We start from the raw sequence: 56,461 nt of genomic DNA, 5'->3' as shown, positions 1-56,461 counted from the left end.
GAAAACACATAAGCCAAACATAAACGTATTAGTCTTCATTTTTCTTTATTTTTTCTAAGGTGAACTTTTTACCTTTTTTCATGTTCCCTGGATACATTTTTTTATTGTTGTATACAATGTATAAAATTGTAAATTTGTTTATTGAATTTCTACAATATTATCTGTGAGTGACACACCAAAAATTAAAGGAAATATTTTCTATGAGAAAAAAAACACTATCACTTAGTTTCAGAAGAAGATTTCACTTATTGGATATCAAACCATACGTTGAGAACTTTTCTCTAAAAACAATGTACTAATAATTATACCAAACAAAACTTGTACTGATAGGTAATAGTATACAGCAAACAATAAATTCATTAATTTATCTCCTTTTTACCTCTTTATTTTTAACAACTTTAATTTCTACATTTTACATAATATATTAAATTAAATATGAAGTTCGATGAATTTACAAATTATTAATTACATTAATTAAAAATAAAATTTAAATCAAACCTACAATATCATTAAACAGTTTTTATTAATAATTTATTATTATTAATACAATTTAAACATTCATATAAATAAATCATGTCATACATCAATATAAAATTCACTTTTCAACTTAAAGTTATTTGTAATAATATTTATCTTCAGTAATAATTTTTACTTTTTGTTATATGTACTATAAATGTTTATAGTTTTCTATTTCTGCCCGTCCTCCTATTTTTGTTGTGTGGTTTTTCACTTGTTTGTCTTTTGCGTCTAATTAAACATTAATTTCGCATCAAATTCTAATTAACACTAACTCTTTTCGTTGCACTATCATATTTTTTTTTATTTAGTTCAAATTTTAGAACTAATCTTAATTTTGTTAACGTCATTCTTACTATTCCATTTCTTTAGAAATACTTATTTCTTAAATGATAGGCAAAAATTCAAATGCCCTTCAATAATATATATACAAATCATTAAATATTATTTGAATGATGAAACTAAAACATAAATATAAACATTTTTAAGTAATAATCATAAAACTACTAACTTTCTTTTAATTTTTTTAACTATTCCATATGATCCATATTTACATGAAATGAAAAAAAAAAAAACTCCCAAGTGTGTGTATATAGATAATAGGTTAATTCATAAAATAATTAAAATTCTGATAAAAGACATACATATATAAAACTGATTGTTAAATAATTAAATGATAACCACCAATTTCCAAATCATCAATATTATGACCCCACATTTTATCACTTTTTGAAAGATTAATTAAAATGATGATTCATTTATTAAGAAGTAAAAGAGAGATGTAACAATCGATAGCAACAAGACTAAAAGATAACTATAATTCATATTAATGCAAGAGTTATAGGAGTTTTTTAATCAAAGCTGAAGTTAACAAAATTTGACATGCAAGAAGGTCAGATGATTTGTCCACATTACAATGGATATCGTATACCACAAAAACCCACCATGTTTAAAGGCAGAGTAAGTTACTTGTAATGCTGAGACACTTCCCAAACCAGCTTATCCATGAAATGGCATTTCTTGTCAAATCCCCAGCCTGGGTTGCTCTGCATCATATTTCAGACCAAACATAAATAATGAGCAGAATATTCCTTCCAGTAGTTTCTGACCAGCATTTCTCAATCCATTGAAATAAAAGGCAATACAAACCAAAATAATATATATATGTATGTGTGTATGTATGTGTGTGTGTGCACAGGTGTTGGCAAACTACTCAATACCACAAATACATGCATATAATTTATAAATTTTGAGCATTACGAATTTATAGAAAGAATTACATCATATAATGCACATAAACCGTCCAAAACAAACAACAGGTTGTTTTAGGCAGAGACTTGATTTTCCTATCTCTGCCTTTTCAATGACAACTGCTCAGCCTTGGCACAGCATAAGATACATATTCTATTCTCTCAATACATTTGGGATTTATTTTATCAACTAGAATTTAGATTCGGGTTTCCTAGAAAAAATAACAAATATTTGTTGGACTTTCAATTGATTATGCAAGTGTTGAGAAATTGATTCTCTACTAACATCAAATTACACCGAGGAAAGGGGTTCGTTTACCACTGAATTACATGAGCAAGTAGAACATCATCGGCAGAGATGCTTATAATAAAATTATCAACATAAGAGGAAAACAAGTAGCATAAGTACAAGACTTCTATGCCAACACAATATCAATATTTAGACTTCCAAACCTGAAGAGAGACAACAGCACGGTTAGTAAATTGTTTCACTGAAGATGGCGCACTTTCGGGAAGAGTTTTAGAAACTCTTTCTAATTCTTGTTGTTGCTTCTTTGCAGTTACCCTATCTGGTCCACTGTAATGATCAACAATCTTTTTCAACAATGGAACTCGAGCCATCGTCTCTTCCATTATTTCCTAGTAGGATATAAAGTTAGAAAAAAAATCCCGACACATTGACACACCCATAAACTATAGTAGAGAACAATATAAACAGCCTTTACCTATTAGCAGCTATAAAATAGACAACTATTTCAAAACATTGTGACTGATAGAGTACTTGTCCAATGTACTAGTTACACAGGTTTGATATGAGAAAGATATTGGCAAGCAACCATATGATTATTGACGAAAAAGATAATGTTGAATTAAAAATTTAAAAGAAGGAACGCCGGTATCAAAACTTGCGCCCTAAAACCTTTGCAATTAACAACATAATATACCTCCCACTCTTCCTGACTTTGAATTCCCTCATATGCCATCAAGAATGGTTTCATCTTCTCAAGTGCATCCCGAAGTGGAATTGGTTCCTTCTCATCAATATCTGGATTATCAAATTCCACCAAATATTCTGGCTCAAATTCAATCTGCAATAATCAATAAAGAAGCCGAGAGAATACAAACAATTAAACACTGAAACATGTATACTAAACAGAAAATAGAAGTTCGCCTTAAGAAATTTCCTCGAAAGAAATTATATCTTTAGATCTTGAGAATTGGATGATTATAATGAGTTTCCTCATAGCAATTCAATTAAGACTGGAGAATTTCTCTGGCTGCAATTAAACTACAAAATTATATTTCCTCTACCTTTAATTATTTCTCAACAAATAAATAAAGATGTCTGTAGAAACCACTTACGGCATAAGTGATGTCTAATGCATCCAAATACTCATCGTATAATGGGGATGGCAAAACTCTATCAGTCATCTCCTCAAATGCTTCAGTTAACTGATTCATTATCTCTGGCCCAAACTTTTTGGCTAATTTCTCACCACATGCATCATCTCCGACATATAGCCCTGTAGCATAGGAATCTTCAGCATCCCTGAATCGACCAAGTCTTTCATCTACATCCCTCCCTCTGAACCCTCCTCTTCCTATGCCTCGACCTCTGCCTCTTCCTCTGCCCCTGCCTCGGCCAAGCCCACCTCTCTCTCTAAACCCTCTTCCTCTTCCTGTGCCACTTCCATCATCCTCACCTTGTGACAAAAATTTCCGTGCATTCCTCACTGCATCATCCCGGGCTGGTATTGCCCGTCTCTCAGGCAAAGTGTCAGAGGCAGCTGCACCACGAGCTGGCCGAGCGCGAAGATGCCTGTTCTCTTCTCTAACTTGCGTTTCCGGATCTGGCTGTTTCATGGGCTTCCCCCTTCCAAGTCCAGACAACACTTCTAGTATGCTGCCTGGAAGTTTGTTAACATGCTCAACATCAATAGGAAAACCATCTCTCGTTGTTGGAGAAGCATTTTCCTCTCTTTTGAATAAAATGGGATTTTTGGGTCCAGAATCTGGTGGCCCCAAATCATTTGGAGGTTGAGATACAGTAGCTCCGCCACGACCAGCTGGAAGTTTGTTAACATGCTCAACATCAATAGGAAAACCATCTCTCGTTGTTGGAGAAGAATTGTCCTCTCTTATGAATAAAATGGGTTTTTTGGGTCCAGAATCTTGTGGCGCCAAATCACTTGGAGGTTGAGGTAAAGTAGCTCGGCCACGACCAGCAGGTGACCGCAAATCATTTGGAGGTTGAGGTACAATACCCCGGCCACGACCAGCAGGTGATTGCAAATCATTTTGATGGTGGGGCACAGTAGCCCGGCCCCGACCAGCGTGTGGCTGATTTATGGAAGATAAAATTGATGAGAAAGAAGGAAGACCTGGCGGAGGCATTGGCTTGCCACGGCCATGGCCATGACCAGAACCAGGAGGAATGGGTGACTCTGTCATGTCAGATTTGGGCTCACTGGAATTAGGCTTACCAGGAGCTCTTTCATTGAACTTGAACGGGCCTGAACCAGGGACGGAGCCTCCACGACCACGACCACGTCCGCCATCACCAAAACCTGAAGATGTAGAAAATGCAACTAGCGTTCTTCTGGTGGCATTTGAAATTGTGTTGTTTGGGATCCTTATTCCAATGTTGCCTCTCATTGACACAGTAAAACAAATGCTTAATTGGAAAAGTCAAAGAGGTTTCAGCAGCATGAACCTGATACCCCAAAAAAGATACACCACCAAGTTTAAATGAACTGTCGGAATAGCCAATAAAATACATCAAACTAGCACATAAAACTTCATATTTCAGAACTCACCTGCATTTCATATTTATTTTTCCTGTGCTATTTAAATACACAAGTTTTAAATTAACAACAACCAGTGCATCAATTGATGATTATTCAGTTCACCCTTTCAATAATTAAAACAAAATCAACACTGGCTTTGCTAGTTACATTTAACAATGAGGATAATTGAGCACAACTTCTTTCCAATGGTTCCAACGTAAAACATAAGTCACAACGCAACGCAACACAACCATATTCTACTTTGATAAGAATCTGCATTCCTATAGAGAAAAAAAAAGTAAGACAGGGATGAAAATGAACCCAGCATACAACCCCAATATCATACACAAATTTCATTCACCCTCCCTTTTATAGAGAGAAAAGAGGGATAAGTATTTGTGTGTTGCGAGAAGAGTTTTGCATAGGAACCGCTCTGTGTCTCTAATTAAGCGTAATTGCGAGTTCAAAAATAAGGGATCTGTGACAGTGTGTTCACAGCGTGAACAACTATTGATTGCTCCAAAATAAGAGACAATGAATTGAACGGATAAGATGGTAATACCTTGCCAGCGACGTTGACGGTAACACGGTTCGCTCGCCGGAATCGACTTCGCCAGAGGTGCTCTGATGGTAAGGCTGAGAAACCAGAGAACCTACAGCACATTCAGTATCATAGAAAGTAGTTTTTTTTTTTGTCACGACGACGAAAACACAAAAGACGGGCCACAATAAGAGCCCAAAACAATGCTTTACATAAAAGCCTTTTCTTCCTGCACCCCCATATTAACAATAAAAAAATTATAACATCCTCTTCGAGAAAGAAGAAGAAAAGAGAGAGTAATGATTTGGTGGAAAATTTGATTCGAAAAGTTTAGATTAGAAAATATCATATATATTCCACGTGTTCTATTCCGGAATGAATATCAAATACTTCAAAAAGTTTGTTTCAAGAAATTCATTTTCAAAAACATTTTCGTATGATTTCAAAATATACGAGATCCTTTTTCAAATACATTTCATATATTATAAAAAGTTTGTTCTAAGAGATTTATTCAGAAAATTTTCATTAAAAAAATTATTTCATATATTCTGAAAGCTTATTTTGAGAATCTTATTACAAAATATATTTCATATATTTTGAAAAACTTACTCTAAATATTTTGTTCCAAAAAAATTATTTTATAAATCATGTTCCAGAAAGTATAGAGTGTTTATTCTAAAAGATTTTCAAGAACAGATAATTCAGAATAGTTGTTTTTCAAATTATGAGGGTGCAGTTAGATATCTTAGAGGTGCACCTAACAATTGTCTAAAATAAACTAAGCAGCCCAATTTTAGATTCCAATTCAAACTTTTCCTTGTTCCAATTTAGATAGGTTTTGATTTCTCTGGATCAAAGATTAAAAAAAAAACAATATGATATCTATATGCTACCTTTATCTATTTCAAGTAAGACAATTAACTTATAAAAATTTTATTATTTTCCAAAAATATATGACAAGTTTAGGTTAGATTCAGGTCCTCTTACTAAATAAATTAATATGGCATTTTGCCCTAATCGAATGTTAATAATCTCTTTTAACCTAATCCCATATTCGATTAGATCGTGACTATTAATGTGACATTTTTCTGTATTGTTAATTTATTAATGATTATGTACTATAAAACATAATAGTACTCGATTTTTTATTTTTTTTTATTTGAATTCACTCAACCACCGAAAGACGTGTTTCCATGATTAAGATGTTTGTTTGACTTATTGTTCATGAAAACAAAGCATTGCAACCTAAAACCTCACATTCCATGGTCAACAAAAAAACTGGGTTTCATTCCATCTTTTTAATTGTGATTTTATTTCAATTTAAGTGCAGAATATTATTCCATTTTAAAGTAGGAAATCTAAATAAACTTTATTATAACTGTGTGACTAATTGGGTCATCAAGGTAGAAAAATTGCTATAAGTTACAGAGAAAGTCATTCCAAATAATTAACATGATGAAAGAAGACGGAAGAATTTGTTTTTTTAACTTATAAAATAGAAAATAATATCTTAAAAATTAAAACAACTATATTACAATAATATAAATCAATGGGTTGAATGATAAAATAGGGTTATGTAATTGACTGGAATAACCCTACCATGAAAATTTTAATATGGAAACATAACATAGATGTATATGAGAACCTTTTTGGTATGAAAGTAAGATTGAAGAGAAAAGTAACAGAAATAGCAAGAACTTAGTAGTTGGTCTTGTTCCACAATCACAATCTCCTTACCATAGACGGTAGATAAAGGTCTTCCTACATGCACGTCGAAGCAAAGAGGAAAAAGTCTGAAAAACTAAAATAACTTGGTAAATAAGAAAAGATGGTTGACTAAGACTCTGCCAAGATTAACGTTGAAGTAGCTTCAAACATAATATTTTATGTACAAGGTGGTAAGCGAGTGAGTTGTCTCTTTCGATTGTTAGAGTGGAAAAGTCACACCAAGTTAGACAGCCATTGAAAATTCAAACACTTACCAAATTCCATAATTCAACACAATCATAATCCTCTGATCAAATATTATCTTAATGACGTATAAAATGGAAAGTTGCAAGACTTTGCCGTATCTTGAGGATATGTAGCACAATCCCCACCTTCCTCAGTGCCAAACATTTTCGGAAAACAAAACAAAACCAGACAATTTCAGTCTTCACATGTTTAATGGTTTCACATTCATGCATGCATATATACAATTCTTTTCAGTTTTCACAATATCCTACATAGTGCTTTCCTTCAAAACTGGATAAAGTGGAATCATATGTTCTCTCCTTAAAAATCGTTTTCGTAAGTATATATTATTTTATGCAATAATATATGTGTGTGTGTATATATATATATATATGAAAAATACTGAAATTGGGGGTACGTATTTTTTGTTTATCGGGATTGATTAATTTTTTAGCACTTAATGTTATACTGGTTTGGTGAAGAATGAATGTTTTGTTTAATTTTCTCCATTTATTTATCAATTTTTTTATTCTCTCTCTCTCTTCTAATTAAGATTTATTACTTGTGTGTTTAAAATTCAAGAAGGGAAAGGCCATAAAATAATTGTGTAGAAATATATAAAGAATGTTGGCGTGCATTTTAATGATAGGTTAGAATTTAGGAACCAAACATTTCATATAACTTTTTTTGTTTGACTTTTCTTTAAAAAAAAATTGGTGGAAGGTTGATTTAAGAATGTGGTAGAAAAAGTGGAGGCTGAAGCATGTGGAGAAATGGTTTTCCAAGAGAAAAATATATTTATATAAAACAAAGATAAACACATAGGAACAAAATATTCCCATGACAAATTTTCAAATATTAAAGCAATTAACAAAATGTCAAGCTAGCTGTCCTAAACAAAATGACATTTCAGCTGCTTCAATTTGTTTATATGTGTACAATAATAATAATAATAATTTTTAAATAATGTATAATTCAGGATTCTCAATATTCCTAGATATTTAAACAAAATAGTCAACATTAACAATAATCATAAAAAAAAATAGACTATTTTGAACCTTTGACTTAAAGAGCAAAAAAAATCCTATAATTTGGTAAGGATAAATAGGGTGATTAAAGAGAGAAAGTTACGTGTAGAAGAAATGTTGAGGAAGATTAGTTGGTGAGTAAATGTATATATCTTTTTCTAAATTGGTTTCAATGTCGTAGCAATGGTTAACTACGTCTCACCAATGATACGAAAATCAAATGAGATTTTTTGGAGAGATTGTTGTCTAGTTTTGATGATTTGGTTTAAAAAGGAACTAGAGTAACCAAAAATTCACGAGTCTTCAATCTTTGCACGACACATATATTTGATGGATTATTGTTTATAAAATTGTGCCTAATTTGTTACCCAATCGCATTTAATTCTTCTTTACTTGAAAACCTTTTCAAGTGGCAAATATTTTAAGCTCATCCACTTAGTGTCAATGGAACGAATCCAAACGTACAACATAAAACCATTGGAATAAAGCCATCACTCCTTCTTTATAGTGACGTCAGCCACTATTAAGGTCAATTACAAGAATTACACAATTCCTATCTTTTTTTAACTTAAAGGGACCTTAAATTTATTTTTCGAAAATATTAATCTTGCAATTGAAATATGTTATGGGTATTGTTAAGAAGTAACCGTTGTAGAAAAAATGTTTTTATTGTTAATTTTATTCACTTGGTTTGTCTTTTTTTATTCCACCTTGGAATAGTTATAGAAAAATAAAATATTTAAATGTTTATTTTGTTAAAAAAATCACTTTTTTTTCTTCTTGTTCCATATATTTTGTTGGTATTCCTTATTTTTGGCTGTGCATGACATATAATGGTTATCAAAATCTAATTAAGATGCTTTAATTTCTACACCTAAGGTGAAAAAGAGAAAGAAAAGAAAAGCTCAAATTGAATCAACATAAAAGTGTCTATATTAATTTAAAGGAGTACTTATTCTCTTATAAATATAACAATTTATCAATTTCTTTAACCGCAAGTGATAAATGAGAAGCCATGGTTGAATTTAAAAAAAAATATAGATTTGAAATTATTGTTCTTAAAATATCTGCCACTCTTTTCTCTCTATATAATTTATATATAATGCATTTAGGAAAATTGAGACTAAAAAATAACTTTTAGAACCAATTAAAGTACCAAATAGAAAACGTTTTTGGCACGGTTTATTTTAAATATTGAATTTTAATTCTACTATCGAAGAAGCATATTTAAATCAGATAAAAATAATAGTTATTTAATTTCGATTATGAACCAAAATATAAAAATTGCTATTATATTTTATTCTACTTTATGAAATATGAAATTATAAATAATAAAATAATATGGATTTGACTTTATTCACATAATAACTAAAGTTTAAATTCTTTATGGTTTAAACAAAATATTTAATTTTAAAGGTATTAATGGAATCAAAATCTAATACTTATAAAATTAAATAATAACTTTAATTGTAAAGGTGTTAAACTTGAGTTCTAATAACACAAACCTGACACCTTTAAAAATAAACAATATTTTTAAACATTAAGCCTTGTATTTCGGTTTTGATAATAATTAAAACTTATTATAAAAGTTTTTAAATTATTTTTTTTTCTATATATTAAATTTGCACAAAATACAATAAAATTAACATATAAATAATCCATTATACTATTCACATGTCACTGATATATCTCTGTATCATCCAAAAACGCATGTTTAACTAAATGTCGAAAGAATATAAAACATGAAAATTTAAAATTCTCATAATAAATCAAAGTTGTCTTGGATAAAGATTAGTAAAATGTTTAATTAAATTATTATATTTGTAGTTCATAATATTCGTGATAAAGTTATGTTTAGTTTTCTAAAATTTATAATTTGAAAGTATAAACTTTTTATATATATTTAGTGGCTTTTTAAAATTTTAATTTGAAAAATAGATTTTAAAAGCGTAATAGTTTTGTCTGAATAAAAAAGAGCAATGGATGGGTCCCACAGAAAGTATGTGGTCCCCACTTAAGTGTAACAGTGACGTGAGATGAGTGGCATTTACAAAATGTGCCGCGTTCGTCGCCCAAAAGTACATAACAAATGGTCGAATATTATTGGATACTCGAAACGTGCTTTTCAAAGAATCATAAATTTATTAATTTTTAATAATGTTTTTATACTTCCCAATCCAATTAAATTTGAAATCAAACCAACAACTTCAATGTTTTTTGGTGTGAATAAAACTAAGAACAGTTTTCATTTGGATGGATACATTTGCCAATCTTAAAAACATTTATTTGAAATAAGTTTCTGTAAAATAATTTTATATGAGTATAAAATGTTATATATACTTTACTTAAGGAATTTTTTTTAATTGAATATATTTAATTTTATAAATAATCATCTAAATTGTTTTTAAAATACAAACCTAAAATTATGTTAAAATATGTTGTTAAACTAACGATAGCAGTTTAGAAAAACTCTAAAATATATACCACAAAAGTTACATTGTTTTGTGTTTAAATTGTCAATAATATCTTCTATAATATTTTTTAAGAATTTCTGAAGACCTGTTATGTATGGTCAAATTAGTAGGAATATAATAAAATTGTTTTCATGTTTATATTAACTATTATTCGTATTTGATTTGATTTTATAAATCAATATTATAGGCATCTTTGCAACGCATACAAAATTCTTGATAATACACACAAACTAAATTCAATTAGTGATTTTTATGACTTAATTTACCATGGGGAATGTTTTAATATTTAAGAGATAATAATCAGGCAGCACAGTTTTTTCATGTTTAATAGAAAATAATAAACACATTATTTAGATACACAAACGATTACAATAATGTTTTTTTAATAGGTAATTTTTTTTTACTGAAACTGTAATTTTATAATTTTCATATAAAAATAGTTTTTTCATGCGATGATTAATTCTTCTCATATTAATTAACTAAAACTCGTTATAAAATAGCTAAATAGTAACTAAATAGATTTTATTTTACATAGAGATTAAGTATTAAATTAGCCCTGTTTGAAAAATTGAGGAAAATATAAAATCTCATGTCCGTCTCCACTGACTACATTTTGAAAAGAACAAAACGAAACGAAATAATTTGGTAAAGAAAATGAGAAAATGAAAAACAATAAAAGGAAAAAATAAAATATAGTCTACGAGGTTGTACCATTGCGGTCTCGAATGCCCTGTAACGCTTTGACAACATGGATGCAGAGCAGGCGCAGCCTATTAGAACCCATTCTTCTCTCTCTATCTTTCTCACTCTCCCACTCTCACAATTTCAACGCCACCCCAAAATTCACCTCTTCCTACCACCACCTTCCTCATTTGTACTTTTCTGCTTCTCATTCTCTTTCTACTCCCCTGTCTTCTGCCCTCAATCCGCTGCTTCCTTTTCTTTTTTCCAGATTTCCCACTTTGCTAATTTTCTACAACCGTTAAATTTACGCTCTTTTTCACATTTGAAGGCCTTCTGCGCTTCTGGGCAACTCAATAAGGTTTGGTGTTTGCGGTGCCCCTTCCTTTTCTTTTCTTGTTTTCGTTTGTTTTTTATTTCCTTGTTTTTTAAAAAAGAAGCAACTGTTCTGATGGCTTTGTTGCTCAATTCTGCCCGTCTTGTGCTATTCAAGGGCTTTGATTTTTTTTCCCTGACAAATCTATGGGGTTTTAGTATCTGGGTTGGTCCTTGATTTTCTTGGTTGGCTGGCTGGTAGTTGGTGATGCTGCAAATGTGAAATCAAAGGGGTTTTTGTCTGTTGTTGAATTTGAATTGTTGATCAGGGGTTACGTTTTCTTGGGCTGACGAGGCTGATTTTGGTTGTCTGTTGTGGTGGATCTTGATGTTGAAATTCTGAAGCTGGTTTTTAGCTCCTATGTTGTTCTGGTTTTCTGTGATTTTTTCTTAAAGTGGTTTTGTGGGGTTTTCATCTCTCGTGACCCTCTGAAAGATTTTTATGTGCATGTCGTTTCCAATGTTGCTTTTGTGGTAAAACATGTTATCACTGTGAGCAATATTTAGCCTTTCTTGTTTACTTTCTATCTTACGACGTTTTTATTCTTCTGGAATTCTCCGGATCTTTCATTTCTGGATACGTTCTCTCTCACATTCTCTGTAGTCTTGAATAGCTGAATTTATTGGTGAATTGGCGGGATTGTGTATTTTTTTTTTGCTTTATTTAGTTTTTGTGGTGTTTAGTTTCTGAACTTTTTTAATCCTTTTTTCCTATTTTTATTGTGGTCTTCATGTTTTTCTTCTGACCTTTCAAATTTTTACACAAACAAAACTTGTTGTTTTACCCTTTTGAAGGGCTATTTGTTTGTCTGATTTTTGTTATGCTGGTTTTCAGTCTGAACTTCTTCAGGGCTGTTTTGACGCCTTCTTTCAGAGAAAAATAAACTTACATGATCTGATTTTCGCTGCAGCATATCACTCGAATCATTCTAGAAGTGGAGCTTGATATGGTCAATTGTATTGAGGGATTCAGACCTTGTTAACTTTGCAAATGCTAAATTTTTCTAGGACCAGGAGTCAGCCAAGGTCAACCAGATCTATGTCTTTGGGAGGTAAGATTTTATAATTGAGAAGAAATAGTGGTATGACTCTGTTATGCAATGAAGCTTTGATTACTTAAAGCATTAATCAATTTCAACATATGAATGGAAAAACTTTGCCTTTTCTAACACTTCAACATCGAATTGGCTGGAAACGAGTATTTTTAAATTCATTATTTGACAAAGTGCTGTAATTTTGTTATGCTTGGTTGTTTTCTCATGATTCATTATATTTATCATTATAACTAAGTTGATGTTTTAAGATATATGTTTTTATGTTCATTTCAGGCATGGATTATGTGGATCCAAAAAGGAAGAGCAATTATGTTGGGAAGATTTTTCTTGCTGCAGCATTAACGGCATTATGCATAATCATGATCAAAAGATCTCCATCTTTGAATCCCCCTAGTCCGGTAATCCTACATTGTCTTACCCCATGAAATACTCATGATTATCATAGTCAATTATGTATATATGTATGTTTGAATATCTATATGTTATACTTTCTATTATCTGTGTACGTATTTTATTTAATACATTTGTTCATAAATACTCAAATGACTGAATGAAACGTGAAGGACGATGCTATACATTCTCTTAGACCTGTGAGTTTAGTTTCTATTATTGAATTGTTCTTCTTGACTGGTTGGTGGTGAGAGAAATGATCTCTCAAAATTTATTTGATTTCTTAGAATGATTATGCCACTTATAGGTTTACTCCACTATAGTGCCTTTTGTTCTGAGAGTTATTTGTTGTATTGTAATTATATTTGACATATAGAAAACTTATTTATAGTTTCTTTGACTGTTTGATTATTTTACTACCGAAAGATACCTTGAAGTGGCGATGAATTGATAGATATGATGAGCTATTTTTACTGTATCAAATTAAAGAACAATGAAGCTTGTGAATGTTTGTTTTGTTGTTTTCGAATGGTGTGAGATGGATATAAGAAAGAAAGAATTTTTTAATAAATAAGAAATGATAAGGGAAAAATTGTTGAAGATATGTTGTTTTGAGTTATAGTTTTCTACCTTTTCTTTGTTATGTTTTGTATATGTAAATCGATTGCTATTTTACCATTTTGTTCAATTTGATGACTATTCTGTTTTTGGGGCCTTTTTCAGTTTTCCATCCATGAACCAGGTGTCACTCATGTTTTAGTGACAGGAGGTGCAGGCTATATTGGCTCGCATGCTACCCTACGACTTCTGAGAGATTTCTATCGTGTCACCATAGTGGTGTGCCTCTTCATAATGCCAAAAGCTGCTCTGATAAATTTGAATGCATTTACCGTTCTGTCTGCTAACCAGTTTTTCTTCTTTGCAGGATAATCTATCACGTGGCAATTTGGGTGCCGTGAGGGTTCTTCAAGAATTATTTCCGGAACCTGGAAGACTTCAATTTATATACGCAGACTTGGGAGATAAAGAATCTGTATCCTTATAATCTTTCCTTATTAAGAAATGATTTGGCGTTGAATTTAAACTCTTTGTTGAAGCACAATGTTATAGATTTCCCAAGAAAAGTTGTCTACTTGACTGGTTATTAGGTGAATAAAATATTTTCAGAGAATAAATTCGATGCTGTGATGCATTTTGCTGCTGTTGCGTATGTGGGAGAGAGCACACTTGACCCTCTTAAGTAAGTTCTTATATCTTTTACTCAGGGACATTAACTCTAGTGGTAGAACAACTGGGAACTCTAGTTCTAACTTTTTTAACACTTTTTCTTTGTCAGGTATTATCACAACATTACATCAAATACCTTGTTGGTATTGGAGTCTATGGCTAAATACGGAGTGAAGAAATTAATATATTCTAGTACATGTGCAACATATGGGGAACCTGAAAAGATGCCCATTACAGAAGAAACAGAACAGGTGGGAAATCTGAAGTGTGGTTGAATGATGAGTTTGGTTAAGAAATTTTTATTTCCGTTGCACATCTTGCAATGACTTTAACACATGGGAATGTAGTCTTACCATTATGCTCTTCAATTCCAGAAACCAATTAATCCATATGGAAAAGCCAAGAAGATGTCAGAAGATATCATCCTTGATTTTTCTAAAACTTCTAAAATGGCAGTAATGATTCTGAGGTATGTATTTTACGTTTGCATATCTGACTTCCCCTTATTTTAAATTGCTTATTGTTGTTGAATGTGTGCCCTTTATAGCAAATCCACTTGATTTAAATATAACTGTTTAGAATTTGGTATGGTTGTGATTTCTGTTTACCCTGTGAAACTTGTAGATACTTCAATGTGATTGGATCAGATCCGGAGGGCAGATTAGGTGAGGCTCCAAGACCTGAACTTCGAGAACACGGTCGAATTTCTGGTGCCTGCTTTGATGCAGCTCGTGGTATTACAACTGGCTTAAAGGTATGTCAAGACTATCACTTTTACTTTTGGATGAAACAGAATTTCTTTACATTTGATGCATCTTGTCAAGGAGGCCATGCATACTCAAATGCCTACTAGATGAATGCATCTTGTCAAGGAGGCCATGCATACTCAAATGCCTACTAGATGAATGCATCTTGTCAAGGAGGCCAGCTTTGTTTTAATTTTCAGTGATGGTCAAATCCTCTCGTATTCAACTATACCCTTTTCTTGAGGTTTGATATGAGTCGATGAGAGAGTAGCAAAGAATAAATTATCCTTGTTAATATATTACTAATAATTTCAAAGGATTATAAACTAAGCTCACCTTCAAGTAATCTTATCATACTTCATCACTAGAGTGTCCTGTTGTAAACTGCAATGAACATTTACTGAATGTATGTATCTGTTTCCATCATGCAGGTTAGAGGAACTGACTACAAGACACAGGATGGAACATGCATACGAGACTACATTGATGTGACCGATTTGGTGGATGCTCATGTGAAGGCTCTTGAAAAGGCACAACCTGGGAAAGTAGGGATCTACAATGTTGGCACTGGAAAAGGTTGGTTTTTTATTACACTGAGAATATGAAAAAATAATGTTTTGATGGAAATCCACATATTTCTCAAAAGGGGTTTATAATTTACCAGGTAGATCAGTGAAGGAGTTTGTGGATGCATGCAAAAAGGCGACAGGGGTGAACATCAAAGTGGACTTTCTTCCTCGTAGACCTGGTGATTATGCAGAAGTGTATAGTGACCCTTCTAAGATAAACTTGGAACTGAATTGGACTGCACAATACACTGACCTTGAGAAGAGCTTACAGACTGCATGGAAATGGCAAAAATCTCATCGTAATGGTTATGGCATTTCATCTGCAATCTGAGGTTCTTCTCATCATGAGCCTCACCATTACATTTTTTGTCCTTAGGGAGTTTGCTAGTTCATTCGTTATACTTACATGTGTATTCGACGTACAATCAGTCAATAATGATAATGTTTTCAGTTGCAGCATTCACCTAACCAAATAATATGCAATCATGGAATTAGTTGGAATAGTTCTTTTCATGTTCAAATGTTGAATTATTTTATAATAAGTCTTTTCAAAAGGTAATTGTATTTGTAATATTTAAAAAATATATATAAACTAATTAAGAATTGAGTGAAAGATAAAAGTAATAATCAGTATTATTTTTAACTTCAAAAATTTACAGTTAAATATAAATGTAAAAAATAATTTAGAAGTGCTATTAGTTATAAAAATTGTGATGAGTTGGTCTCTTAAATGCTATGATGATCTGATTTTGCAATCTGTAACACGATGCAGATGAAATGTTTATACGAATTTGAAATTTTTTGGTTTTGATGCTCTTCCATGTCTTTAAAATGTAACGATTTTGATATTTTTTTAATATATTAAATACATGTTTTTAAAATATAAGAATTTTTATATTTTAAATATTATATATATATATATATATATATATATATATATTAATACATTAAAATTCATATAGTTTAAAGATAGCGCATAAAAACACAAATAAAGTGATTCAATCTCAAATTATGTAATTGCTCTTTTTGTCTCGTTTTCTTGGAACAACTCGACCCCAGGAATTAACTTTGCCCATATTATGTTCATTTTATTTTATTTTATTTCTTTTCTTTTAACAATTTGTTTTTTGTCACAAACGAAAACGCTTGTTCAGGAGACTCCATTTTGTCGTCTCCAATATCATTATAGGTTTTTATTTATCTATTATATTTTATTTTTGTTCTAAATTTTTTTATGTTAAATGTCTTTTATAATGTCTACAATATGCTACTTTTTATGTAATGATTTTATGAAATGGTATCATAATACTGCGACGTTTTTAGAATAAACAAGAAAAATAAATAAAAAGTACAACAATTATAGAATAATTTATTAGAAGGATAAACAATTTTTTTCTTTCAAGCGTTTCTTATAATAAAAGATAGAAAGAATAAACGTTCTTTTTGTTAATTTAATGATATCATTAATTGATGTAACATATAACTATGACATCATTAATTGATGTAACACTGGCATAATCATAATGACATAAATTAAATGACAGTGTTTTCTACAAAATAACTACAAAAAAAAATCATTTTCTAAAAATATGTCAGTCTTACTAACTAGTATCTAAAATTACTTAAGGTCTACTTAAAAATTATTATTTTCTAAATAATGAGTATACAAAATAATCGCAAAACAATTATCTTTATCCATCTCAATAAAAAAAATTAAATTTAAATATTGGGACACTACTTAGAGTTTATCAAAAAATAACAAAAACCAACGTAATTTGTTGTATATTCAAAATAAATTTATTAAAATTTAAATTTTAAACATCTCTATTAAATAAAACGATTTGTTATCATTTTAATAAACCTCTTAAAACTTGGTGTTAGTACAATAAAATGTTTTAAAAAATATATATTAAGCAAATAAACTGTTGAAATTTTCCAACTACTCAATACCAGAGTAAAGATAACTTTTAAATGTGCATTATCCGACAATCAACAACAATATATAATGAATATATTTTCGTTTGGTCTCAGTAGTGGCATTCCTCCATGAATATTATTAATACTACAAATATTAGTCATCAATTGCTCATAAAAACTGTCACATTCACTACAAAAGAACACAAATAGTTTTTATCACACTTTCTGCAAATTAACTAACCACAGTCTACCGTGTGTATCGTCTATTATGGATAATGTCCAAACTAAAATACATTAACCAATATTCAATTCTATCCAAATATAGCAGGAATGCAAATTCAATTTAAATCGAAGTCAAAATTCAAATTCATAGACTCTGAATGCTTGTAATTTTGCTAGTAATAACAATAGCCGAGAGCAACGGCGTCACCCACCAGTATTCTTGTGTTGCATGCATTTAAATGAAAATGAATCAAAATTAGTAACTAAAAACCGTTTAAAAGTATTTATAAAATTGTAACTTCCTCTTAGAAAGTATTTACAATCTAATTTATCTTTATCATAGTCCTTTCAATACGTTTTCTCCAACTCGCTATCATTCTACATATGCCATGATGCTGCAAATGCCAGAAAGATACACTAAGCTAATCACAAAAACGTAACGATGTAGACTACCCTTGCCATATACACAATTTAGTAGGTAAATACCTAATTCACCACAATATTTTTATTTTGAGATGAGAGATACAAATAGAAGAATGCAAAACTTCGGATAAAATAGAATAGAATACAGCTTCGCCAATCCATCCACACAACAGTGATCTTGTTTACTCAAAAATACCTATTGGCATTTCTTGCTCTTTTAGTAAAATATACGATGTAAATGAACTTGCTTAATGTCAGATGTAGCTTTTACAACATCAAGACTCAGTAAACCAATGTTATAAATTTGAATACTATGCCACATTACCCAGTTGATTATGTTCTAAGATACGCAACCCAATACAATGGCCACGACAAGGTGTAAAAATTGCATGGAAGACCACAAACCATTCAACTCCCGAAAGAAATTGAATAATCGACTCATGAAGAAAATGTTTGTAGCGCTCTATCAAAACTTTCTTCAGCTGATGTTACCCGCTTGACGAGTACATGATCTGCGTGAGAAAGTTTCAGCTGGCTGCAAAGCAAAACAAGTCAAATACATCGTTAAAAAAATATACGGGAGAAGATTTTGAAGAATGAGAAATACCACACCAGATCAAGTGACAAACGGAAGGCAAGGAATAAATTCAAAAGGAAAAGCACAAATCCAGAAGTACAACGGGACATTCAATCAAATAAGAAACGTCACTTGTAAAAATATACATTTTAAACAATGGACTTTAAACCTAACTCAATCCTACATAATCAACTTATAAAATGAAATTTGCATTTATTTATATATTATAAATTAATCTTATCTCTAAGTGATGTGAGACTTCCTACACACTACCCTAAGGTGTATATATCTCAATGACTAGAAATTAATGAGTAGTCCGAGAGTGGAACATGTCCAACAAACACAAATCTTGTTAGAATAGGCTTTAAACTATGACTCTAATACCATGTTAAAAAGTGAAGTTTAAACCTAACTCAACCCACAAAACCGACTTGTAAGGCGAGGTTTACACTTATTTACATATTATAAATTAATCTTGTCTCTAATCACCGTAAGACTTCCAGCAATATAGGTTATTAAAAGTTAAGGAATGTCGTCACAACAACAGATTGAAGATGCAAGCTATTTTTACAAAGGAATTTGGAGTTAGGAACTGTTTAGTTCAACACAGGGCAGAGGAAGAAAGAAGTTTCAAAAATTAATTTACTTGTAATATCGAATTTCAAAATGTAAATAACAGTATTTTTGTCAATACACTTGAAATGTTTAAAATCACCTTTCTTTTAGATTAAGGGTTGCTCAATGTTCACTTCCAAAATAGTTTTGAACGACATTATTCAACCCTTTAAATTGAACAAATCTGTATTGTGTATTTCTAACATGTTGTGCATTTTCTATATATTTTATTAAAGTTTTGGACTTATGATATTACCATTTTACTATTTGAACTTGCACTACTCAGTTGCTACTCTTAAAAGATCTCCAACAGTTACTAAATTTAATTCATATTTGAGGCCAATTCATGTTCTCTCTTTCATATAGCTGATGTTAACTTCACTAATTACTATAGCTGTTAAAGGCTATGTTAAGAGTGAGAAATTCAGTATTGATATGTTGTTGATAAGGTTAGGCACTCCAAATTGGGGGAGAAACAAGCCAAACTAAGAATCATGGTGAAGTTTGCATTTAAAATCCGTGATCCATGGAATATTGATTGGTTCAATATCGAATTCATATAAATTCTAGCACTGTATTCATCGGCTTTTAACAAGAATGAAGACATGGATTGAAGACATTGCTCCATCTGTGACGATCTTGGAGCTCTCATTCAAAAAATACCACCATTTAAAACTTAAGAGCTGTGAAATTTTTTTAACAAGTTAGGAAGGCATAACTCCATCTACAAAAATACACCTAGCATATTCCACATTATTCCACCCAATAGGATATTTTCAATACACATAAGTGATAACTATTAAATGTAAGAGAAGAAAAGGGTTTTGGCGGAACAAGTACCTGAATGATTTGTTAGATGGCTTGCCAAGGTGAAGACAGCATACAACTAGATTGGCTAGCGTTTCAGGATCCCTGGCATCCTGTATAAGCCACACAAATTTTCATCACTCATATTCCAAAACAACAAATCAACCATGGAAATGCCATTTCAGAACAACAGCTTAATCACGTGTATCACTTTTTCCCTCTTCCTTCTCCTCATGTTTCTATTTCTCTCTAACTTCCCCTACATACTCCCCAAAAATGGTGTGTCTGCCTATAACAATTACAAATTCTAGGAAAATAACTCAGCAAGTTAAAAACTTATAAATCATAAACACAATAAAAAAAGTCAATTATAATGTCCAATCCATGGAAGAGAACACTCATAGAATAAAAACAGTACGTAAAACGTGCCTTGTTCAGCGCTTCAACCAAAAGGGTCTCTGCTTCGTCAAAATTGCCCATGTGCATGCAGCAAACCGCCTTGCCATTCAAAAGCAAACTGGTGGACTGATACCTCTCCGACATATCTTTGAATATCAGATACGCCTCCTGAATCTTCGACCCTCCCTGATCCACCACCATTCGGCCAAACCCATCAATAAAACACACCAAATTTCATCACTCTTTTACTATTATTCTACTTAGCTGTTAATCCTAACTCAATCTTACATAATCAGCTTGAAAGTAGAAGAATCTATCACTTTCGTACTTGAATTTGATCACATATCACATCTCCAACAATTATAATTCCTAATTTCTTATCACAACAACTATCATAAATTAATTAATTAATTAATACCACAGCCAAATCGAGCCACGCATTGGCCAGTTGAGTGAGAGTGTGATCCTCATCAATCTGCTGCATGATCCGCAGCTGCCTCTCCGCGTAATCCGACCTATGCATCTTAATGAAGATCTGAACATTCAATGCGTGCCTGAAAGCAAAAAAAAAAAACATAAAAACAATTACAATAACGAAACGACATAATTAAAATAAAAACAAGAGAAAAAAGAGAGAGAAGAGTTATACAGTTCCATGGTCCCTCCGGCATTGGTGTGTTTAAGTGCTTCGTTGAAATCATTCTCGTGGAGGAAGACGAGACCGGCGACGAGCCTGAGAGTGGGGTTGTTTCCGATGGCGGGATCCGCGAGCCATTCCTTGAGGCTGGAGATGGCAGAGTCCTGCGAATTTTCGAGAGGAGAGGGGATGAGATGGATGAAACGAGAAATTGAGGAGAAAATGAAGGAAGCATGCCTTGGTGTCGGGAGAGGAGAAATAGAGGGCGAGGAGTTTGACGGCTTGGAGAGGAGTGGGAGCATCGTCATGGATCTCGGAAATGACGAACTGCAACTGGCCAAGGGCGATGTAGCAGCGGTGGACGAGGGTGTCGCGCTCCAGGGCGTCTTCTTCCGAGAGGTTGGAGACGTCGCTGCTGTTGATGGCGGCTTGGTAGGCGCCGAGGTAGAAATTGTTGCGGAGGTTGAACAGGTGGTCCGGTGTCGCCATAGATAGATTCAGATCTCAGCGATCACTCAAACGATTCAGAGAGAGAGAACTTAGACTCGCTCGGTCACTCGCACTTTTTGTTTCGTGTTCTCAGTATTCTGGGCTGTTATTGGGCCTGCCATCAACGTCTAAACAGTGATAACACGGGCTTCATATTCTCTGCCCAGTCTTCTAAGGCAAGTGATTCAACAACCTCATATTTTCTGCGTGCACCTCCCGCTGCATTGTAATTAAAAAAAATTGACTTTTTACAATACTTGTAAATTCTAAAAAAGAAAATACTTTCCGATAATTTATTAAATAAATTTCCTTGTAAAAATTCTTAAAAAATATATTTCTCAATGGGAATCGGACACATCATCTCAAATAATAATTTAAAATTGATTTTTAACTATTCTACATTAATTATTTCGATGTGTTACACAGTAAACTTTTTTATTTCAGAAATATCATGAACAATTTAAAAATATTTATTCCATAAACTTTAAGAATTTGAAATCTTAAACGTTTTTCCGATTTTTTTAAAAGATTCCAGAATGTACTCTTTCGAAAGTTTTTAGAAAGGGAAATAAATTAGGTTTTCAATTAAGAGAACATATTGGTTGATTTTGAGAATGAGTAAGTATATGAAGGAAAAAGGGTGTGACTATGTTTTCTGAACAAATTTTCTGTAAGATTTTAAAAACTTGAGATAAGTTCCTTTTAAGGTTTTAATTTTACGTTTGTGGAATTCTCTAATATATTTCAAAATTACGTGGAAGAATTCTTCTCAAATATATTTTAAACTATTTTGCTTCATAGTCATAATTAAAAATGTATTATTGAATTATTAAAATAATTTATTCAAAACAATTAAACATTGTTATTGTTTATTCAAAATAGCTAAAGACACTTTGACATTTAAGTTATTTTGATCGATTATTACATATAAGTCTTAAATGTTCAATAAATATAATCACTTATCTCTTTATTACACCTTTGTATTTATAGGATTTGAAGTGAACTTTCGTTTAGGATTGATCCAATATTTTATAAACACGTTTTACTTTATTAATTATCTTAATATTATTTTAATATACGAAATACAGATTGATCACTGATTTTGATAGTGACAATTGATCTATGTTGTACTGACTGGTCATATCATACTATATAATTATATAATTATGTAATATGTTCCAACTTTAAAGTAATTGTTAGGATGAAACCCTTTAATTAAGGGTTAAGAAAACTCTTGTTTATATATACCACATCAATCTATTAAGATAATAAACTATTAAGGATAATTACTATATTCACTTTAAAATATAAATTTCTGTCATGATTTTATTTTTAAAAATTGTTTTTCAAAAAAATGAAAAGAAAAACTTTTAAATTTCAGTCAATAAGATATAAGACATCGATATAAGACAACAATATGAAATATATTTTAGATTGCATTTTTTTAAAAAAATGTAAAATGTTTAACTGGTCATGTGTTAAAAACAGAAAAGTATGTTATGTCGTTCTTACTGTCCATTTTCTTTCTCCTCCTATTCTATCCTTTTTCTTTTTTTTTTTGAAATTCTTAATGATGAAAAAGTAAACTTAAAATTCATTGAAAATAGGTATTCTAGAATTATTATGTAAAAAAAGTTTTATCAACCACATTTCGATTTATTCGTTATTAATGGCAAAAATATGTATTTTACAATAAATATTATCAAATAATATAAAACAAAGAAATGACGTTGGTAAAAGAATTACATTTTTTAAATGCGATTCTGGATAATATTTCCGCATTTCGGATTACTAAAAATTGTCCTTCCGCGTCCCCTTTTCAAATCATTACATTACCATTTAAAAGGAACAAAAAGTGTATGAAGAACAAATTGTGAAAAAGAAAACTGATTACATGGACTTTATTATTCTTTATTATTCTCATCCTATTATTTTTAAGAGCTACTTCATTTTCTAACTTATTAAAATCTTGATTCATTTTATTTATTAATTTATTTGAAAATAAACGACAATGAACTATGGTTTTTATAGAGCGCAAGATTGTACCCTTCAAAAAAAAACTTCAGTTTTTTATTTTCAATTTTTTTTTGAAAGAAGTACATTTGATGATAACACTAATTAAAAAAATACATTTTCAATAAGTATTTCAACAAATTATTATTAGCTAAATAGTTAAAAGGTAAATTCTGCTTTTATTTCAATATCACTTTCAATATAAAAAGTGAATTTTATGATAATAAGATACATCCAAAAGAAGTTAATCAAGAAGCCCCTGGCTTCAACATGCAGAAGAGACAAAGGTTACCCACATACATATATAGTAGCACTTTACTTCAAGTTTTATTCATAGCACTTCTTCATGTGAACTTCTTTCAAAGTAGCTATGTTATCTGAAGAAAAAAAATACATGATCAATTTAAAATAGTTAAAAACTGAATATTAAATTTAATCCTATAAAATTAGTTTTTAAAATGAGAATTTTATTAATATATATTTTTAATTATTTTTATTTTTAATTTATATAAAATTTCTAACACACTCATTCACATTTATGTATATATCTTATACAATTCTTTTTTAGGATAAATTCTAACTCATCGTATTAAGAATTATATTTTATTTTAAGTCTAATTTGATCAGAAAACTAATTTTTAGTACGTATTTATATATATACTTAATTTGTTTTTATACGTAATTGATTGTATAAAAAACATTAAAACAAAAAATAAACATGACGAATAGGAGAAGTTCTAAATAACAAGAACAAAAAACAGCTACCTTAACATTCCGATTAGATCCCTTGGGTTGATAGTTTGGCACAATGATAGGTAACATGTTCTTGCGCTCATGAATTGGAACACCATTAAAACCTTTTAAAGCAGTAGGATTGTTAAAAAGGTACCAATATACAACTCCCAAGGAATCATCTTCAACACCTATTTTCTGCAACTGTGCCCATAAATCCTTAGTACCATCTTCATCCTTTTCACTATTCACCTCTTAAAAAAAGAACAGAAAAGCATTAATTAGAGTACTTCTTCTGTTATAATATAGCAGTAAGTTTTCAGAAACACAAGAAGACAAGTAAAACATGCATCAAACAAGAACAACAAAAGATAAACAAAAAGGATGACATGTACCTTGGACTGGAGAAGGGTACAGAATACAGCAAAAGAGACACGGCAGTAAGAAGAGAAAAATTAAGATGTTAGAAAACTAATGAAATTATCAAAATCTAAAAATAATCTCAACATAAAGTATAAGTCCCATGAATAATATATATTAAAACAATATGTTACCTCCACTCTGAATGTCAGCACCAGCAAAACTCTGATCACCATCACCATCTTGGAGAAAGGAGCGTAGAGTTCCTCCTACGGAGGAAACAGAGCCAGGATGTGGGTTATGGATTATTGCTCCACTTCTAATCTTGGAATTTTCGAAATTTTGTTTCCCGTTCCCTGTGCTGTTAAATGATTCCACAGTGCCCCCCACGGAATTCATCTTGCTTGGGAAAGACATGTTGCCTTATAACTTTTATGAGTTATTCATATCTTTGTTTCCATTTTTATAGATGCACATCAATGAAACAAGATTTCAATAACTTATAATTATTAATTCATTATTATATATAGAGTTAGAGTAATTCATTAAATGGCTGACCAATAAAAACACCAGTATAAAAAATTATTTTTATACAAAGTTAAAAATATTTTTTATATCAATTTTAAAACTAGTATAAAAAATGAGTATAAAAAATTTTCGTTTTTTTTATATTAATTCTTGAATTGATATAATTTTTTTTTATAGTGGTTGGGGCCAAAATCAATATAATAACAACTTCTCTTATAAGCATCAACATGTCATTCATCTCTTTATAATTCATCTTTTTCTGAAAATACAAATTAAAAAATAAGATTCAAAGCTAAAACATAAGTACATGACAATAGTCTTAAAAACTAAAAATATACATAAATCTATAAGAAGAAAATGTCCTATAGTTTTTCGGACCACTAAGAAAAATTAAAGAAAAAAATTGCTACGACATCACTTTTTATAACTGTAGATTGTAGATTATAATCAGTATAATAAAAAATATTTTTATACCAGTGAAACTTATTTTGAAAAGACCAAGTGTTGATGTGTGTCTATAAGTTAAATTTGTCTATCCTTCTTGGAAGACACAAATGAATACATCAAACACTACAAACCAAACATGAAAGAAACATTATACATCATCAACCTAGAACATAATTAAAAGAAACAATATACTATGGTTTTTTATTAATCATCAACTTTAAAATTAATGTATTTTGAATTTTTATTTTCACATCTATCCCATACACGATATCTAATAGAAATGTCGACACAATATCACTTGAATAAGTTGTTTACTTAAATAAACAAAAAAACTTTATTGTGAATTATGATAAACATAGTTAAACTTTATCATGTATTTACATTTTTTTAGGTCATGTAATATTGTAACTTCACTTCATTATCTGGTTGATCATAAATATTAAATTTGACTTCAAAAACAAAAAAAATTATACCACTTAGTAGTAAATTATATTCTTAAAAAATTAAATTTTAAATATAATTATTTGACTTTACTTAAATACATTTTTTTTATTTTTAAATTTAATTTAATTACAATCAGAAGGGAAAAAATATAACAGAATCCTCCAATCAAAAATCAACATCAATATCATCAATTATTTTGTTATTAAAGTGAAAAACAAATGAACAAACCTAGTGAGAAAGATGAAAGAGAAAATATTGAGAGGAATAAGGGGAGGTGAGTAAGGGTTTGGAAAGTTTCTTGTTTTTTTATAGTTTTGAGAATAAAAATTATTCAAATATCCTTGATCTTAAAACTTAGAATTCATAATACATGAGTATTTTTGTCTACTAAAATCCGATACACATTACTAAAATATATCAACTAAAAAAAGACTTTATGCATTATATATATATATATATATATGTATATAATTATATTGTTTTTTTTTCTAATTCATTTTTTATCTTTTTGATAATTTAATAATTTTACATTAATATGTCTTTCAAGGAAAAACTATATCAAAATTTTAATAATTTTATCTCCGCATATTAAATTAACACGTTTGCAGGATAAAAAATCCTTTAATCCTCATTGCAAACATTGTTCCAATATTCTAGTAATTTGACATAAAGATAAAGAATAATTTAAATATAAATATTTTTCTTTCAACTCTTCAAAACTATTACAAGAGTTACTTACTCTAAATCTTATTCCTTTTGGCTTCCTCAACAAGTGTGAATATTGGAAAAGTAATTTGAAATCAGGTATGTAGATGCCTCATTCATCAACATCCTATCTTTCCTTCCGATTTGAAGTTTGAGAATTTCATAAAGTAAAAATACCCTCTATCATGCTTCAAAATATATTCTATTTGGATAAAAACCACAACTTAAGTGCTTCTCATATTTTATTAAAACTTTTAAATAACCATTCTCGTATTTAACTTGCTTATCATAAACAAAATTTGGTGTTATTTAATTTATTAATTAAATTTTATATTACAAGGATGAAAAACGAAAAATATGCTCTGCAAACCGAAATTATAAAATCTGTACGTTATGAGAATCTTCTACATATTAAGTCATAATTTATTTATTAAATTATTTTGAAAATTAAATTCTCATAAAATTTTATAATTTTTTTGAATATTATATCATTTTTCAAATTTCATAACTTATTTTATCTTTTTAAATAATTTGTTTGTGTTGTCCGTTTTTAAGATTTATTCTAAAAAAATGTTTTTAAAATTAAAACATTATAAATAATCATAAAATTAATATTTAAAAAACTATTCCAAAACTCTTAATCAGTAATAAATTTAAAAATAAAACAGACACACAAATATGAGCAAAATAGTCTAATTTCACCTTTATTAAAAGTGTGCTTCGTTAAATTGATACAATGTTATAAAGTTATTTTTTTTAAACAATAATGTAAAATAAGAGTGGGATACTTAATTCAAACATTCTGATTTTTTTGGACATAACTTTGTTATAAACACAAACTACCACGTCTTGCTTAAAATTCAAACCTTCTAATTTTATAACTATATAGTTATATTAGTTTTTTTTTATATCACTAACAAACACAAGATAGGAAATGAATAATAAAGTGAAAAAAAAAGTCAAAAGGTTTTTCCACACTAACAAAAACAAACACTTTACTGTAAGAGAAGTCATATTAATATGGAAGGACGAAGACTTATAAGACCCAACAACTCCAACAAGAAAGTAGTATCTATATAAATCCATTTAAAGACAAAATCAAGAAAAAAAGTTGAATAAAAAAATTATAACAAATATGAAACAATAAAACTTTAATAAATTTTTACATTCATTTAATAGAAATATAAGAATAAAATAATCATAAAAAATAAATTATTGTATTTTTTTAAAAAATAAAAAAATGATAAATTAAATGAATGTAAAAAAAATTATTGTGAAAAAGTATCATTTTTATAAAACTCTTTACCTATCCACTAGGTGCCATTGTTATGTAACTATACTTTATTCTAGGTCTTTATTTTGTTATTTGAATTATTTTTTCTAAAGTAAAGAATGATTTAACATTATAAAATTACTTAAGATTTTAATATTGAGAAAATTATGCACTACAACAATATACAGTTTTTTGGAAGTTTATTTTTTTCGTTTTCGGTGGTTTTAATCGCCGAAAAGTATGTTACCTGAGGTTCAAAAAACCTCTGAAAAAAGTTGCGTCGCTAAATAATTACCGACGGTTTTTTAGAAACCGTCCGTATTAACGGATGTTTGTCAAAACCGCCAGTATTAGTGGGGAATTTTGCCAAAAACGCCGATATTAATGGGGTTTTTCGAAAACCGCCGATATTAGCGAGGATTTTGCCAAAACCACCGATATTAGGAGAAATTTTACCAAAACTGTCGATATTTGTGAGGGTTTCCAAAAATCGTCAGTACTTCTGAAGGTTTTCCAAAACTGCCAATAATTGTTGAATTTACATAGTTGGGATTTTCAAAACCGTCGAAAATGTAAATAATTTATTTTTTTATTATTCAAATGATTTGATTATCATAAAGAAACCAAAATTAAATAATATGAAACAAAAAATAAATGTAAACATCAAATATAAACCAAAATATTATTATATAAACTGCAATTAATGTTTCCTAAAAATTAAAAGGGTTAAATATGTTTTTCGTCCCTTAAGTATCACACGATTTTAGTTTTAGTCCCTACTCGAAACTTTGATGATTTTTAGTCCTCATAGTATTGAAACTATTAGTATTAGTCCTTAAAAATGGACGGCGTCAACTTTTAGTTGATCTGGCAAACGGCGAGACCACGTCTTCTTCTTAAGTATCTGCCACGTTGCTTCTTCGTCATCTCAGTTTGGGGGCAAAGCTGAGTTCTTTTTCGTCATCTCAGATTAACCAATGTCACGCAGAGCTGAAACCAAAAGTCCATCAAGTCCAAACGCACCCATCATGCTAACACCATCCACACAAACACACACTCCAAGCGCACGTTAGCAGTCTCCGCCATCTTCGCCACCGCGCTAGCGCCGTCGATGGAGTCTCTCTTCGACAATATCAACTTCCGCGACCTTCTCTCGGCGCAGGACCTCTCGGACCCAACCTTCCCTCTATCAGCGCCTGATCTGCACCTCCTGATCCAGCGCCTCAAGTCGCAGTTCCTCCAGATCCGCTCTCAGGTAAAGTCCTACCTCGTCTCACACTGTGAAGACTTCGCGCGCCTCTTCTCTCTCTGCAACGATGCCGTTTCGCAGACTCGCGAGGTCTCCGACGACGTTGCCGCCATTATCTGACTCCTCTCCGACCGACCGATCGATGCCGAGGTGCGCGAGGTTGTGCCGGAAATGAAGGTGAAGAAAGAGGAGCTAAAGGTGAAGAAGGAGCTCTTAGGGCTGGTTGGAACCGTTGTGGGGTTGAACAAGAGGTTAGAAAGTGTGAAGGAATCGTTGAGGAGTGGAAGGTTCGAATTTGCAGCACAAGGGTTGAAGGAGTTGAAAGTGGCGTTGAGGATTGACGAGAAGGATGATAGGGAGCCTTTGGTGAATTGGTTAATCTCAGATGACGAAAAAGAAGAACTCAGCTTTGCCCCAACTGAGATGACGAAGAAGCAACGTGGCAGATACTTAAGAAGAAGACGTGGTCTCGCTGTTTGCCATATCAACTAAAAGTTGACGTCGTCCATTTTTAAGGACTAATAATAATAGTTTCAATATTATGAGGACTAAAAACCATAAAAGTTTCGAGTAGGGAATAAAACCAAAATCGTGTGATACTTAAGGGACGAAAAACATATTTAACCCAAATTAAAATAAACATATTATGAATAATAATTATAAGTTTTGTAGTTTCTTTTTGTCTTCATCATTTGATATTTTTTCTTTCTCATTAATGTGACGTCCCAAAATATATATAGAAAGCATATATAATAAAGACGTCATCATTTCATAATATAGGAAAGCAGTCAAGAGTAATTTAAGGATTACAATCATCCTTAGAATAACGTGGAATTGAAAACTAGAGTATTAGGGTTTCTCCCTAGAAATTACATAGAATTTAAAACTTAAATGCATAAAAGTTTTTCAAAGCTAGCAAATAAAAGCTAGCGAATCTAAGCTGCAGCGCTACCGTCCCCATCAAGAACTGTTTCCAAAGTATCCTCGTTGCCATCCAAGTGGGTGATCATCGCACATACCCAAACACAAACAAGTAGGGGTGAGCTAGACATAAAAAACGTATTATTCAACCTCACACGACATGCAAAAATCACTCAAACATGGTGAAATAACATCACAGAACTTGTTACTTTATAAACCGACTCGTCCGGACTAGAATGATAGTCGAGCTATGGCGGGTCTTGCACTCATGGTGGCTTATGAAACTTAGGCTCCCCCACCCTACCACTCTCACGAGGTTAGTCCGTTATCACTCACCTTGGGCCATACTGGAAGCACTTAAGACTAGGACCACCTGCTACTCCTCACCACATGATTCAATCCTCTCTATATGAGAAGAAAGACCATTGAAGTTTCAAGATGACCCCCAAGACTGAGCTCCTACTTTCATTCTAAACCCTAGCAGGGCACCACCATGTATCCTCTCCTTGAGGATCATGGAATTTCGTCCATGAACCATACTGTCACTTTGAAACTTAACCCAAGACATGAATAATCGAATACCATCATATTATCACAGTGAATTCACTATATCTCATACATTCACATACTTCCCACATAAATCACATCATTATAGTTCATAATCATGTTCAGATGTATAAATTCAAATCCAATCATCGCAGAAATCATACAAACTGAATATATCACAAAATAAATTAACAGTACATAATCTGTTCAATAGGATTTAAGTAAAAAAACTTGTCGAGTAGACTTCCAGCAAAGAGAGGTGCGTCACAATGGATAACTTAAGTACCAAGTTTTTCCTTAGCTAAAATGTTTCTCAACTAGTTTTTAACGAATTTCTTATTTACAAATTCAAAACAACAACATATAATATTAACACCGAAATTCAATATAGATAGATATACAATAAAAATTAACCGTATTCACACAGAATTTCAAGATATGAATAGTAATAAAATAATACTAAATCATAATATAAAAACATAGAAAGGTTAGCTCCATTACCTCTATTCCAGACTTCTCTTGCTCCGAATTTGTTTTCCCGAAAACTCTTCAGAACCTATACTCTTCTTGCAACTAAAAATTTTTTCCCTAACTCTTTCTTCTCTATTTCTCAAGCTCTCACTTGATTCTTCTTCTCTTGGTGCAGAATACCCTTCCCTCCCATGGCTATTTATAGGTAAAAAAAATTTACTATTCATTAATTTTTTTTTATTATTTTAATATTATTTAAAAATAATATTTTAATCATCCACTTGATCAAATCTGATCCTAATTCCTTCCATGCTAAGGAATTCTTATCCTTTTTACTATTAAATTTTTTTTTACTATTCACTTTTTACTATTCAATTTTCTTAAAAAAATCCTAAATAAGTTATCAAAAATTTAAACGATAAGTTATCAAAAATTTGAACCTCTGCTTCTAAATTTTTGATAACTTATTTAGGATTTTTTTAAGAAAATTGAATAGTAAAAAGTGAATAGTAAAAAAAATATTAATAGTAAAAAGGATAAGAATTCCTTAGCATGGAAGGAATTAGGATCAGATTTGATCAAGTGGATGATTAAAATATTATTTTTAAATAATATTAAAATAAAAAAAAAATAATGAATAATAATTTTTTTTTACCTATAAATAGCCATGGAAGGAAAGGGTATTCTGCACCAAGAGAAGAAGAATCAAGTGAGAGCTTGAGAAATAGAGAAGAAAGAGTTAAGGAGAAATTTTTAGTTGCAAAAAGAGTAGAGGTTCTGAAGAGTTTTCAGAAAAACAAATTCAGAGCAAGAGAAGTCTAGAATAGAGGTAGGGGAGCTAACATTTCTATGCTTTTATATTATGATTTAGTATTGTTTTATTACTATTCGTGTCTTGAAATTTTGTGTGAATACTGTTAATGTTTACTGTATATCTATCTATATTGAATTTCGATGTTAATATTATATGCTGTTGTTTTGAATCTGTAAATAAGAAATTCGTTAAAAACTAGTTGAGGAACACTTTGACTAAGAAAAAACTTGGTACTTAAGTTGTCCATTGTGATGCACCTCTCTTTCCTAGAAGTCTACTCAACAAGTTTTTTTTACTTAAATCCTATTGAACAGATTATGTACTGTTAATTTATTTTGTGATATATTCAGTTTGTATGATTTCTGCGATGATTGGATTTTATTGGATTTGAATTTATGCATCTGAACATGATTGTGAACTATAATGATGTGATTTATGTGGGAAGTATGTGAATGTATGAGATATGTTGAATTCACTGTGATAATATGATGGTATCCGGTTATTCATGTCTTGGGTTAAGTTTCAAAGTGACAGTATGGTTCATGGACGAAATTCCATAATCTTCAAGGAGAGGATACATGGTGGTGCCCTGCTAGGGTTTAGAATGAAAGTAGGAGCTCAGTCTTAGGGGTCATCCTGGAACTCCAGTGGTCTTTCTTCTCATATAGAGAGGATTGAACCATGTGGTGAGGAATAACAGGTGGTCCTAGTCTTGGGTGCTTCTAGTATGGCCCAAGGTGAGTGATAACGGACTAACCTCGTGAGAGTGGTAGAGTGGGGAAGCCCAAGTTTCATAAGCCACCACGAGTGCAAGACCCGCCATAGCTCGACTATCATTCTAGTCCAGACGAGTCGGTTTATAAAGTAACAAGTTCTGTGATGTCATTTTACCATGTTTGAGTGATTTTTGCATGTCGTGTGAGGTTGAATAACATGTTTTTTATGTCTAGCTCACCCCTACTTGTTTGTGTTTGGGTATGTGCGATGATTACCCACTTGGGTAGGAGCAGATGGCAAGGAGGATACTTTGGAAATAGTTCTTGATGGGGACGGCAACGCTGTAGCTTAGATTCGCTAGCTTTTATTTGCTAGCTTTGTAGAACTTTTGTGCATTTAAAGTTTTAAATTCTATGTAATTTATAGAGAGAAACCCTAATACTCTAGTTTTTAATTCCAAGCTATTCTAAGGATGATTGTAATCCTTAAATTACTCTTGACCGTTTTCCTATATTATGAAATGATGACGTCTTTATTATATATGCTTTCTATATATATTTTGGGACGTCACATTTTGAAAAATGTTAAAATTATTAGACGAATTTAAAAATTATTGATGGTTGAAAAATGTTAAAATTTTCACATGCTTCTCTTCCTTTAATTTAACCTTTCTTCATATTCTTTACTATTTTCACATCCTTCTCTTTCACAGGTAATTATGCTCATTTTCTCTTAGCTTGTCAACCCTTTTTCATTGGCAAGTTTCTTTATCAACCTTCGTTTTCACTGAAATCACATTATTATGTGTTCTTCAGACATCATCATATACCAAAGACAAATGTAAAATTTTATAACATTTTCTTACATGACTAAATATCTTAATTAATAAAAATCATATTGATGTTCTTCCACGATAAAAATCATGCACCATATTCAAAGAAACAAAAAGCATTCTAAGCATAATAATGAGACAGCAAATAATGAGAACCAAACTGTAGAAAACATTACTCACATTAGCTCCAACTCTTTCACGTATGATAGCAGACACAGTAGGAGTTGAAAGCAATCCATTTTGACCAACCCAAACACGTCTTATACCATTTGCTGCTGACATTTTAGTTATAATCTGCAGATTCATTAAGATCATTAACGATGTGCGGAATAATGACACTAAAACAAAAACAAGTTATTGAGCATGAAAAGAATATCCACTACGTGTCCTCCCACATAAGAAAGCGTAAGTGAAGAGATATTTAACCAATGGTGTAGTGAGTTAAAGAAAGAAAATAAGTCTTTTCCAGAGTATAAAACATTGAAGCTGGAAAATAAAAATTTGCTTTCTACTCCTTGTTATCATAAGATCCGAACATGTACATTTTCATTTGTTTAATTAAAAAATATAGTATATTTCAAGGATGAAATCATAAATTATATCTAAAAGAACAAAAGTGGTGAAGTCAGATTAGTTCAAATGTCTTCCTATGTTAGATATAGAACAAATAAAATTAAACCTAAAGAAAAAGAAAAAAACTCAATTTCAAAGTGACCGCATCGGAAAAAATAGTAAGGCAACAAAGCAATATAAATGAGAAATTTTCAAACTACAAATAAAATGTTTTACACTGGTAGTAAATCAAATTTAAACTCATTATAATGGTCAAATATCTCCATCTTCAAAATTGTTGTGGTTAAGCATTCTTTAGATATTATTCAAGTCTTGTCAAAAACTAATCCTTCAAATTGAAATGTACAAATAAGTTGATTCTTCAGTCATGTTTATAAAGGAGTAAAGGTTAAAAAGAGAAATCAACATATTTATAATAACAATGCACACACATAATTTGTTTAGAAATAGGCAGAAAAGATGCTCCTAACAATAATCTCTTGGTTTTAACCTCTATATTAATGTAAAAGTAGTAAAGGTCATTCTTCACATCTCGTGCAAATACAAACACAAACCTGATAATTCCGGAACCATCAACTATGGAGAAAACAAAAACGTGATCATGGAAGGGCTTAGGCTTTCTATGGTCCTTTGGTACTTCAAATATCTAAACAAAAAGAAAGAAATGGTATATCCGAAATTATCAAATATAGTAAACAAACAACAGTATCAGAAACAGACAGAACTGCATTATATATGACATAAACTACGTAAAATAGATAGGCATAACAATAACATCAATTGGTTTTCAAACATGATAATTCAAAGGTAAACATAATTACAAAGTATGATTTATCAGCCACGTGTTTAACCCAATTCCTCACCACTTAATTTTAACCATCAAATCCCCACTACACACAAAAGCCATCAATAGTTTGAGTAATCCACCACACCATATCGATGCTCGTGAAACAGATCTTACAACAGAAAAATTAATTCAAACTACATTGAAATTCCAAATAACTAAACAATTAAACTGATCCTAAACCGCGTACAACGAATTCGTTCTGATCCAATAGCGATTCATCTCAAACACAACGCATAAACATCACATGCACCTCAATCAAAACATCATGATCCGAAGGGGATCGGAATCAAGATATTTCATTTCAAGACAAGATCCAGCACTGCAACTCTGAGAAAAACAAAACAAGAAAGAATCTACGGAGCGCAGAGAATTCAAAGGATGAAGTGATTTGGGAATGAATGAAATGGCGAGTGAGAATTGAGAAGAAGTAGAGAAGAAATGCAACCTTCTTGCGGAGACCAGAGGTTCCAGGCTTTTGGCCATCGAAGGGAGTAGTGTGTACGCGTGAAACGTTGAAGAGCACCATGACGGTTATCTGAAGAAAGGAAAAGAAAATTTAGAAGGTTGAGATCAAAGAGAAAACGTGTTCGTGAGAGAAAATTTGTTACTGAGAAAGGTGCTACGTGTATTTATACCTCTGAATAGACCATTAGTTTATTCTACTCACTCCAGAGACTTGAATACACTTAAATGTTTTAAGAACAGAATCCTTTAAAAAGAAAGGTACATCTACTATCCATCTGCTAAATGGTGAAAATGCACTTTGTAGGAGGAGAATAAACATCGACAAATGAATTTAAAGGAAGCTCCAAAGAAATGGTGAAATTTGCAGTTAATGTATCATTAGAAAAATAATCGATACCTCAACAACTGGGCTTCTGGGTGATCAGCGATCAGTGACTTTGGGGCTTCTCTCCTTTGATGATTTATTAGCCTGACTTGAAGAAGATACAGAATCAGTGTCCACAGTAGTAGGCCTTAGTTGGCGCACAACACGAGGTGACACCTTCTGAGGTACCCTCAGAGGATCACTTCTGAAATCAATATACACAAATGTAAGCAAGTGAACTTCACTGTGGGAAATGGAAACCCATATCTCTCCATTCTCGCCTCAAATACCTTGTAGCCATGTTAAACAATATCCTTACACTCATATTGCGGCAGAAATTCTTTTACGTGTTATACAACTGAGACTAGATAAGTCGAACTATTCTTCAAAGCGAAATTTAAACAAACACATAGAGGCTCAAATACAGAGCATCACCTACGAGAGAAGATTCCAACAAGTTACAACGAAGTCTTCCTAATATAACATAGAGTCATCATCTTTATAAATTCGGTTTGAAAAAGAAAAGTTCTCTAAACACTAATTTAAAGACGCGAATTGTTCTACAAGTTGGTCCAGTTTGTCATATCATATGGATAAATCAAGAACATATGGAAAACGCGAATCCCTGATAAAGGAACATAGAATAAATGCGAGAAGCTAATTGATTGAGAGAAAAAAAGGGAAAGAGAGAGGTATACGCTTTGGCTGGTGTTTCAAATCGAAACCCTAGTTCTGGTTGGGCGTGTTAAAGGAGGAGCTCCTCCGTGAAGGGATAAACAATGGAAGGGATAAGATTTCTTTTGGAACCAAGGTCGCTGGTTTTACTCCAATAGACTCATGAGCCACACCTTTATAAATAGCAGAGATCCACGAGAGTTGAGCTTGAGATAGGCAAAAGCAAAGAGTTCAGCTCGAACGCAGTAATCACTGCTTACTTTCGACAAACAATAAGACGCTTCAATGAACAACAAGACGCCTCGACGTCCCCATTACCAACAGGGACCTTCGACGAAAAATAAGACGTTCCCAAGCAGGAAAAGATCAACACGAAGCCAATTAGATGGTGCGGGGAAGGAGTTTGAGAGAAAATGACAAAGTTAGATGCAGAAAGGGTTAGGCGCGGGGAGGGAGGGAATTGGGAAAGATTACTTTAGATGCAGAACGAAATTAGGCGCGGGGGAGGCAACTGCGTTTTGGAGAAATGTTTAAGTATTACCGGCAGTTTCATTCAACCGCCGCCGGAAATTATTCGGGGTCCGAAATATAACCCCTGGTAAAATGTATTATTTTTGTAATAATAAGTATAAGTAATTGATTTTAATTCAAATACACTGAGATAGTATTATTATAATTAATCATTGCATTAAAAGTATTGTTCTTTTATTATGATTTTTTCTTTTAAAAGCATATTGTCATAATGAAAAATAAAAATGTATATAAACTAATCTTTTTTAAAGTAATGAATAATAAAAACACCATAAAATTATATATATATATATATATATTAATTTCAAATTATTATTTTTTTCAGAATGATTTGACCAAATGTAATATGTTGACTTTAGAAAAGACTGACTAAATAAATTATTTTGAAAAAATCATTATAACTTTGTTGTAATAAATAACTGAACATTGTTACATAATAAATAATTCAACTTTCCAAAATAAATCAATAGTTACAAATATTATATAAAATGATTGTGATAAATGATACGCATTAAGAATGAAAATGTATATAAATTCAAAGAAATATTACACTATTAAATATATAATAACAAGTTTACCAGGATACACTAGTACAGTTGCAAAGATTGCATTGTCAACGTCAAACAATTGATTATAAGATGTCTGATATTGACAAGTCTAACGTTTTACTGAATAATTTTTGCAAAAATATTTAATACGAAGGTGAAAATATACCTACATTAAAAGGTTATAAGACGTTGAATATCCTAAAATCAGATGTTATATATTAGTAAATTTAATAAAAATTTGTATCGAAATTGAAAATTTATTCACTTAATTTTAATGCGAGACTATTTTTTCTGCTCAAACTTTTTCTCAAACCAAGCTTGACGATCAATATATGTAATTTTTTTTTATTTGATAGTATGTTGATTAACTAATTTAGTTATGATTTTAATTTTTTTGACCGATTGTTTTCGTTTTCTCTCACTGGCGACAACACTTTATTCTGACGAACCCACATTTTTTGAAAGTTAGTTTCGGTTTTCGTTTTCAATAACTTATTTGTTGTTCTTATCTGTTATTCATATTTGTTGTTCATACTAGACTGCACGTTATATCGTAATTCATAGTTTATGTTGTATAAAATACCAAAATCTGGATTACATTTATTGTTTTTCTGCTTTTCAATAGAATTGTAAAAATGGAAGCAATATTGGACGCTAATGTTGGATTGTTCTATGTTCATTGTTAATTAACGTCGAATTTTTTTAATCTGACATCAATTTAATTTTTTTCAATATGATGTTGGTATTTTTTAAGAGATTAAAGACAAAAAAAAACACCGAGGTTAAAAACATTTATTTAGATTTTGATGAACTATTTCAATAAGGATGCGCTGGTGTAAATTCACTTGCTCGATTTTCTTAGACATATGTCTATTCAAAGTATCTTTTCATTAATTATTTTTTTAATGAAATATCCTTTATATACGTCATAGCTTTTGTCAGAAAGAAATCATAAATACCATAAATCAATAAAATAAAATGTTATTATTCTCTAATGATAGTTTAAACTTTCTTCTACTTAGTAAACTTGCTAAATCAATTATAACAGTCTATAAAGTGTTATGAATTTTATTGTTATGTGATGTGTTCCAACTTCAAAACCAATTGTTAGGATGAAACCCTTTAATTAAGGGTTAATAAAGCTCTTGTCTCATCATACCACATCAATCTATTAAGATAATATCATTAAGGATAATTATTATATTCACTTTAAACTATAAATTTTTTTCATGATTTTATTTTTAAAAATTGTTTTTCAAAAAATTGAAAAGAATTTTTTTTAATTTTCATTCATAAGATATAAGACAACGATATAAAATATATTTAGATTGCATTTTCTTAAAAATGTAAAATATTTAACTGGTCAGTTTGATCATTACATTGTATTAGAGTGGCATGTGAAAAAGAGAAAAGTACGTTCTTGTGTAGTTATTATTGTCCATTTTCTTTATCCTTCTATTCTATCTTTTTGTTTTGAAATTGTTAATAATGAAAAAGTAACTTAAGATTCATTGAAAATACGTATTCTAGAATTGTTGCTAAAAAAAGTTTTATCAACCACATTTCGTGTTATTTGTTATTAATGGCAAAAATATATATTTAACAATAAATATTATAAAATAATGTAAAACAAAAGAATTTCGTTTTTTAAATGTGATTCTGAATAATATTTCCGCATTTCAATTACTAAAATTTCGTTTTTTAACTCGATTCATAAAATTGATTTTTAAATTGTTTTTATCTCTACTAAAAAAACATTAAAAAGAATAAAACATGATGAATATAAGAAGTTCTGAATATCAAGAACAAAAAAACAGCTACCTTAACATTCCGTTTAGATGCCCTGGGTTGATAGTCTGGCACAATATTAGGTAACATCTTCTTGCGGTGATGAATTGGAACACCATTAAAAGCTTTTAAAGCAGTAGGGTTCTTCAAAAGGTGGCAGTATACAACATGCAAGAAATCATTTTCAACACCTATGATCTCCAAAAGTGCCCATAAATCCTTAGTACCATCTTCATCCTTTTCATTATTCACCTCTTAAAAAAAGAACAGAAGGCATTAATTAGAGTACGTCTTCAGATATAATATAGCAGTAAGTTTTCAGAAACACAAGAAGACAAGTAAAACATGCATCAAACAAGAACAACAAAAGATAAACAAAAAGGATGACATGTACCTTGGACTGGAGAAGCAGACAGAAATACAGCAAAAGAAGAGACACGGCAGTAAGAAGAGAAAGATGAAGATGTTAGACAACTAATGAAATTATCAAAATCTAAAAATAATCTCAACATAAAGTCTAAGTCCCATGAATAAAAAAAAATCACCAAAATAATATATATTAAAACAATATGTTACCTTAAATGATTCCACAGTGCCCCCCACGGAATTCATCTTGCTTTGGAAAGACATGCTGCTGCCTTATAACTTTTATGAGTTATTCATATCTTTGCTTCCATATTTATAGAAACACATAAATGAAACAAGATTTCAATAACTTCTAATTATTAATTCATTATTATATATAGAGTTAGAATAGTTCATTATATGATTGACCAATAGTTTTGTAAGAACACTATTGTAAAATGTTCGTTTTTTACGAGTTAAAAAATATTTTTTATATTAGTACAGAGAATAAATATAAAAAGTTTTCGTTTTTTCTATATTAGTTCTATTGATATAAAATTTCTTTTTATATTGATTAAGGTCGGTATACACTGATTGCTTGCTCCCCTGATTGCTCCCCTGATTGCTCCCCTGATTGATTCTTTAATTTGTCACAAAGTCTATGTCTGATTGTACCGACGAATAAAGCAAGGGTGAACACCCTTCATACAAAATTTCAAAAAAAAAAAAACATCAATATTCTCATACAAATAATTCTGAGACAGAATCACGTGATACTTAAATTGATACAATGTTCTTAGTTTTATAAAGGTATTTTTTGAAACAATAAATATAAAATAAGAATGGACACTTAATTTAAACATTCTCATTTTGCTTAAAATTAAAACCTTGTAATTTTATAACTATATTGTTATATTAGTTTTTTTACATCACTAACAAACACAAGAAAGGAAATGAGTGGTATATGCAAATAATTAAGTGAAAAAAAGTCAAAAAGTTTTTCTACCCTAACAAAAAAAAGACGCTTCACATAAGTCATATTAAAGCGTTACTCCATCTACTATCACACGCTTCTCCATGTATTTTTTTATTCCTCTTTTATCATTGAGTAATATTTAAACGGATGTGAATATGTATTGATTCTTAAAGGGATGTCAACATCCGCACATAAATATCAAATCTATTGAAGGACAAACGGATGTCGATATTCGTCCATGAATGTTGACATCTATTTAAGAATCGAGGATCCATGGAAGTTGACATCCGTCAAATTACATGCAGTTATTAAAACCACTAAAAGTAAATTGTCTCCTTTAAGATAATATCCACCGAAAGAAATATAATAATAGAAGGAAGAAATGATGGTACCACCGAAAGTAATTAAGAATTGGACCATGCATCGTTTTCTTCTTTGGATGTTGTGGTATTCTTCAACTATAAAAAGGCAAGGAATATGCAAGGGAATGGCACGGTGCAGAGAAGAAAACTAAGGTTGTGTTCGTTTGGAGGGAAAACACTATTCACGTGAATTACCGCGAATGGATTTCCAAAAGCAAGGTCGTTCGTTTTGATGGATTTGCACGGATTTGGTAAGATGGATATTCGCTGATTTGCGGGATTCCACTGTTCAGCTCATCTCGCAAATGTGAGAGGATTTGCGATGATTTACGACGAAAAGACGTATATACCCATCTTTGCTTCCATACATTAACCAAAAATAACCGGTTACATCAGAGTGTAACCAGTTACAGAGAAGAATGAATTTTGCTTGCACCCGCGTAACCTGTTACGCGAACGCGTAACCGGTTACGCAATATATATTTTTCAATTTTTTTTATAATTATTTTAATATTATAATTTAAAAAATGTACATTTTAATAAAATTAAGTATATTATATTTTCTAATTTATTAAAAATAAGTTGATTATTTAATTTTTATAATTTTTAAACATTAATTTTATAAATTATTCATAATTTTTTTTTCTTTATAAACATTTTTATAATTAAATATAACATTTTATATTACTTTTATAACTAGGGGCATTTTGGTAATCTTTAAATTCTACCAATTAAACTAATTTTTAAAGTCTATCACATCAATCAAATCTTACACTAATTCTCACAAACTTTACTTCCAAATCCACTCTCAATTACTCACAAATCCACTCAAAAAAACAACTAAAAAATTATCCTCAAATCCACTCAAATCCATTCAAATCATCTCTCCCAAATCTACCCAAAAGAACACAGCCTAAGTGAGAGTGTGTGGAAGAAAGAGAAAATAAGTGTTTGTGTCGTGTGCACGGTAAAGGAGAGAAATTGAGAGAAAGGTTGTGTATTGTGAGTTTGTACTGAAAGGTTGTGAGTGTTCTTTGTAGTGAGAATTTTTATTGTATTATAATACCATAAATCAATAAAATAAAATCTTATTATTCTCTGTTTCGACTGGATCCGGACGGACCCTGTTAAAACGTACAAACTTACTGTCGAAGACGGACGGGCGGGCGGCGAAGATGCATGGACCGGGCGACCACTGCCAAATCCCACGAACCGAAGCAAGCTTCACTGGCGGGCGGAACCAAGATGGACGATCGCTCTGTGCTCCAAACCGGGCGGACGTCCTCCAATCCGGACGCTCGCTCTCTGCACCAAACTGGACGGGCGTCCTTCCCTCCTGGCGGATGATCCTTCGCTTTCTGCTCCAAGCTGGGCGGGCGTCCTCCCTCCCCTTAGCGCTGCTCCACCCTCCCAGTTGGGGAGGGGCCGGGTACCTGCTAAAGGCACTCCGACGCTCAAGTCAGTAATATGACAGGGCGTTGAATAATGCATGCATGAGTTGCGTTCTAAGCAATCTGTCTAGAAATCATACCTGAGACCTTTATTTATACTGATCGTAATGGGCCTTTACCTTTTGGGGGCCTGGAAACGGCCCAATAATACCTTAATCTTCATTAAGGACTTAATGTGTCATTAGCATTTAACCGTGTAATCAGCGAAGTGCGTCGGTTGGGAATGATGGTCGGTCAGGGATGTTACCCTAGGTGGGCGTCCAGCTCTTGGGCGGACGTCAAATCCTTGGGCGGTCGTCCAATCCTTGGGCGAACGTCCAGCTCTTGGGCGAACGTCCACTCCTTGGGCGGACGTCCAGGTCTTGGGCGGACATCCAGTCCTTGGGCGAACGTCCTACTCTGGGCGAACGTCCTCTCCTTGGGCGGCGGACGTCCAGCTCTTGGGCGGACGTCCAGTCCTTGGGCGAACGTCCTACTTCTTGGGCGAACGTCCAGCTCTTGGGCGAACGTCCACTCCTTGGGCGGACGTTCCACTTCGGACGGACGTTCCACATTGGGCGGTCGTTCCACTTCGGGTGAACGTTCCACATTGGGCGGACGTTCCACATTGGGCGGACGTTCCACTTCGGGCGGACGTTCCACATCGGGTGGGCGTTCCACTTTGGGCGGACGTTCCACCTTGGGCGAACGTTCCACTTTGGGCGGACGTTCCACATTTGGCGGACGTTCCACTTCGGGTGGGCGTTCCACATTGGGCGGACGTTCCACTTCGGGCGGACGTTCCACATTGGGCGGACGTTCCACTTCGGGTGGGCGTTCCACATTGGGCGGATTGTTCTACTCATGGCGCCGTCTATTTCCGTACGGCGTCCTGCACTCCCTGGTACATTCTCTAATGATAATTTAAACTTTCTTCCACTTAGTAAACTTGCTAAATCTATTATAACAGTCTTATAAAGTGTTATGAATTTAAGACTTCAGGTGTTAAAAATACAGTACAAATTATACAAAATGTCACAGATTATCCATATGTTGAAAAACAGTATCGATTGGAATAACAATTTATGCTGTGGCTGGAGACTAGTTTTTTTTTTTTTTATCAGCAATAATTTCTCCAGCCTCACCTCAGCCTTACTATGGAACCATTTGGAAATGGAAAATACAAACCAAAACAATAGCTTCATGCATATATAATACAGCACATGTAACCCTCAGCTTCCTTTGATGGTTAGTGATACAGTCATATATAACAACTCATTAATCTTCTTGCATGATAAATATCTGTGGCCAGATGAAAAAGAGAGGAAGGTAAGAAACAGAGCTATTAGTACTGTATCTAACCCACTATATCTGCTGTCAATTTGTCCAAAATGTTCAGCCCATTCTGAGAAGCAATTACCACTGTGCATCTGCATCACATTCACATCATAACAATAGAAATAACTGAGTCGATATTTTCAAGCAAACCACTTTCCAATGCTTTTTGCTACTGACAGAACCAATGCAATAATAATTTGGTGAGACTGTTATTTATAAAGTGACTAAGATGTTGACCATGATTACAGTTTACTCACTGGACTAAAATCGGTGCACTTAAAGCAAAAACTACAGCTCTGAACTGAAAGTTATTAAAAACTTATACCCTTTGCAACACTTTTGTTAGAGAAAACAACAAACGAGTTTGTAAGATTATTTGAAGTGCATGTCAAACACTTCTGTTTCATTGATTACTGACAGACTGAGAAAGGGAAATGAAATTCTAACAGTGAATCATTTGATGTTTTATATGTCCTATACCCTACCTTAAAGCTCAACCAGCGTGACTCTCAACTACTTATTTAAAAGATTATAAAAGTGAAGAGAGAAAACTAACGGAATTTTAGATACAACACCATGGTCCACAACACCATCAACTTTACCAAGGCTTTTTGCTACTTCAGCTGCAAGTAATACTAAGTCAGTTAAACGGTCCAGCACAAATACTAAGGTTTATCACTTGAAACAGATATAATATAACACTTGCAGAACTTACCAAGGTTTTCTATTGGAGATGTAAAGATAACATCAAGAATGTTGTGCCCTTCCCTGGTGACTACTGGAAATTCACCTCCTAACGGACCTGCTTGCCCCATCGATGGTCTTCTCCAGACCTTCATTTACAAAGAAGTGATAAATACAATTACAAAATATAATTTTCTCAATAAAATAATTAAGAGAATGAAGAGAAATAGGAAGAGGAGCATAGGAAAACGTCCTTGATCAAATGAAAAATATACAGGAAATAAACGAAAACTCAAGAGTTTAACAATCCCTTTTTATGTCCATATTATAAACCAACCTAGATAAGACATATGTTAGCACCCTAATAGAAGTCAAGAAAACAACTATTTCCCTTAAAAGATGGCAAAGAAGAAACATCTGGCCAAAAACTTTGGCATTACATTCTCCTTTGGTAATTTAGAAACCTTGTTATGTAATTGCTTTACCTTTCGGGGAAAACGGGATGTTTTATGGTCCTTTTTCTTATACTAGTACTTCTTTTACTCTAGTTTCTGATCCATAATCCCGCAATTCAAAACTTTTTAATATTAAGTCCTGGAAGGTTTAGTTTCTCAAAAAGAGGAAATGTTTGTCTTTGGACACGTTTTAGAATTAATTAATGTAAACTATCTATTACATAATCGTAGGACTCCCTGGCAAGGCTGTTCATGTTGATGTCTGTATCATCAGTTTTCTTCAGAGACAAATAATCATCCTTTAGCATTGTGTGATTGTCAAGTTCTATCAGAAACTTTGTAATTGTATGTTCTGAATAATTTCTAGGATAATCGAACTGTTCCAACTACTTTTATCCTTTTCTGTCGATTCACTGGCATGGAAAAGGGTAATGCATGTGTTGCTAATTGCTATGAGGTAACGCTGAATTTATAGATTATTTGGGGATAAACAGCGATTTTCTAGTCTTGACAAACATTATAATGAAAAAAAAAATGGCTGCATAGTAAACACGGGAAATATTCATTGACTATGTGAATCACATAGGGAGTTCCCAATGACTACATCTTTGTATTAACTTAATTCTTCGATCCTCCAGAAAGCAGGTTAATAAATATTGCTTTAATTTTGATCCTCTGCTTTTAAAACTTTATTACAGTATCCTCCTATCATGTGTTGCCATGTTACTAAAAGAGTATAACCTCTCATGTAATTGTTTTCACAATCAAACTTTTCTGATAGCAAATGACTGGATGATAATACACAACATATCTACACAAAATAGTAGATCATAACTAAGATGTGATTTCATAAAAGAAAATATAAGATAAAGTGGTCAATAAGAAGCGAAGATATTTGAGAGAAAAATCTATTGAGGAAAAAATGGTAGCATATGACTAGGATATGTCAGGAAAAAGGCAATAAAGCTCCATTAGAAGAACCAATTAGATGGAGTATCAAAAGGTAGAAGTAGACAAAGAAAGACTATTATGTGCAACCATTGAAAAAAGATCTAGAATTAAAAGCTTCTCCAACGATTTGTTTAAGGTAAGAACACAATGCTATGTTTGACTTATGGAGCAAATCCCAGTTAGAGGCAAAAAGATTTGAATTGTTGTTGTGGATCATTACAAAATCCTAAATCATTTAATAAAGCAGCCAATACCCAGTTACATGTCTATACACATCAACAAAGCAAATCGTGTCAAATTACCATGAATCTATAAAAACATATAAGATCCTTATGTCAGCATCATTTTTTAAGTTGATAAGAAAGCAAACTCATAAAACATTCTTTATTGCATGCATTTGTAAAAAAGTCGGCAAAAGTGTAATGTAGAATAAACCTCAGCATCACCCAAAAACATATCATCAATCTCTTCAGCAGTAGCCATCCAGTTGAGCTGAAAGGAAAATTTTGAGTATTAAAGATAAATATACACAAGAAAGAATCACTAAACTAATCTTTTGCATAGCTGCTTACAGACTGAATTAAAACTGGAATAGAACCTTCCAGACCACCTTTGTACTGGTTTTCTTCAACAATGAACACAAGTTTATTGGAGGCATTTATTATAGACTGCAAACAAAACAAAAACAAAAAAGGAGAAACCAATTAACACAAGATAATTAATCTCCACAAATAAATACAGAGAAAAATCGTATATAGCAGCTCACTTTCTCCTGGATTATGGATTCCCCACTCTGCAATTTCCGTCGCCCAATGATAGCAACAAGTGTTCCTTCTTCTATGACATCAGCATCATCAAATGCAAAATCAATCTACAACAGAGTAAGCCAATGAATCTACAATAAGAAATATTTCAGTCTTATACAAAATAAAATCAAAATGCACCGAACTTCACAGTCGACACAGTCCAGCATTACTTTTGTTCTCTTTTCATTTCTTCAAAGTTATGCATATATGATAGACCTTTTTTATTTTGTTTTTTTCTTGCATAATCTTCACCAGGGTTGCATACAAGGATATAATTTCTGGCATCATCCAAGATTCCTCTAAATCAAGAAACACTCAACATTAAAAGAAAATGTAGAAAATCACTATTTTTTTTCACACTTTAGAACTTTCTTGGTAGGTATCCAATGGAATCCCAGCCTTTGCAGCTTCACTTGCACTTGCAACAGACCTGCATAAACCAATGCATCAATCTCAAGTGATTTGGTGGAATTATCATCTTGACACACAAATTAGAAGCAATATGCTTTAACACAATAGAAATGCCTAATCTTTGCATTGAATAGAAAAATGTCCATGTTAGGGGTTGGAAGGTATATGAGAGAAAAAGGTATAGGAGAGAAGGAGAAGGCCGAATGGTGGAAGGAGGAAGACCAAGCCGAACGGTGGAAAGCGGGGAGAGGCCAAACGAATGGTGGAAGGCGGGGAAAGGTCAGACCGAATGGTGGAAGACGGTGACGAGTTGAGTTGAACGGCCGAAGGCGGTGAGAGCTCGAGCAGAGCGATGGGAAGCAGCAAAGACCCCGAGCCGATTGGTTGAAGAGTGACTATCCTAACTGGTACAATAGTTAGGATAGGCGAGAAATTTTTAGTAATAATTATAATAAATAGAGCTATATCCTAGGGAAATATTCAAGATAATTACAATATTTAGAGCTATATCCCAGAGAAATATTAAGTACAAGTTAATTACAGTAATTAGAGCTATATCCTTGAAAAATATTCAGTATAAGTTAATTATACTAAATAGAACTATATTCTAGGGAAATATTTAATATAAATAAAGCCGAGAAGCTATGGTTGAAGGCATACTTTTGATTATTGAGTTTTGTTGACAGTGTGAGGAAGGTTATGCTTCGAGTTATCTTTATTTACTTTTGTTTATTCAGATATTACTATCAATAAAAGAGTTTCATTCTTCCATTATCATTCCTTCATTGTTTTGTTAAGTGTTGTGAGTGTGTGAGAGGTTGTTCTGGTTAGGTTTTGTACTCAGGTACGTAACCGTCTATATATCAATGAAGTAGTGAAAAGTTAGAAAGAATAGTTAAACTTCAACTTTAACCTAGCATAATTTAAAATACATACATACATATATATATGGTTTAATCCTTTTCGACATCCCTATTTATGTACGAATGTCTCAATTGGGTCCTCGTTTACTAAAGTGTATCAAAATGGTCCCTAATTTTGAAAATTGATAGCAATTGAGTCCTTTCCGTTAAGTTGGCTAAACGGCGTTAAAAAAATTGCTGAGTGGATGCTGAGATGACGAACGAACGCTCGTCCACCAGCGAACGAACGCTCGTCCACCAGCGAACGAACGCTCGTCCACCAGCGAATGAACGCTCGTCCACCAGAGAACGAACGCTCGTCGACCTCTTACTGCTGGACGACCGTTTGTTCCACACTGGACGAACGTTCGTTCGGTGGTCGACGAGCGTTCGTTCGCTGATGGACGAGCGTTCGTTCGCTGATGGACGAGCGTTCGTTCGCTGGTGGACGAGCGTTCGTTCGCTGGTGGACGAGCGTTCGTTCGTCATCTCAGCATCCACTCAGCAATTTTTCTAACGCCGTTCAGTCAACTTAACGGAAAGGACTCAATTGCTATCGATTTTCAAAATTAGGGACCATTTTGATACACTTTAGAAAACGAGGACCCAATTGAGACATTCGTACATAAATAGGGATGTCGAAAAGGATTAAACCTATATATATATATATACATATATATATATATATACATATATATATATATATATATATATATATATATATATATATATATATATATATATATATATATAGCATAGTACTTTATCTGGAAGGGAAAAAGATATGAATGGAGGAAGAGCTCACATGGGAATCCCAACTATATCCTTCAAATTACCAGTACGAAGCTGGCGACCCAAATGCTGAATGGCCATACCAGAAGCATGACCAGACCCCAATCCTACAACCATGCCACTTTTTACGTATGTATCCACCTACAAAACAACAAGACATGCCTACAAAATTCATTCATCTCCCAATAACATGGACAATTAACAAGCGCAATAAAGGGGGCATTTGACACTTAAGAAATACAATTTTTTAACAAATATATAAGCTGTTTGAGAAAAAAAAAAAAGCAGAAATTTTTGCTGGCATTGGCATAATCATCATTGATTGAAGTGAACTTATTTTCCTTACATGGATGCAAAAACCAAAATTTGAAAAAATTTGAATAATGAATACACATACAATGGGAACCATTAAGTACATTTCATTTCACCCTCTGGTCAACTAATTCACACAAAATAACAAAATGGGTGTTGTGAACATTATCAAAAGGCAAGTTAAAAAAAAAAAGTAAATAAATAAAATAAAAACCCTACTATAAAGATCATTGTAGTTATTGAGTAGAATGAAAAACAGGATATCGATCACACTTAGAAAGATGCAATTGAGTGAACAAATTTTGAAAATTGAAGACAATGGTAACTATGAATTCATAGTTCATACAGTGTATTCCGCTGCTTGAAGGAGAGCAGAACTGTCATCGAGACAGGAGCGAGTGACCATCCTCAGAAAATTGGGTCTGCATCTTCTTCTGCCTAACCGAGGTGTGGGAGAACGCAGAAGATGCCTTGTGGAAAAGGATGAAGATGAAGCTACTGAAGCCATTGCTCTTCAGTTCTCAATCTCCTCAATTTCATCAAAGTTTAAGGTTGTGATAATGGATAAGGGATTATGGCCACTCTACTCTAACTGATATGAGCGATAATAGCAGAGAAATTTCACACATCATTTATTTTTTGTCCCTTAACTTTCTATTATATTTGGCAGTTAATTTCAATTACTTATAATCTCTCAGAATTTTCTTCCCATGGGAATTTCAAAAGCAAAATTATATTGTCCATTTGAAATTATATGTATCAACATTTCTTAGTCACCAGTTTTTATTTGTTTAAAATTGAAATAAAAAATATTTAATTATATTTGTTTCTGTTTAGATCTTAACTAAATATTGAAAAGTTTACTTAACATTCATATTTTTGTGGGTAACTTTGTTATTTTGCAGAGATATCCAATTTGCCACAACTTAATTTGTTATATTTACCGGGATTTTATTTTTATTTTACAACTATTGCATGTTGAAATGAAGTTATATATACTGTTTATGTTCTAATGAACATGAATATATGAGTCAGCATTTTGTTAGTGTCTTATATTTCATAATTTTAATGAAATTCATGAATAAAGGAGAAGTATTTGTAAAAAAAAAAAACTAAAAATGAAAAGGAAAAAGTAGATATTCATACTTATAAAAAACGCAAATGTTATTTTTAGTCTGTATTAGGTTTGTATTTTTAAATATATTTAAGTTATTATTATATTTTTAATTATAGAAAATATAAATTCTTAAAAATATAGTTTAAGTTGTCTTCTTACTGTTTAATGTAAGAAATTTGAAAAAGAAAATAAAAGTCAGATGAAACTGTTGTAAAAAATTTAACGATTATGTATTTTACATGTAGAGAAAATATTTAAAGATAATTTTTAAAAGTAGTGTTTATTATTACTAAGATGAAGTTATTATCTGGATGTGTGTCTTAAGATTATAAAAATATTATTATAACTAATTATTAACATTATAGCATTTAAAGATGAAGTAATTAATTAAAAACATCCTTTATCAGATTTTATTAATTGCTATAAATTATTATTACTATTTCCTTGATGAATATTACAAGTAAATACTTGAATGGGTCTCATAGATATAGAAACTATCGACAATTGATATATTTCTTTCGTTTAAATATATACTTGAATCATTAATTTAATAAATCTATAATATTTCCGAGGAGACCATAACACATCATCTATACTGATAATCTTTTCAAGAGAGGGACCAACCAGTCATTATTTCTTTTATCATTGTTGTCTACACATTTTTAAATATCTATTATATTATATTAATAAATAATAATATATAATTTAATTATAACTAGTGTAATATACATTGTATTTAGTTAAGTTACAAACTCATGATTATCGTTTTCCAAATTTAATTCATTTCATACATTAAAAAAAACATGAAGAAAAAGTAATTACGCATAATTATACGAAATAATAATTTAAAAAAAATACATGTGAAGTTACAAAATTATAACAATATAAAATAGGAATTTATGGATTTGTACATATTTAACATGGAAAGCAACATAATCTCTATATATGCATGTATTTTGAACTTTTATTGTTATGGTTTTAATTTTCATATTATTTTTATGGTATTCTTTAAATAAAATTAGATAAATGACTACATTATATTAAAATATGATAAGGTATTAAAAATATAAGAAAAATAAATATTAGGTTGAAAATTAATAAAAATGTAAATTTCATTAATGTAAATTTTAAAACTAAAAAAGATTCGAATATTATTTACTATGATTTTAAAGAAGAAAAATGTATCTAACTGATAAGATTGTATATATGTTTAATATTTTAAAATTTAAATTTATAGTAAATTATAATTATTTTAAGACTTACGTAAACTTTTAGGCTTTATGATGTTTAATAAAGCCTCGATAAAAGTTTTATAGTATGTTTGTCCTCCAATTTTTCAAACTCACATGTTCAAAAATAATAACAATGTTAGTTATTTATGAATAAAACTTGAGAGGTATATGTTATGCAATAACATCCCAAAATTATACAGTCATCAACTATATACTTAGAATAATCACATATATTAATAATTCAAAACAGTTTTAAAACACAGGGAGCGACAATAACGAAAGAGGCCGAATGGCCGTAAATGTACATAATTTAACGAGCGTTCACAAAAGATAAGGACGAACGGTTTACAAAATAATGACCGAACGTCCAACTATATACAAACCATAAAAGTGCGCTCGCTCACAGCCACTCGCTAATCTAACTAAAAACCGAACGCCTCTACTGTTCGGCCTTCACTTCCACTTCTACGGGGTTGGCGTCCTCCAAATTTTCTTCTTCCAGTGTTTCTTCCAGTAACGCCTCTCCATCTGCTCACATCCACACGGATGATCATCGCATAGACAAGACGAAGGTTCAAGGACGAACGACAACACAATAAAAAGACACAGGGTAAGCTTATTGAATTTAATTCAAACCACAACATACAGTTCATACATCTTAATTCCAGCCAGTAAGTTCACAACATATACATTCAATTTCATACATAAATTTCATCCAAACTCCTGATACTAGACTGACCGTCCGGACTGTATGAATCCTGTGTAGCTAAGGCGTCCGTGCACTCAGGTGGGGTAACTGGAATGATCATCAGTAGCCACCTAAGGTTAGTCTGTTCTGTCCAAGTTACAGTTATGGACTAGACCTCCTGCCATTCCCACGCATGACCTACTCCTCTCTACTTAAGAACGAGCACTCATGGAATACCAGGATGGATCACCATCTAAGCTTACCACGTTCATACTTACAAATCTCAATATCCAATCAAGAGTCGTTCCACCCTGGAACGCTCGTTCAAAATCCACAATCACAATTTCAGTTCTCATGGTGTTCGCACATCTTAATTCATCCTCTTAAATACATTTTCATTCTATGTTCCACTCTCTTAAAAAGACGAACGTTCACTCCTCTTCATAACGAGGACGAACGTCGAGGGCAAGACCGAGAAAGACTTCTTTGAATTAGTTAAATAAGCTAACCCTATTACGATCGGAAAGTACTTAGAATAATTTAAGTTCAATGACTCTGGAAAGAATCCAATGGATAGATACCTCACAACTTGGTTGAGTAAAATAAACTAAACACAATTTAATTCAGGGGACAAACCGCCCATCAATGACCGAGCGCGAAAGTAGGCGTTTAATAAATTTTTGGACGAACGTCACCGAAGACTTGGACGAACGTAAATAATTATATTGGACGAACGCTATTTAAAATTTAGGACGAACGCTTATGGGAATTCAGGACGAGCGTTATTCTTGCTCGTTGCAATTTACGGAATGGACGAGCGTTCGGTCTGAGACCGAGCGCCACCTAGGTCGAACGTTCAAATAGATGACCGAGCACAATTTAGGACGAACGCTCCGTGTAAGACCGAGCGCTACTTAAGACGAACGCTTGGTATAAACCGAGCGCTATTAGGACGAACGCTCAAATAACATTTCAAAAGAGGACGCTCGTTCTTAAGTCGAATCCTTTCCAAATGAAGGGATTTCTACTCTAAATCGTTGTCAGGGAAAACCGAACGGTAGAAGACCGTTCGATGACGAGCGTGCATTATCAGAGTAAGAACTATTATTTTGCCCAGATTTTTCATATGATTCATATCTTATAATCTATCTCCACCATAAATCTCCTACATTACAGAATTCATATTATCATATTTCAATTCATACTTTATACATCGTATCAGAATATCAAATTACATACTTTATAAGATTCTCATTAATCAGTCATACCAAGCAACCATCAGCATACGAATCAACCAATGCATACCACATTCATTCAGTGTAACAGCGATCGTTCATAACTAATACATCAGCATACAATTCATGCATACAATCCATACCGACATGCATACCACACACAGTATAAATTAAATCACAATAAGCTTCCCTTACCCGGTTTCAGTAGCGAACGTCCTAAATGGGTGGATCTTGACTCGCCTAAAATGAGCTCTCTCAACGTTTCACTTAAGCTTTCCCACTAAACTAAACAAAAGAAAAATAAAGGGCTTAGCATACACCGTTGCATGCAGCTGAAACAGTTTACAGGGACTCCAGAAACGATCGCCCAAGTGAAACTTACCAGAATTGAGAGTCGTTCGGTTCAATATGGAGCTCTCGGTGCAGGGAACGTTCCTACGGTGCTGAAACGTGAACGAAGATAATGGTGGTAAGTTGCAGAAGAGAGAAGGAGAAGAGTTCTAGAGAGAAGGTGGAGAATTTGAGATTCAGAAATCCTGGGGAAGAAGATGAATCGCACAGAAAAAGGGGAAGAGTTTTCCAGAAATTAAGTTTCTCTTCCCAGGCAGGACGTGCGTCCATTCCGTGGCTGCCACCCGTCTTCCATTAACGTTTTGGAACGTTCCAAAGACGACATCTGGCCGTCGCATGCAAGAGTACGTGCGTGTCGTTAATGGCACTGAACACGTGTCCCGGGCGTTAATGGAAGCAGAGTGGTGATTCAACAGTGAATTTAATGGACGTGACAATCTCCCTAACTACAAAAATTTTCGTCCTCGAAAATTGAAGACTTACCAGGAAATAGATGAGGGTATAAATCTCTCATGGCATCCTCAACTTCCCACGTAGAGTCGCCAGTCTTGTCGTCCCACACTACTTTCACCAGTCGAACGTCCTTCCTTTTGTATAACTTAGTACGAACGTCTTCAACGCGAACCGGCTTCATCTCAAGCGTTCGGTCTTGTCGAAGACGAACGTCCTCCAGCTCCAATATGTGCGAGGGATCAGACACGTACTTCCGGAGTTGGGAGACGTGAAATACCGGATGAAGGTTGGACAATTTTGGAGGCAAGGCTAGCTCGTATGCAACAGGTCCAATCCTTCTCAAAATCTGATATGGCCCCACGAACTTGGGAGATAACTTCTTTGATCTCAACGCTCTTCCTACTCCAGTAGTTGGATTCATCTTTAGAAAAACGTGATCGCCAGCTTTGAATTCCAAGGGTCGCCTCCTCTTATCCGCGTATGACTTCTGCCTGCTTCTGGATGTCTTCAATCTCTCTTGAATTAATTTCACCTTGTCAGTCGTTTGTTGAACGAGCTCTGGTCCCGTCAATATGTTTTCTCCTTCTTGAAACCAGCAAAGTGGCGTGCGGCATTTGCGTCCGTAAAGTGCTTCGAAGGGAGTCATTCCAATGCTGGACTGGAAGCTGTTGTTGTAGGTGAACTCTACTAACGGCAGTATATCATCCCAAACGCCCATGTGGTCGAGTACGCACGTCCTTAATAAATCCTCGAGCGTCTGGATTGTTCTCTCGGATTGACCGTCCGTCTGAGGATGGTACGCTGAACTCATTTGGAGTTTGCTGCCCAGTTCGCTTTGCAACGACTGCCAAAACCGAGAGGTGAATCTTGTGTCTCGGTCAGAGATGATGCTGGACGGCACTCCATGCAGACGAACGATCTCTTTGATGTAGAGCTTGGCCAAGTTGGTCATGGACATCTTCAAGTTGACAGCTAGGAAGTGGGCACTCTTTGTAAGACGATCCACTACCACCCAAATAGAATCGTGATTCTTGACCGTGCGAGGCAAATGAGTCACGAAGTCCATTGAAATGTTGTCCCACTTCCATTCGGGAATTTCCAACTGTTGAAGTAATCCGCCAGGTCTTTGGTACTCAGCCTTAGCGCGTTGACATGTTAGACATGATGCCACAAAGCGTGCAACATCACTCTTCATCCCTGGCCACCAGAACGACTGCTTGAGATCGTGATACATCTTAGTCATGCCTGGATGCATGCTAAGACGGCTGTGATGACCTTCCTCCAGAATAATCCTCTTCAGCTCGCCATCATTCGGGACGCACGTCCGACCCATGTAACGTAACATGCCGTCCGTTCCAGTGTTGAACCACTTAGCTTGATCCGTACCAAGCGCTTTTAAAATCTTCACCAGATCTTCATCCTCTCGTTGCTTCGTCTTGATACGGTCAAACACGTTGCTCGAAATACTAAGGTTACAGCATTTGATAACGTTCGTTCCTAACTCGAACTGTAACCTTAGGTCTCGGAAACTCTCCACCAAACTTAGCTCTTTAACCATCATTACCGAGACATGAACCGCCTTCCTGCTTAGAGCATCCGCCACAACGTTCGCTTTACCAGGGTGATAAAACAACTCAAAATCATAATCCTTTAGGAATTCAAGCCAGCTCCGCTGCCTCATATTCAACTCCTTTTGATCAAAGAGGTACTTGAGGCTCTTATGATCACTAAAGACTTGGAAAACGGATCCATACAAGTAGTGTCTCCAAATCTTCAGAGCAAAGACGACCGCTGCCAGCTCTAGGTCGTGCGTTGGATAATTCTTCTCATGTATCTTCAACTGCCGAGAGGCGTACGCCACTGCTCGTTTCTCTTGCATAAGAACGCACCCCAAACCTTGGTGAGATGCGTCACAGTACACTTCGAAAGGTTTGGCGGTGTCCGGAATTACTAATACTGGAGCGCTCGTCAACTTATGCTTCAGCTCTTGAAAACTAGATTCACACCGATCGGTCCAGGCGAACGGGTGATCCTTCCTGGTCAGTTGTGTTAACGGTGCTATTATCTTAGAGAATCCTTCTATGAAACGCCTATAGTAGCC

General features: G+C 32.5%; 5 protein-coding genes across 11 annotated transcripts; 1 reads left to right on the top strand and 4 right to left on the bottom strand.

The window, feature by feature from the left end:
* Positions 1-1,320: 1,320 nt before the first annotated feature.
* LOC108343586 (uncharacterized) lies at positions 1,321-5,239 on the bottom strand. The gene is made up of 5 exons (XM_017581949.2): positions 5,115-5,239; positions 3,129-4,479; positions 2,711-2,854; positions 2,220-2,405; positions 1,321-1,562 (listed from the first exon to the last, which is right to left on the bottom strand). Exons 2-5 carry the CDS (start codon positions 4,419-4,421, stop codon positions 1,482-1,484), a joined length of 1,704 nt encoding a protein of 567 aa, XP_017437438.1. The 5' UTR covers positions 4,422-4,479; positions 5,115-5,239; the 3' UTR covers positions 1,321-1,481.
* Positions 5,240-11,288: 6,049 nt separating this feature from the next.
* Positions 11,289-16,064, top strand: LOC108343458 (UDP-arabinose 4-epimerase 1). The gene is made up of 11 exons (XM_017581763.2): positions 11,289-11,590; positions 12,516-12,656; positions 12,933-13,057; positions 13,773-13,886; positions 13,975-14,082; positions 14,198-14,289; positions 14,386-14,527; positions 14,651-14,745; positions 14,901-15,030; positions 15,454-15,598; positions 15,687-16,064. Exons 2-11 carry the CDS (start codon positions 12,596-12,598, stop codon positions 15,920-15,922), a joined length of 1,248 nt encoding a protein of 415 aa, XP_017437252.1. The 5' UTR covers positions 11,289-11,590; positions 12,516-12,595; the 3' UTR covers positions 15,923-16,064.
* A 2,189-nt stretch (positions 16,065-18,253) lies between these two features.
* LOC108343542 (coatomer subunit epsilon-1) lies at positions 18,254-21,772 on the bottom strand. Its single transcript, XM_017581889.2, has 6 exons — positions 21,426-21,772; positions 21,201-21,352; positions 20,970-21,105; positions 20,582-20,737; positions 20,186-20,265; positions 18,254-18,688 (listed from the first exon to the last, which is right to left on the bottom strand). The coding sequence occupies exons 1-6, from the start codon at positions 21,675-21,677 to the stop codon at positions 18,592-18,594; spliced, it is 873 nt and encodes a 290-aa protein (XP_017437378.1). The 5' UTR covers positions 21,678-21,772; the 3' UTR covers positions 18,254-18,591.
* A 2,077-nt stretch (positions 21,773-23,849) lies between these two features.
* Positions 23,850-40,047, bottom strand: LOC108343500 (uncharacterized). Of its 7 annotated transcripts, none has more exons than XR_008250066.1 (9): positions 39,915-40,010; positions 39,554-39,774; positions 36,012-36,183; positions 35,595-35,684; positions 34,857-34,948; positions 33,910-34,023; positions 24,977-25,231; positions 24,456-24,676; positions 23,850-24,067 (listed from the first exon to the last, which is right to left on the bottom strand). XR_008250066.1 is itself a non-coding variant. In XM_052879420.1 (8 exons), exons 6-8 carry the CDS (start codon positions 25,197-25,199, stop codon positions 24,059-24,061), a joined length of 453 nt encoding a protein of 150 aa, XP_052735380.1. In that variant the 5' UTR covers positions 25,200-25,231; positions 33,910-34,023; positions 34,857-34,948; positions 35,595-35,684; positions 36,012-36,183; positions 36,269-36,413; the 3' UTR covers positions 23,850-24,058. The 7 variants fall into 7 exon arrangements, 2 of the variants coding, with proteins under 2 accessions (XP_052735380.1, XP_052735381.1); XR_008250068.1 differs by lacking the exons at positions 39,554-39,774; positions 39,915-40,010 and adding exons at positions 35,785-35,889; positions 36,677-37,190; XR_008250067.1 differs by lacking the exons at positions 39,554-39,774; positions 39,915-40,010 and adding exons at positions 36,269-36,413; positions 36,677-37,188.
* A 3,535-nt stretch (positions 40,048-43,582) lies between these two features.
* On the bottom strand, positions 43,583-49,906 carry LOC108342088 (probable ribose-5-phosphate isomerase 4, chloroplastic). Its single transcript, XM_017579794.2, has 9 exons — positions 49,631-49,906; positions 48,986-49,113; positions 47,228-47,297; positions 46,828-46,932; positions 46,634-46,729; positions 46,497-46,553; positions 44,687-44,804; positions 44,528-44,594; positions 43,583-44,063 (listed from the first exon to the last, which is right to left on the bottom strand). The coding sequence occupies exons 1-9, from the start codon at positions 49,790-49,792 to the stop codon at positions 43,991-43,993; spliced, it is 876 nt and encodes a 291-aa protein (XP_017435283.1). The 5' UTR covers positions 49,793-49,906; the 3' UTR covers positions 43,583-43,990.
* Positions 49,907-56,461: the final 6,555 nt, after the last annotated feature.

The sequence above is a fragment of the Vigna angularis genome, chromosome 6 (genome assembly GCF_016808095.1).
Source record: "Vigna angularis cultivar LongXiaoDou No.4 chromosome 6, ASM1680809v1, whole genome shotgun sequence".
NCBI lineage: Eukaryota > Viridiplantae > Streptophyta > Magnoliopsida > Fabales > Fabaceae > Vigna > Vigna angularis.
The sequence above is the reverse complement of the archived record's forward strand: the minus strand, read 5'-3'. Positions and strand labels throughout refer to the sequence as shown.

Excerpts from the sequence above, each read along its gene's own strand:
- LOC108343586 (XM_017581949.2), bottom strand. The coding sequence starts at position 4,421 with ATGAGAGGCAACATTGGAATAAGGATCCCAAACAACACAATTTCAAAT. Across the intron at positions 2,855-3,128 it reads CATTAGACATCACTTATGCC|ATTGAATTTGAGCCAGAATA; the intron begins GTAAGTGGTTTC and ends TGATTATTGCAG. Across the intron at positions 1,563-2,219 it reads GTGCTGTTGTCTCTCTTCAG|AGCAACCCAGGCTGGGGATT; the intron begins GTTTGGAAGTCT and ends AATATGATGCAG.
- LOC108343458 (XM_017581763.2), top strand. The coding sequence starts at position 12,596 with ATGCTAAATTTTTCTAGGACCAGGAGTCAGCCAAGGTCAACCAGATCT. Across the intron at positions 14,290-14,385 it reads AGCACACTTGACCCTCTTAA|GTATTATCACAACATTACAT; the intron begins GTAAGTTCTTAT and ends TTTCTTTGTCAG. Across the intron at positions 14,746-14,900 it reads ATGGCAGTAATGATTCTGAG|ATACTTCAATGTGATTGGAT; the intron begins GTATGTATTTTA and ends TGAAACTTGTAG.
- LOC108343542 (XM_017581889.2), bottom strand. The coding sequence starts at position 21,677 with ATGGCGACACCGGACCACCTGTTCAACCTCCGCAACAATTTCTACCTC. Across the intron at positions 21,353-21,425 it reads TCTCCTCTCCCGACACCAAG|GACTCTGCCATCTCCAGCCT; the intron begins GCATGCTTCCTT and ends GAAAATTCGCAG. Across the intron at positions 20,266-20,581 it reads TGGTTGAAGCGCTGAACAAG|GATGCCAGGGATCCTGAAAC; the intron begins GCACGTTTTACG and ends TGGCTTATACAG.
- LOC108343500 (XM_052879420.1), bottom strand. The coding sequence starts at position 25,199 with ATGTCTTTCCCAAGCAAGATGAATTCCGTGGGGGGCACTGTGGAATCA. Across the intron at positions 24,677-24,976 it reads TGCTGACATTCAGAGTGGAG|AGGTGAATAGTGAAAAGGAT; the intron begins GTAACATATTGT and ends TCTTTTTTTAAG.
- LOC108342088 (XM_017579794.2), bottom strand. The coding sequence starts at position 49,792 with ATGGCTTCAGTAGCTTCATCTTCATCCTTTTCCACAAGGCATCTTCTG. Across the intron at positions 46,933-47,227 it reads CCTACCAAGAAAGTTCTAAA|ATTGATTTTGCATTTGATGA; the intron begins GTGTGAAAAAAA and ends ACTCTGTTGTAG. Across the intron at positions 46,730-46,827 it reads AATCCATAATCCAGGAGAAA|TCTATAATAAATGCCTCCAA; the intron begins GTGAGCTGCTAT and ends TTTTGTTTGCAG.